The 72,089-nt window shown below is 40.6% G+C and overlaps 1 protein-coding gene across 1 annotated transcript; it reads right to left on the bottom strand.

Annotated features, from left to right (window-relative positions):
* Positions 1-35,930: 35,930 nt before the first annotated feature.
* Gabre (gamma-aminobutyric acid type A receptor subunit epsilon) lies at positions 35,931-54,533 on the bottom strand. Its single transcript, XM_021152860.2, has 9 exons — positions 54,406-54,533; positions 49,507-50,897; positions 49,051-49,118; positions 44,337-44,557; positions 43,573-43,655; positions 42,280-42,417; positions 38,246-38,398; positions 37,909-38,108; positions 35,931-37,656 (listed from the first exon to the last, which is right to left on the bottom strand). Exons 1-9 carry the CDS (start codon positions 54,459-54,461, stop codon positions 37,276-37,278), a joined length of 2,691 nt encoding a protein of 896 aa, XP_021008519.1. The 5' UTR covers positions 54,462-54,533; the 3' UTR covers positions 35,931-37,275.
* Positions 54,534-72,089: the final 17,556 nt, after the last annotated feature.

The following is a 72,089-nucleotide window of genomic DNA, read 5'->3' as shown; positions in this document are numbered from 1 at the left end:
CTGACTTTTTCACATTCTTTGGCTTATTCGGTCTCTACTGCAACTGTCTCTGTAAAAATTGCCTCTGCTATCCCCCTCTCTCTCCTGCTCTCTTAAGCAGCCTCTCCTTTCTGTCTGTTCTCCTGAGAGTTAGACATATCCTATCTCTGACTCCTTCTGTCAAATCTTTCTTTGATTTGTCACTTTGTCTGCCGCCCAATTAGACATCACTTTCAAACATGGCTAACTTTACCTTCATTGTTTGAGATTAAATGTGTGTACTAAGGGTGTGTCTATATTCTAGCTAGAGGGATTAAAAGCATGTCATTCCAGCCATACTATACAGACCTAGGTCTTTGGATGTGATCCCTTGGCAGAGCAGCCATGCTGCTGGATTAAAATTCTTCTACATGTTATAGCTTGGTCATTTGTGGGACTGCTAACAGTGGGAGAACATGTGCCTCTTACTTTTTCCTGCTCTTGGGACTTTTTTCCTCCTATTTCCTTGTCCTACCTTGATATGTAAGCCTTTGCCTTGTCTTATTGTGTCCTGTTTTGTCATGTTTGGTTGTTGTTGTCCCTTTGAGGCCTGCTCTTCGAAACAGTTGGGGGATGGATGTGGGAGCTGAGAGGTATGAGTAGAGCTGAGAGGAGTATAGGGGGTGGAAACTGTGGTTAGGATGTATTGTATAAGAGAAGAATCTATTTTTAATTAGAAATATTAGTCTATATAAATTGCAAATTTTGGTAAGCTATGATTTGCATACCAAGTAAGTGCACAGAAAACAATGTTGAACTTATAAAAACTCAACTTATTATGTATTTAACTTTTTTCTAAATATATTATTTACATATAAAAATAATTTTTAAAAAGGTTACTTCATGAGTCAAACATAATTTGGGGATTGTTTGTGGCTGGATCTTGGATAGGTGAGTACCCAGATGATTCTGGATATGTTTCTGTCCAAGTCTCATTACTTACTGTCATTACTGCCCCTTTCCCCGGGCGTGTCTTTTGTACCTACCCATCCATCATGGCTGCTTCCTTTTCCTGATCTTCTAGCCACCTCTGGAAACTAGAAAGGTTTGCCACCTGCCAGGGGTCAGCCCTAGTTGAGTCTCCTTTCTCATTGGTTCTCCTTGGGCTGGAGCACAAGACTTTTGTCTTAGGAGATATGGGGGTAAGAATTTGTTTTATGAAACATTTAGGGTTGCTGTATAATAATAAAAAGTTTATTTATCTAAAGCTAAGTTACTTTGCTGACCTGCCTTCTGTGTTCCTCTGAGGCCAGAAACTGCAGACTGTGGCACTTAGCACCTTATTCTAAAACAGCAGTAGATTAAGTAAAGGATTAATTGCTAGAGACTTTCCCCCTTTTGTCCAGATGCCTCTTTCTTGTCAGGCTAGGGGGAAGTTTGGAGCAATAATAAACTTCTATTGAACCAAGAGAAGAAAATAACATTCGCAGAAGGAAAAACTTTTACATAAGCAAATATGCATAAATTCATGTAAATTCATATACAGGTTCACGAATGTGCATTTATACATTTCCACTCAAACCAGTTGGATTCAGCTTGCATCCATTCTCACAATTACATACTTACACACACATCCACACTTACATATGCATTTGGAGCAAAAGACCAAGCCCCAGTGCAGAAAGAACTCACCCATTCTGGATGAAAACTGAGTTAAGAATTAAACTCAAGTTTGTAAGAAGAAAGCTTTGTTCCTTTAATAAGACTAAACTTGCCTTGTTATTAAGAAAAGACCTGTTCTGTCCCATGATAAGGAGAAGCCTGCCTGCTTCTTCTGCTCTCTCTGCAGGTTCTTCTTTTTTCCCTCTTTCCCTCTGCATTCTGCACATTACTTTCTTAGTTTTCTATATTACCTATAGTTTCTAAGTTATTCCACTCTGCATTCTCCTTTTAATTTTTCTCTCTCCTCCTGCTCTGATGTCACAATAATGCTCTTACTCTCGATGCCTTTTCTTCCAATATTATGCATATACATCTAAGTTCTTCTTGAGATCAGTATTGTCTAAAAAGTTCTCTTGTATCCTGACTAAGAAAGTTATCCTCCGTTCTGTTCTAAAAAGTTCTGTTCAGGTTTGTCTAGAAAGTATTCTGTCTAAAAAGTTCTCCTCGGCTCAGTTCTTCCTCTCTCTGTGTCCTCAGCACTTATACATCTTTCAGAATACATGATCACATGGTAAAAGTTCATCACAAGTTTGCATAAATTCAAATCATAAACTGAAATAGAAGCTTACAACAGAGAATGTTTACAGGCATATCCATTAGGAGTATTTATCTGGCTAAATATTCATCACCTGTCAAAGCTGCACAGGTTCATCGAGTGTTAAAAACCATAACTAAGTTATTAGTGACGTTTTGTATAGATAAACCCAGTCAATATTTTTCTTCTATCCTAGCACCTATAATAAATCATTAGTCTTTTTGTGATCTTTGGTTAATGGTTTTACAACTTCTTGGAATGTGCCCTGAGTAGTAGAATGTCTGGTTACTCTCTAGAAGCAATTAACTGGTGACATATGGGAGACTCACAGAGTTCTCATAACAGTTTTAGCCATCAGAAAAGGATATAATAACTGTCCCATTATAAAACAGTATAAATACTGATATATTTTTAGGAATTCTTCTAGGATCATCATTAAGAATTAAGAAGTGATCTATTTGTCTATGTAGCATCACTACAAGACAGTAAATCTTCGTAGATCTGCAGAGATATGCTCAGAAGGGGTGGGCTAATACATATTCATTGTTATATATGTTTAATAATAACAGGAACAGCATATTCATCACAGGAATCTTAATCTAAAATGATTTTCTCCTGGGGTTGCCTACCAGAGTTCCATCATAGATTTTAGTCTAAGGCAGTCATCTGAGGAAAATCACCTGCTAGTTATTAGCTTGTATTATGATAGCTGCAGACACCTGCCCTCCCTGCAACACTGGGCATTGCAGAAGGCTCCTGCCACTACTACAGCTCAGCCTTATCACCCAAGGGCATTGCACCATGGTCTGAGATGCTAACATTGGTCTGAGATATATATGCTTAGGAGCCTACGTATTCTATCTTCCCAGTGAACTAGAAATTCACTCTGACACGGTAGACAATTTGCTGTTCTGAGTCTATTACCCTGATAGTGGGAGACTGATTTTGTTAGCTAAAATAGGAGTTTGTCTCCCTGGACAGATTTATAACTTAGCAAAAGACTTTGAAAGATAGACTGGAACTGAGACAACAGTGGCTTGAGGGACTATACTGTGCTGGATAGTTTTCTGTCAACTTGACACAAGCTGAAATAATTTGAGAGGAGGAAATCTCAATTAATAAAATGCCTATATAACACTGGGCTATAAGCAAGTAGGGAGTTTTCTTAATTAATGATTGATAAGGGAGTGGTAGACTATCATGGGTGGTGCCAAACTGGGCTGGTGGACCTGGATTCTTTATGAAAGTATACTGAACAAGTCATGGGGAAGAAGCCAGTAAGTAGCACTCCTCCATAGCCTCTGGATCAGCTCCTGCCCCTAGGTTCCTGCTCTGTTTGAGTCCCTGTGCTGCCTTTCTTCGATGAAGAACAGCGATATGGAATTGTAAGTAAAATAAACCCTCTCTTCCCCAAGTTGCATTTTGGTCATGGTGTTTTATTGAAGCAATGAAAACCCTAATCATGGCACATAACTAGGCCCAACTGATTAGTTTTACAGAATTTTGTTTTCTATTAAAACTTTAACCTCATTTTAGGATTGTGATGACAAACTTGGAGACATAGCTATTGGATCTCTTTGTCTCTCTTCCCAGTGTCTACATTGAGTAATTAAGCTTTCTCATTGACTGACCTATTGAGAATAGATGTTCAAATCTATTTGATAAGGCATGCTAGAACACAGGCTCTGGTCCTAGTAATGCTGGTAACATTACTTCTGTGCCTTCTGGCCTCCACACCAGTTCCACTTGACTTGGCTGTTGAAAGTATCTTGGGCTCATCCAAGCTCCTGTTTCATCTAAACATACATGACTGCCTTTATTTGTTCCCTTAGGCAAAAACCCAACAACAGTTATAGGCAAAATGTGTTGAAGCAATATGTATGTCACAGTAGGTTTCCTTGCAGGGGAAAATATATAATCTCAGAGGGGATAATTACTGACCTCTAGGACTGGTTTAATCTTTCTCCCTACACATCAGTTGTTACCCATTGTTCCAGGAGTTTTCTGAGTTGAAGATTAATATAACTCCACAATTTATCAGTCAAATGTTCTCATATTAGCAAGCATCAATGAATCTACTCTGGTAGCCCTGTGTTATCTTCAACTGAATGCAACCTTGAGCATGCAGTTAGGGGAGGAGCTGGAGTGGGATGCATCTCATAAGAGCTCCTTCCTCCAAGACAAGGGTGTAATGGGAATCAGATTCTATTCAGTTTCATTTGTGCCTCTAGTGAACTATTGTTCTGGCTTCAAAGTCTTCCAGAGGTTTAGAAGAACACTAGACTTCTCTGTTAGTGTACCTTTAAACTGTGGTTTCATGTAGTTCTTGCCACATAATGCATTTGTTTGATCTGTTGTTTTGTTTGGTTTCGGTCTGTTTTCCCTTATGTTCCTCACCTTAAATGTCAGAAACAATGTTGTTAACTTCTGGATCATTCTCTTTCTTTATTCATTTTTTGATGCTGTATCAGATGTGAACAAGGATGACTCCTTCCTCATGTCTATTTCCTATTGAAATTCTGCCTTGGGTAAGTTCAAACTTAGGCAGATAGCTCAAAATCAATTGCATATCTCATAATCCATAGCAGAGACCACGCAACTATTACAATAACACGCCATTCCATACTACAGAAGAGAGACTGGTCATACCTTTAACTCATCTTTTATTTTGTTAGTCACTGATTGGTCCCTTGGGTCACAAGGTTTTTTTTTTTTTTTTTTTTTTTTCAAGAAGACGAGAAGAAAGGATTTCATCCCAGATATAGATAATACTGATAGACCAAAGGAATGGCTTCACCTCTCCAACTGTTTTAACTAATGAGTTTATTGAGGTCATTACAGAACCATAGATGACTCAAAGGCAGTTACACTCCTGGGCTTTATCCTGACTGGTGGGAACAGGCACATCCCTGAAAGCATGGATGAGCACCAGAATCTAAAATAAACAAGAGTGCCACTCAGGGCTTGGGACACACAAAAAGAGACACACCACTGAAGAGTCATATTTGGGCTATATACAGGGAGGTACTCAACCAAAGAGTCCTACTTTAGTCAATTATTTAAGCAGAGAAGAAAACGCCTCTTAACCATCCAATGAGACCCCCTGACTTCATGACTCATCTAATCAACTAAAACATAATCCCTTTCAGGTTTCAATTGCTTTAGTCACATCTAGCTAAACAAGTAGGAGCTTTGATTAAGAGCTTTCAAAAATCAGGCATCAAAAATGAACTTGTCCTGGGCCATAAAAATGAATTCTGTTGGGAAGAAAGGAAAACTACTGGCATTTCTCTTGACATCCACAAAAAAAATGACACTGAAAGGCAAGTGGAATTCCACATGTAAATTCAAATCACAGCTGAGGAGAGAGCAAATCAGTCACCTAACAGAGTTTGGGGTAAAATTACCACTGAGGATCCAGCAGAATCACTTATACATTACTACGCTTGTGAACAGGCATATGTTGGAAACAACATTCTTTGTTTGGGTCCATCTAAACACATCCAAGAAAGCAGAAGCAATTTGAAGATGTGTAGGAGCTAGTGGTGAGGTATCAGCCAAGGCTAGACTATGCTGTACTAGGGGCAGAGTCACCTAGGAGCCTATCTGTCATCATCAGACTTTAGGATACCCAAGCTTGAACTAAATGAACCACAAGAATAGGAGGTCCCTACCAAATTATATGTAAATTTATGTCTCTTAAGTGCCTCGGTAGTGTAGAAGAAAGCATTTCAGGCTCATAAATGTATGTGCTCAAAGAATATTTTCTTGTGTTGAGGCTTCAAATCTCAGTTTGTATTCGTCTATCAGCAGTTACTTCACCTAATATACAACTAATATTTTTTCCAGTTAGGCTAATTTGAACATTTTAGTTGCAAAAGGTATTGGTTTCATTCTAGTTGCAAATCAGCCTAATTTTATAAATATGTTATAATTGTCCCTTTCAAAGTTCAGTCCTTTCTTCTAAGATCACAATGGTTATCCTGATATTTATGAGTTTAGAGCTTATTTTTGTCATTTTCATACAAGTTTTACTTTTAAAATATGAGTTACTTTAACATAAATGCTTAATGATGTACTTATTGATCTTCAACTTGCCGCCAACACTTATTAAAACAGATACACTTCTTCCCATGATAGCATTTGTAGGTCTATCTCAACTTTGTCATCATGTTCTGGGATTTCTAAAGCATTTATAGGACACATTTTTTTGGTATTTATTTATTTATTTATTTATACATTCTGAGTACACTTTGCCCTCCCTCATTGCCTCCCATTCCTCCCCCCACTTATATTTCCTTCTCCCCATCCATTACTCCTCCATTTCTCTTCAGAAAAGGGCAGGACTCCCATGGATATCAACGAGCCATGGCATATCAAGTTGCAGTAAAACTATATATCTCCTCTCCTATTAGTGCTAGACAACGTAACACAGTAGGAGGAAGGGTCCATGTGCCATAACTAGTCAAATCATTTCATCCAAATGGACAGAGAGACTATTCTTCACTTTCGATTTGATTATTAGAGCTGATGTGCACACTATTAGCATGAATTATTTTGTAAATATACATCCTTTATACTAAGAAGATAGCATGGACATTGGGCTAAAATACAAGTTGTATGAGTATTTTAATTTTCATAAACATTGTCAAAATTATATTCAGAAATTACTAGTTACTTTACATTCTCATAAATTTACAGATGGTTTTCAATCTTCTTCCTTTGAAGAACATGGATTTTGTAGAAACAGTATCTAAGAGCCTGGGTGAGAGAACAGATAGGAAGAACTCAACAAGTGAAGAGCATTGCCTGGATCCAGATAGAAACCACTCAGCAAATCCAATCTAGGGAATCCCAAGGCTCCTTGCTACTCAGCAATGTGTCCAGAGTTCAGTACAATGGGAAAGAAATATAAAAAGAACTGAAACCAGCATAGGGTACAAGGATGGGACTAGGAATGCTAAGCACCATTGCTGTAATGAGGTCTCTGTGAGCAGGCCTGTTGGATGAATGTCTCAGAGGCATTCCAGACACTCAATCTCCTTCACGAATTTCTCCTACTTATATGATGGATATACTCATGTATAATCTTGGAGAAACAGCTTCTTTGGTCAACTCTAGTGATTCAGAATATTGTGTCTGGTGTGCAAAGTCCGTAAGACATTGTGATATTACAAGTAGTGTTCAGCTGCATGAGATTGGGTCACTGGATGTAGAATGCATGGGGCTAGTTATTTCAGTGCTTCAGAGAAGGGTTGGCTATGCACATCTTTGAAAAATTGCTCCAATGGTGTCTCTGCTTCATACTGTTTCCTGAGACTTCTGAGGTCTTGGCTGGAGACAGCCATCCTGTGGCTATGGCACCTGGCCTATATTGCTCACAGATACTTGTCTAAGATACAGAGTTGCCCCAAAGTACTGACATTTGCACAGTTGAAAGAAATTCCCTAGAAATGGTATGGATTTCCTTGTTATGCTAATGGGGTTAGCTGGGATAGAGTGTAGGAAGCACCCTGCACCATCATCTTAATAGCATCTAAGTCTCTAGAATAATGTTTGGCTTGAAGAAGAAACATCCTCAAAGATATGGTCAATGATAATTTCCTTGGAAATTGTGAAGGGGACAGAATAGTTAAGTGATCTTTAGGATTTCTTCATGAGGGCAGAAGTCCCAGATATTGTGAAAGCTACATATTTTGAGTTGGGGAATTGAACCCTTTGGTGACCTTCCAAACATGTCCTCATTTTAATCACTGGGGCATGTGATTATAACCTACATGACAAAGGGACTTTCTAAACAGCAACAGGACTAAATGTATATATTAAATTTATCGCTATGAGTACTAACAATAAAAAACCTACATAATTCAAATAATAATACATCTCAGTATCTTAGGAATATAAGAATAGATTAGGGCCTAAATTATTTGTCCTAGAGAAATAATAAAGTTAAGGGTATGAATTAGTTAAATGAACAGTGAAAGAATAATGCAGAAATCAATAAATGAAATAGTTGGGTATTTAAAAAAAAACAGAAAAGCAGGATTTGACAACTCTTAGTGAAACTAAAAAGAAAGTGATATATTAACAAAATTAGAGATTAAAGGGGAGTATTACAACAAATGAGGGTGAAATTCAGAGGATTATTGGTGAATACATTGCAATCTGTATTGCAAAACTCAGGAAATATCTAAAAAAAAATAGATACATTTACTGACACATGTGATTAATCAAAATTAAATCAAGAGGAAATAAAAATTTAATCAAATCTATTAGAGAGAATGTGGTTGAAAAAGCAATTAAGAGTCCCCTGGTGATTATATATATATATATATATATATATATATATATCAAGAAGATGGACTCCAGAAAATCAAATAACCCTATTAAAAATGGGGTACAGAGGTAAAGAAAGAATTCTCAACTGAGGAATACTGAAGGGCTGAGAAGCACCTGAAAAAATGTTCAACATCCTTAATCATCAGGGAAATGCAAATCAAAACAACCCTGAGATTCCACCTCACACCAGTCAGAATGGCTAAGATGAAAAATTCAGGTGACAGCAGATGCTGGTGAGGATGTGGGGAAAGAGGAACACTCTTCCATTGCTGGTGGGATTGCAAGCTGGTACAACTACTCTAAAAATCAGTCTGGCAGTTCCTCACAAAATTGGACATAGAACTACCGGAAAATCTAGTAATACCTCTCCTGGGCATATACCCAGAAGGTGTCCCAACTTGTAATAAGGACAGATACTCCACTATGTCCATAGCAGCCAGGAGCTGGAAAGAACCCAGATGCCCCTCAACAGAGGAATGGATACAGAAAATGTGGTACATATACACAATGGAGTACTACTCAGCTATTAAAAAGAATGAATTTATGAAATTCCTAGGCAAATAAATGGACCTGGAGGGCATCATCCTGAGTGAGGTAACCCAATCACAAAAGAACTCACATGATATGTACTCACTGATAAGTGGATATTAGCCCAGAAACTTAGAACACCCAAGATATAAGATTCAATTTGTGAAACACATGAAACTCAAGAAGAATGAAGACCAAAGTGTGGATAATTCCCCCCTTCTTAGAATTGGGAACAAAACACCCATGGAAGGAGATGCAGAGACAAAGTTTGGAGCTGAGACGAAAGGATGGACTAACTAGAGACTGCCATACCCGGGGATCCATCCCATAATCAGCCTCCAAACCCTGACACCATTGCATACACTAGCAAGATTTTGCTCAAAGGACCCTGATATAGCTATTTCTTGTGAGACTATGCAGGGGCCTAGCAAACACAGAAGTGGATGCTCACAGTCACCTAGTGGATGGATCACAGGGCCCCCAATGGAGGAGCTAGAGAAAGTACCTAAGGAGCTGGGGGGATCTGCAACCCTATAGGTGGAACAACAATATGAACTAACCAGTACCCCCCCCCCCTCTGGAGCTCATGTCTCTAGCTGCATATGTATTAGAAGATGGCCTAGTCGGCCATCAGTGGACAGAGAGGCCCATTGGTCTTGAAAACTTTATATGCCTCAGTACAGGGGAACGCCAGGGCTAAGAAGTGGGAGTGGGTGGGGGGGGAGGGGTGTGGGGGACTTTTGTGATAGCATTGGAAATGTAACTGAAATAAATACCCAATTTAAAAAAAAAAAAACAATGAATTCATGAAATCCTTAGTCAAATGGATGAATCTGGAGGATATCATCCTGAGTGAGGTAACCCAATCACAAAAGAACACACATGATATACACTCACTGATAAGCGGATATTAGCCCAGAAACTTAAACTACCCAAAGATACAATTTGCAAAACACATGAAACTCAAGAAGAAGGAAGACGAAAGTGTGGATACTTCATTTCTTCTTAGGATGGGGAACAAAATACCCATGGAAGGAGTTACAGAGACAAAGTTCAGAGCTGAGACAGAAGAAACGACCATCCAGAGACTGCCCCACCTGGGGATTCATCCCATATACAACCACCAAACTCAGGCACTATTGCATATGCCAGAAAGATTTTGCTAACAGGACCCTGATATAGCTCTCTCTTGTGTGGCTATGCTAGTGCCTGGCAAATACAGAAGTGGATGCTCACAGTCATCTATTGGATGGAACACAGGGCCCCCAATGGAGGAACTAGAGAAAGTACCCAAGAACTGAAGGGGTCTGCAACCCTATAGGTGGAACAACAATATGAACTAACCAGTACCCCCAGAGCTCATGTCTCTAGCTGCATATGTAGCAGAAGATGGCCTAGTCGGCCATCATTGGGAGGAGAACCCCCTTGGTCTTGCAAACTTTATATGCCCCAGTACAGGGGAACACCAGGGCCAAGAAGTGGGAGTGGGTGGGTTGGGGAGCATGGTGGGCGGGGAGGGTATAGTGGACTTTCGGGATAGCATTTGATATGTAAATGAAGAAAATTTCTAATAATAAAAAAAGAGTCCCCTGGCAATCAACTATACATAAATGGTTGAACTTACTACCAAAGTTTATCAGGCCTCTAAGGAGAATTTACATCAATCTTTTAACCTTATCCCACAAAACAGAAATGTAAGAATGCTACAAAATTCATTCTAAAAAAAAAAAAAAAGTATGACCCTGATACCAAAACCACATAAGGATACAACAACAAGCAAAACTAGAGGCCAATTTTCTGATGACCATAGAACAACATTTCTTCATAAAATGTATGAAAAGTAAATGCGGAGAATATAAACAAAGGTTATAAAATGTACGTGTGAACATGTCATAATAATACTCATCATTTTGCATAAAGCTTATATGGTATTTTGAAAAAGAGTACTTTGGAGTCTGAAGTTCATAAAATTTCCTCAAGTTATAATGTATTCATACATAAAATCATGAATGCCATTTCAATATATGTGGGTATCACTCGTCACTGCATTGGGCCCAGTTACAAAGAAGAAATGCATTGGGCCCAGCAACAAAGAGAAAATCAACTGACTATTCTCATTCGAATTTAGAAAACACAGGACAAGAAAATCAAGAGAACATATCTTCTGTTATTTTCTCTCTGCTATTAGAATAAGTTTTGCTTCCCAGTGCTATGTATTCCACTTACATCCTTACAACTTCTACAGCCATTTCCCTAGTGTGATGATTATTTTTATTGTTAACACAACCTAAAATCACTTAGGCAGGGGGAACCTTAATTAAAAATGACCTTGATTTACATTAGTATGTGGCCATGTCTGTGTGAAGTTTTCTTAATTGTGGACAATACAACACTTTGGGCAGTATCATCCCTAGGACTGTGTAAGAAAACTGAGCATGTACCAGTCAGTTAGCAAGCAACATTCCACCCCAATTTCTTTTTCAGTTCCTTTTTGAGTTGCTTCCTTGACTTCCCTCAAGGAAGGAGTAACCTGGAAGTGTAAGCTAAAGAAACCCTTTAGTTCCCAAGATACAAGCTAAAATATATCCTAAGGAAACAATCTCTGTAGAGTTGTCATTTCCAGGTCCTCCATAATGTTGTTTTGATGCAAATTTGTACATAATACCATCATCATTTGTGTTGGGAGTTATGGCAGTGCCTGTGAATCTGGCAAGGCATGCATGTGGAAGTAAGCGGTCAACTTTCAGAATGTGAGTCTCGCCTTGTTTTCCAGGCAGGGTCTTTTTGCTCTTTCTACTTGTATGTGTACTCCAGGCTACATTTACCATGAACTCCTGCATGATTCTTACCACCCATCTCTCTGTGGAATGCTGGGATTATAAATGTGTGCCACTTCATGTGTATGCATTCATCCAGGGATCAAACACTGGTTAAGCATGCTTGTATGGCAAGTACATTTATTTATTTGTTTTTTAAATTTACATCCCAAATGCTGCTTTCCAGGTCCCTCTCTCCCAAAGTTATTCCTCCTTTCCCCTCCTATCCTGGCACATCAAGTCTCTGCTAGATTAGGCACATTCTCTCCCACTAAAGCCAGATAAGGCAGCCATGGAGACTGAGTTGCATGTCTGTTGCATATGTACCTGGGGCCTCATTCCAGCCTGTGTATGTTCTTTGATTGGTGGATCCGTCTCTGAGAGCTCACAGGGGTCCAGGTTAGTTGACCCTGTTGTTATTCTTATGAGGTTCCTTTCCCCTTCAGGGCCTTCAATCCTCACCTGAACTCTTCCATAACAGTCCCCAAGGTTTGTTCAATGTTTTGTGTGGATATCTGCATCTATTTCACTCTGCTGCTGGGTAGAACTGAAAACATAAGAAATTAATCATCTCACAGCAAAGCCAAAAGAAGAAAATCACACGCACACAGTACAACCTCCAACAACAAAATAACAGAAACTAACAATTATTGGTCATTAGTATCTCCCAACATCAGTGGATCATATTCTCCAATTTCAACCCTCTGCTGCATACAAAAAACACATCCCAGCAACAAAGATAAACACTACCTCAGAGTAAAGGACTGGAAAAGGATTTTCCAAACAAACTGACCCAAGAAACAAGCTGGAGTAGCCATTCTAATATCTAATAAAATTGACTTTCAATCAAAAGTTTTCAAATGAGCTGGGGAAGGACACTTCATAATCAAAGGAAAAATCCACCAGGAGAAGTCTCAATTCTGAACATCTATGCCCCAAATACAAGGGCACCCACATTTGTAAAAGAAACTTCATGAAAGCTCAAATTAAACATTGAACACCACACAACAATAGGGGGGACTTCGATGCCCTACTCCCACCAATGGACAGGTCATTGAAACGGAGAATAAACAGACACAGTGAAACTGAAAGAGGTTATGAACCAAATGCATTTTACAGAAATCTACAGAACATTTCACCCCAAAACAAAAGAATATACTTTATTCTCAGTGCCTCATAGAACTTTCTCCAAAATTGATCACAAATCAAGCCTCAACAGATACAAGAATAATTGAGCCTTCCAGTCCACTCCAGCACAGGGGTGCCTTGCCAGCAGAGTCTCTGGACACCAGCAAGGACCCACACAGGATTCCCCACAGGATCCTAAGACCTCTGGTGAGTGGAACACAGCATCTGCTCCAATCCAATCATGCGGGACCTGAGACTGCATTAACTAGGGAAGCAGATAACCCGGCCTGAGCTGGGGCACAAGTCCCTTCCAATCCACTCCAGCACCAGTTTGCCTTACTGCGGAGTCTTCAGACACCTGCAAGGACCCACACAGGATTCCCCACTGGATCCTAAGACTTCTGGTGAGTAGAACACAACTTCTGCCAGGAGGCAGGTTCGAACACCAGATATCTGGGCACCTTCCCTGCAAGAAGAGAGCTTGGCTGCAGAGAATACTCTGACCACTGAAACTAAGGAGAGAGCTAGCCTCCCATGTCTGCTGATAGAGGCTAACAGAGTCACCTGAGGAACAAGCTCTAACCAGAGACAACTATAACAGCTAGCTTCAGAGATTACCAGATGGCGAAAGGCAAACATAAGAATCCCACTAACAGAAATCAAGACCACTCACCATCATCAGAACACAGCACTCCCACCCCACCTAGTCCTGGGCACCCCAACACAACCAAAAATCTAGACCCAGATTTAAAAGCATATATCATGATGATGGTAGAGGACATCAAGAAGGACTTTAATAACTCAGTTAAAGAAATACAGGAGAACATTGCTAAAGAGTTACAAGTCCTTAAAGAAAAAAAGGAAAACACAACCAAACAGGTAGAAGTCCTTAAAGAAAAACAGGAAAACACATCCAAATAGGTGATGGAAATGAACAAAACCAAACTAGACCTAAAAAAGGAAGTAGACACAATAAAGAAAACCCAAAGTGAGACAACGCTGGAGATAGAAACCCTAGGAAGAAAATCTGGAACCATAGATGCCAGCATCAGCAACAGAATACAAGAGATGGAAGAGAGAATCTCAGGTGCAGAAGATTCCATAGAGAACATCGGCACAACAATCAAAGAAAATACAAAACGCAAAAGAATCCTAACTCAAAACATCCAAGAAATACAGGACACAATGAGAAGACCAAACCTACGGATAATAGGAGTTGATGAGAATGAAGATTTTCAACTTAAAGGGCCAGCAAATATCTTCAACAATATAATAGAAGAAAACTTCCCAAACCTAAAGAAAGACATGCCCATGATCATATAAGAAGCCTACAGAACTCCAAATAGACTGGACCAGAAAAGAAATTCCTCCTGACACATAATAATCAGAACAATAAATGCACTAAATAAAGATAGAATATTAAAAGCAGTAAGGGAGAAAGGTCAAGTAACATATAAAGGCAAGCCTATCAGAATTACACCAGATTTTTCACCAGAGACTATGAAAGCCAGAAGATCCTGGACGGATGTTATACAGACACTAAAAGAACACAAATTCCAGCCCAGGCTACTATGCCCGGCCAAACTCTCAATTACCATAGATGGAGAAACCAAAGTATTCCACGACAAAAACACATTCACACATTATCTTTCCACGAATCCAGCCCTTCAAAGGATAATAACAGAAATAAACCAATACAAGGATGGAAATCACGCCCTAGAAAAAGCAAGAAAGTAGTCCCTCAACAAAACAAAAAGAAGACTGCCACAAGAACAGAATGCCAACTCTAACAACAAAAATAAAAGGAAGCAACAATTACTTTTCCTTAATATCTCTTAATATCAATGGACTCAATTCCCCAATAAAAAGACATAGACTAATAGACTGGCTACACAAAAAGGACCCAACATTCTGCTGCTTACAGGAAACCCATCTCAGGGAAAAAGACAGACACTACGTCAGAGTGAAAGACTGGAAAACAATTTTTCAAGCAAATGGTCTGAAGAAACAAGCTAGAGTAGCCGTTCTAATATCGAATAAAATCGACTTCCAACCCAAAGTTATCAAAAAAGACAAGGAGGGACACTTCATACTCATCAAAGGTAAAATCCTCCAAGAGGAACTCTCAATTCTGAATATCTATGCTCCAAATGCAAGGGCAGCCACATTCATTAAAGACATTTTAGTAAAGCTCAAAGCACACATTGCACCTCACACAATAATAGTGGGAGACTTCAACACACCACTTTCATCAATGGACAGATCTTGGAAACAGAAACTAAACAGGGACACAGTGAAACTAACAGAAGTTATGAAACAAATGGACTTAACAGATATCTACAGAACATTTTATCCTAAAAGAAAAGGATATACCTTCTTCTCAGCACCTCACGGGACCTTCTCCAAAAGTGACCATATAATTGGACACAAAACAGGCCTCAAGAGATACAAAAATATTGAAATTGTCCCATGCATCCTATCAGACCACCATGGACTAAGGCTGATCTTCAATAACAACATAAATAATGGAAAGCCAACATTCACGTGGAAACTGAATAACACTCTTCTCAATGATACCTTGGTCAAGTAAGGAATAAAGAAAGAAATTAAAGACTTTTTAGTGTTTAATGAAAATGAAGCCCCAACATACTCAAACGTATGGGACACAATGAAAGCATTTCTAAGAGGGAAACTCATAGCTCTGAGTGCCTCCAAAAAAGAAACTGGAGAGAGCACAAACTAGCAGCTTGACAACAAATCTAAAAGCTCTAGAACAAAAGGAAGAAAATTCACCCAAGAGGAGTAGACGGCAGGAAATAATCAAACTCAGGGGTGAAATCAACCAAGTGGAAACAAGAAGAACTATTCAAAGAATTAACCAAACGAGGAGTTGGTTCTTTGAGAAAATCAACAAGATAGATAAACCCTTAGCTAGACTCACTAGAGGGCACAGGGACAACATCCTAATTAAAAAAAAAAATCAGAAATGAAAAGGGAGACATAACAACAGATCCTGAAGAATTCCAAAAGACCATCAGATCCTTCTACAAAAGGCTATAATCAACAAAACTGGAAAACCTGGACGAAATGAACAAATTTCTAGACAGATACCAGGTTCCAAAGTCAAATCAGGATCAAGTTAATGATCTAAACAGTCCCATATCCCCTAAAGAAATAAAAGCAGTCATTAATAGTCTCCCAGCCAAAAAAAAGCCCAGGACCAGATGGGTTTAGTGCAGAGTTCTACCAGACCTTCAAAGAAGATCTAATTCCAGTTCTGCACAAACTATTCCACAAAATCGGAAGGAACTCTACCCAACTCATTCTATGAAGCCACAATTACTCTGATACCTAAACCACAGAAAGATCCAACAAAGATAGAGAACTTTTTGCAGATGATATGATAGTATACATAAGTGACCCTAAAAATTCCACCAGAGAACTCCTAAACCTGATAAACAGCTTCAGTGAAGTAGCTGGATATAAAATTAACTCAAACAAGTCAATGGTCTTTCTCAACACAAAGAATAAACAGGCTGAGAAAGAAATTAGGGAAACACCCTTCTCAATAGTCACAAATAATATAAAATATCTTGGCATGACTTTAACTAAGGAAGTGAAAGATCTGTATGATAAAGACTTCAAGTCTCTGAAGAAAGAAATTAAAGAAGATCTCAGAAGATGGAAAGATCTCCCATGCTCATGGATTGGCAGGATCAATATATTAAAAATGTCTATCTTGCCAAAAGCAATCTACAGATTCAATGCAATCCCTATTAAAATTCCAACTCAATTCTTCAATGAATTAGAAAGAGCAATCTGCAAATTCATCTGGAATAACAAAAAACCTAGGATAGCAAAAACTCTTCTCAAGGATAAAAGAACCTCTGGTGGAATCACCATGCCTGACCTAAAGCTGTACTACAGAGCAATTGTGATAAAAGCTGCATGGTACTGGTATAGTGACAGACAAGTAGACAAGTGGAATAGAATTGAAGACCCAGAAATGAACCCACACAACTATGATCACTAGATCTTCGACAAGGGAGCTAAAAACATCCAGTGGAAGAAAGACAGCATTTTCAGCAAATGGTGCTGGCACAACTGGTTGTTATCATGTAGAAGAATGCGAATCGATCCATTCCTATCTCCTTGTAATAAGGTCAAATCGAAGTGGATCAAGGAACTTCACATAAAACCAGAGACTCTGAAACTTATAGAGGAGAAAGTGGGGAAAAGCCTTGAAGATATGGGCACAGGGGGAAAATTCCTGAATAGAACAGCAATGGCTTGCGCTATAATATTGAGAATTAACAAATGGGACCTCATGAAACTGCAAAGCTTCTGAAAGGCAAAAGACACCATCAATAAGACAAAAAGACCACCAACAGATTGGGAAAGGATATTTACCTATCCTAAATCAGATAGGGGACTAATATCCAATATATATAAAGAACTCAAGAAGATGGACTCCAGAAAATCAAATAACCCCATTAAAAAATGGGGCTCAGAACTGAACAAAGAAATCTCACCTGAGGAATACCCAAATGGCAGAGAAGCACCTGAAAAAATGTTCAACATCCTTAATCATCAGGGAAATGCAAATCAAAACAACGCTGAGATTCCACCTCACACCAGTCAGAATGGCTAAGATCAAAAATTCAGGTGACAGCAGATGCTGGCAAGGATGTGGAGAAAGAGGAACACTCCTCCATTGTTGGTGGGATTGCAAGCTTGTACAACCACTCTGGAAATCAGTCTGGCGGTTCCTTACAAAATTGGACATAGTACTACCAGAGGATCCAGCAATACCTCTCCTGGGCATATATCCAGAAAATGTCCCAACTGGTAAGAAGGACACATGCTCTACTATGTTCATAGCAGCCTTATTTATAATAGCCAGAACCTGGAAAGAACCCAGATCCCCCTCAACAGAAGAATGGATATAGAAAATGTGGTACATTTACACAATGGAGTACTACTCAGTTATGAAAAAGAATGAATTTATGAAATTCCTAGGAAAATAAATGGACGTGGAGGGCATCATCCTGAGTGAGGTAACACAATCACAAAGGAACTCACACAATATGTACTCACTGATAAGTGGATATTAGCCCAAAACTTAGGTTACCCAAGATATAAGATAAAATTTGCTAAACGCATGAAACTCAAGAAGAATGAAGACCAAAGTGTGGACACTGTGCCTCTCCTTAGAATTGGGAACAAAACACCCATGGAAGGAGTTACAGAGACAAAGTTTGGAGCTGTGATGAAAGGATGGACCATCTAGAGACTGCCCTATCCAGGGATCCATCCCATAATCAGCTTCCAAACGCTGACACCATTGCATACACTAGCAAGATTTTGCTGAAAGTACCCAGATATAGCTGTCTCTTGTGAGACTATGCCAGGGCCTAGCAAACACAGAAGTGGATGCTCACAGTCACCTAGTGGATGGATCACAGGGCTCCCAATGGAGGAGCTAGAGAAAGTACCCAAGAAGCTAAAGGGATCTGCAACCCTATAGGTGGAACAACATTATGAAGTAACCAGTACCCCGGAGCTCTTGACTCTAGCTGCATATGTATCAAAAGATGGCCTAGTCGGCCATCACTGGAAAGAGAGGCCCATTGGACACACAAACTTTATATGCCCCAGTACAGGGGAACGCCAGGGCCAAAAAAATGTGAATGGGTGGGTAGGGAAGTGGGGGGGAGTGTATGGGGGACTTTTGGGATAGCATTGGAAATGTAATTGAGGAAAATACATAATAAAAAATATTAAAAATTAATAAAAGAAAGAATAATTGAAAAACTCGTTGCATTCTATCAGATCACCACGGATTATGCTGGAATTCAACAACAGAAACAATAGAAAGCCCACATTCTTATGGAACTTATGGAAGCTGAATAACTCTCTATTCTATGATCATTTAGTCAGGGTAAAAAAAAAAGAAATTAAAGACTTTCTAGAATTCAATGAAAATGAGGGCACAACATACTCAAACTTATGGGACACAATGAAAGCTGTGCTAAGAGGAAAATTCAATTCATAATGCCACGTGCCTCCATAAAGAAATTAGAAAGTTCTCATACCAGCCACCTAACAGCACATCTGAAAGTTCTAGAACAAAAAGACGCAAACAGACCCACAAGGAATAGATGGCAATAAATAGTCAAACTCAGAGTTGAAATCAATTAATTAGAAACGAAGAGAAAAATTCAAGGACTCAATAAAACCAAGAGCTAGTTCTCTGAGAAAATCATCAAGATAAACAAAGTTTTAGCTAAACTAACTAAAAGGCACAGAAACAGGATCCAAATTAACAAAATCAGAAATGGAAAGGGAGACCTAACTATTGAAACTTAGAAACTGAGGAAATTAAAAGGATCGTTAGGTCTTATTTCAAAAGCCTGTTCTTCACAAAACTGGAAAATGTAGATAAAATGGATGAATTTTTTGACAGATACCATATATTAAAGCTAAGTCAAGATCAGTTGAACTATCTATATAGTCATATACCCTGTAAGGAAACAGATTTCTTTTCATCTTCCTGGAGGACTTTCTTTAACATTTGTTGTAATACATATCTGACTGGTTCATGTAGGCTTAGTTTTTTCAAAACCGACTTTAATTAGGGTTTGTTTTTTTTTTACTTTTTTAAAATATTTTTTTATTATGTATTTTCCTCAATTACATTTCCAATGCTATCCCAAAAGTCCCCCACCCCACCCCCATTTCCCTACCCACCCATTCCCATTCTTTTGGTCCTGGCATTCCCCTGTACTGAGGCATATAAACTTTACAAGTCCAATGGGCCTCTCTTTCCAGTGATGGCCGACTAGGCCATCTTTTGATACATATGCAGCTAGAGTCAAGAGCTCCGGGGTACTGGTTAGTTCATAATGTTGTTGCACCTACAGGGTTGCAGATCCCTTTAGCTCCTTGGATACTTTCTCTAGCTCCTCCTTTGGGGGCCCTAAATGCTTCAATCTCCCTTCTAGCCCTCTGACCTGAGACAGCAAAAGTTTGTGAATAGGACAAAGAGGATGTCAACCTATTTAGGAATAGCTCTCTTGGGCCATTCCAATCTTTGTTGTTAAGATTCCAACAGACCAATCCAACATTTCAAAAATGAACCAGTAATGGCAGTCCAGTCCAGTTAACAAACACTAAACATTAATCAGTAGCAGCAGTTCAATCCAGATCTTCAAATTAATTAACTCTTTCTCTCTGATATGTAATTTGTCATTAATATGTGTTTTATATTTTTATCTTAGAAGTTTTATTTTTATAATTCAAAAATTCTCTGGGTTTTTCCTGTCATTATTTTACACATTTAATTTTTTTGGTTATATTTAAACATATAGATTGCACCTTTAATAGTTGTTTGATTATCCTTATCTATAATCTAATTGCTGTCTCTTTGTATGCCAGTGATAGTAACTCATTGTCCCACTTCTTTGAAGACTGGTATCTTTAATTAAATGTCCAGTGATGGAAATTTTACTTTTATCTGAGTGCTATATTCTTTTAATCTCTACAAATAACTATGTATATGCATTGTTTTAGGATACAGCTAAGTAACTTGGAAATAGTATGACCCTATTGAATCTTGCTTCCACTTTTATTGCATGAGATCAGAGCAGTGTTTGATATGTGGCCAATATTTCTTCACCAGTATGACAAAAGCCTTCTGTATACTCTGATCTATCAATTATGAGGTTTTGCATTTTACCAGATGGGAACTCTCTCTAGCATTCCATGAGTTGAAGTTTTGGTGTAGTTTCTAATATGTTAGACTATAAGTTACATCAGCTTTAAGTTTATAAGACTCCACACTCCGTGGTTTCAACTCAAGGATAAATCCTGCTCTATACAATGTGAGCTCCTTTCAGATAACAATCTGGAGGCAATTGTAGGACTTCTCTTTATTGCTTTCTGTCAGTCAGAAATCACCACTTCTTGACTGCTGAATGTTTAATTCATTGAACAATTTTTTGGTATGTTGTATAGTTTCTTTAGTTGCATAAGGTGAGTTCAGTTCTCAATACTTTGTATTAGTGAAAGCACAAGTTTTATAGTTTAAAATTTAATATTTATTTATATGATCCACAAATAATCCAGCATTTAAAAACTACTTAAATTAAAACCATGAGTAAAAGACCAGAGAGGAGGGAGTTAAGAGTGCACACTGCTCTTGCAGTGGACCTGAGTTTAGTTCCCAGGGTTCTGATATCCTGTTTTGGACATGCGTGCATGATATACATACCCACCCCACATATAAACACAATTAACAATAATAATAATAAAATCTATCTTTAAAATGTCTGTTACACTCGCGCACGTACACATTCATGTGCACACGCTCATATGGCCACACTTAGAACTCAGATGGTACACATCAAAATAACAACAACAAAGGTTGTTCTCTTGCCTGTAGAAAGAATTTATTTCTTAATTTTCTTACTTATTTGTCTCAAATATTCTAAAACCCATGAGAGTTGTATTTATAAAATATACATTTTAAATGTGATTTACCTTAACAGAAACAAACACCTTTGGTTTAAATGGTTTATTTCTTCTCTGGCTCAATCTCTTACTTTGTTGTATATCACCTCTGGTGTTTATCATTAAAATACAGCACTAGGACTGTAAATAAAAAAACTAGGACAGTATGTATAATCACCCAGATAAATATATATCTTGGATTTAAAACCTTTCCTGCTGAACAATAGTGACTTACACAATTATATTGCATTTTAACTATATTCTATAGGACATGATTCAATCTAATATTTATATAAAAGTCTACATATAAGCAATCCCAGTAGAAGAAATTCTTATGATAATAAATCCCCACTGCTTATGATACTTATGGCTCTTTTCTAAGCTCATAGAAAGAAAATATTTTAAACAAGTGTCAGTCATCATTGCCATTAATTACAAGTAATCCCTAAAATGTGCTTTTAAACTTCCGTTGATTTCCTAATTGCATATTTTTTTAATTTTTAATTTAATTTTATTAGACATTTTCTTTATTTACATTTCAAATGCTATCCCTGAAAGTTTCCTATACCCTCCCCCTGCCCTGTTCCCCTACCCACTCACTCCCACTTCTTGGCCCTGATGTTCCCCTGTACTGAGGCATATAAAGTTTGCAAGACCAAGGGGCCTCTCTTCCCAGTGATGGCCAACTAGGCCATCTTCTGCTACATATGCAGCTAGAGACAGGAGCTCTGGGGGTACTGGTTAGTTCACAGTCATCTATAGGATGGAACACAGGGCCCCCAGTGGAGGAGCTAGAGAAAGCACCCAAGGAGCTGAAGGGCATATTTTCATTAGAACAGTCAGCAGTCTACTTCATAATAATACTATACAATGTGATCTATTGATGCATGGTTCTCTTTCAACACCAATATAAAAGACCTGTACTTCTTGATTCTGCTGATGATTCTTTTGTGCCATTAATGAATGTTCTGTGTTTATCTCACACTCACTTTCTGAAATCAAAATTTGTCTCTTAAACATTTTTATTCCACATTATCCTAGAATATATATGTACGTATGTATATATATTAATATATATATATATATATATATATATATACTTAATTTTACACATAGGTTTTTCTCTCAAACTCATCAATCCCTGGATTTCACCAAACTATTTAATCCAGAAAATGTTTCTATGAATTTTCTGGTATCAATTGCATTCCCAAACTTATTTCTTTAAAATGCAATAATCAACTATTATTTTTATTGTTCTATTAAAATATGGATTTAAACATCATTTTATACTCCCTTAAAATTTTCTCCCTGTGAAATAACTCATTTCTAATTATTTCATGTTCTTGCTATTTTGATGTGCATTTTCTGTACATATAGACATTACATACTTTTAAATACTAAACACTACTAGTAGATAATATTTATTGACTATATGATTAAACATTATGTGCTTAACCCTTTAATAACACTTTTGTGCCATGTATACTTGTCTCTGTGTATAGAGATGCCCTGCAGCTTTCCCTGGACGTGTAAGTACCTATCTGGGTGTTAGGAGCTGATATTTATGTCCTAATTGCTATAACTGATTTCAATATATGTTCATAATTTCCACTACTTTCACTGGGGAGAACAGGTCATTAGAGCTCTTCCTACTGTCACATGGGAAGATGACCTCTGTTCTTTATCTTGCATTTTGTAGATTATTGCACCCTTGAGTTTACTAAAAATTTCCCAGTCTCCTCCAAAACTTATGTTCATGAAGTTAGCATGTCATGTGTTTATTAGGTGAGCAAGTCAAACTCAGCTTATTGCGCCTTGCAGGATGAGGGATTCATTTAATATTCAGCATTGAAACCCAGACTTTCAAAGACATAAATCAAGAATATATAACGCTATTTTTTCTCTTTTCAACTATGTATTTTTTTTCTAGTGGATAATTGAATAACAATGTGGTTGATAGTGAAAGTGTGAAACCATAAGCAAAGCTCAGTGACTTCAGAGTAGATGCTCTAGTCGCAGAACTTCATTGAGGTGTATAGAGTATGTGACTAGACAAGTGTTTGCATGGCTTCCTTAAATGATGTGTGTGATTTTTTTGTGTGTGAATTAACTAGAATAAAGTGACACTACTTTTTAAAATGTTAAAGACGTGTGTGTGTGTGTGTGTGTGTGTGTGTGTTGGACTATTTGGGTTTTCTTCGGATTTACAACATCTTCATGCAAAGAGAGAAAAATATCACTCACAGAAGCTTATTGAATTTATTCACAATTGTTACTGGATCAAAAGTTAACAAGAGTCCCCTTATTGGTCTATTTAATATTCCGTCCAGTCACGATGAACTCTTATCTGAATGACTGCAATGGTCGCATAAATGACCCTTAGAAGAGTACTCAGCCAAATTTCTTACAAATTGATAGTAGACTATGCTGGCTAGTTGTTTTTTCTTGATTGGGCAAGGCATATGTAGACAGCGGATAAATCATTATTTCTGGGTATAGTATTTTAAACGGGAAATATCCCTTGTTGATTCATGTACTAAAGATGAGCATTTAGAATCTATAGCTTCATCCTACTTCCTTTTCTGTCTCTCGGTCTCCTTATTTCTCTCCCTCTCCCTCTCTTCCTTTTCCTCTCTCCTTGTACTGGCTAGTTGTGTATCAACTTGACACAGGCTGGAGTTATCACAGAGAAAGGAGCTTCAGTTGAGGAAATGCCTCCATGAGATCCAACTGTAAGGCATTTTCTCAATTAGTGATCAAGGGGGAAAGGCCCCTTGTGGGTGGGACCATCTCTGGGCTGGTAGTCTTGGGTTCTATAAGAGAGCAGGCTGAGCAAGCCAGGGAAAGCAAGCCCAGTAAGGAACATCCCTCCATGTCCTCTGCATCATCTCCTGCTTCCTGACCTGCTTGAGTTCCAGTCCTGACTTCCTTTGGTGATGAACAGCAGTATGGAAGTGTAAACTGAATAAACCCTTTCCTCCCCAACTGCTTCTTGGTCCTGATGTTTGTGCAGGAATAGACAGTCTGACTAAGACACTGCTCTATCTTCTTCTTATGTAAATGAAACATGACTAGTCATTGTCATTCTCCTCACTCTTTTATGCCTTTGCCATTATAATGCATGATTCCTTTGAAACCATAATATACAATAAGTTCTTTTTCTATTAATTTTTGCTATGGTATTTTATCACAGCAACAGAAAAGTAACTAATGTCCTAGGTATATGTGAAGGTGTTTCTTGGAAAAAGTAGTAGTTATACTTATAAACTTAATAAAATAAAAAAAATAGGATAAGCTGTGTCCAATCCATGGAGGTCCCAAACTGAGCAAAAAGTTAGAAAACTACTGAATTCTATTTCTTCTTGAGCAAATTCATTTACATTTGGGCATCACAAATTAGTTTCTTTAGGTTTCAGACTTCAGATTTAGATCAAGATTTATACCATTAGCTCCACTGCTTTTGAAGTCTTCACTTTAGATTAAAATTGCAGCACTGGTTTTCTAAGCCCTCAGTCTGCTGAAGGAAGATTGACAGATTTTAACATCTACGCAATAACTTTAATAAATCACCCCGCCTCTGTCTCTCTCTGTCTCTGTGTCTGTCTGTCTGTCTCTTTTTCTCTCTCTCTGATCCTTCAATATTTTTAATTTATTTGTTGTAAACCACCATTAAGTTAGCCATCATGCTCCCCATTCTATGCTTCTTTGTCAGGAGCCATGACTTTGCCTCAGGTTACTTGGACTTCTAGTTTCCCATACTAGGGATGCTTTCTCTGGAATTCATGTAATGCACTTACACTCAATGATATCTACCTGTAGGAACCATCAGTCTAGCCTTAGATTCACTCTTTCTCTCCAGATGATCAACCCCACAGAAAGATGGATCATGAAATCACAAGGAAGATCAATTTCTTTGAAACACAACACATTGTTACAGAGGTTTATTATCCAAATACAATTAGAAATTTAGTCAGGCTTAAAAATTCTAAATATGCCACCTTGCCTCTAAACATTTCAAGGTGAGATAGACAAAAATGAGCAGGCATCTCCATTTGGACTCTTTTTAGATAGCTGATGCAGTATGCTGTGGTAATTACAAATATCCTCAGATCTTCAGCCCATTAATTTTTTCCCTCCCTCACAAACCTTATAATTCACACAGGGAGTCAGCTACTCTCCTGTTATGGAATTTGATTGTGAATTACTATTACTCTTAGAGGGTATAAACATCTGTGAAAGCATAGAAAATAATGTTGGTTATGAAACTTCTAAAATTCATTTCAAATCTTTCTCTGAGAATCAGCCCAGGAAAGGCTTTGACAGAACCTATCTTGTGATGATGCACTTCAATAACTTCACTGATATCTTTGTCCTTCAAGTTGTTTCATTCTTCAATTGCATTATTCTTTGAGACTCAGTTTAAGGAGCAGGATAGGCCTAGATGTAATTGCATTTTACTTGTTCAGGTGACCTGAACATGGTTTTCTGTTCTTCTACCTCTTCTGGGGCTTTTCTGTGTCTTGGAAACCTATAGGACAATGAACAACTTGAGAACTGTTGTATTGTCATATACACCATTGAATGTTCTCCACAATACTGTGGAATTATTAGACACATGTAGCTGGCTTATTTTAAGGCTCTGCATGAATAGCTGGGGCATAGTTCAAATGCACACTCAGAAAAAGAATGACAGATCTGAATGGAGAGAAAAGTAAATGTTTTTCTGCATGTCTTTGTTGTTGTACACATCTTAGACCTGGAGTCCGCAGGAAAGTGCTCTTTATACATTGGTTCAAACAAATGCTAAGAAGTTCACACATAGACCCTATTATGAGATGAATCTATTGCAGAATTCAAATGCTGAAATTGTAGTCACAAGAATCACAGAATACAACTATCCTTGAAGAGAGGTTATCAAGTTTCAGAAGGGATGTAACTCTGTGACAGAACACTCACCAAAAATATACAGAGCTCTGAGTTCTATCTTCAGTACTGAGGAATGGAAGGAAGGAAGGAAGGAAGGAAGGAAGGAAGGAAGGAAGGAAGGAAGGAAGGAAGGAAGGAAAAGAAATGCCCAAGCTAAAATGAGTCTTTAGGGTGGCTCTCTGATCCAACTGACTATCCTTTATAAGACATTAGGACACAAATATATGTGAAGACAGAAGAAGGGAACACCCATCTACAAATCAAATAGAAACTTCAGAAGTAACGGCTTTGCTGATAATGTGGTCCTGGACTTCTAGTATCTGGAACTGTAGGCTGTGTATTTTTGTCATTCCCAGGACATGGTATTTGTAGTGGAATCCACTAATGAGTTTTCAATTGTCATTTTTTGTAAAAACAAAAGCAGGTCTCAACTGATTTTATGAAATGTAAAGGCCACTCTGTCACACAGATTCATGATGCTAATGAATTTTTCAAAACATTCCTCTACATATTTTTCTACTAAACTAGAAATTTTAAAGTAGTTTTCACTGTTTATATCCATTACATCTTTTGTAGTTAATGATTTCAGAAGCGATATGGCAGTGGCATGAATCTACAGTAATACCATTGTTACCTACCTAGATGTACAAAAGAAGTTCTGAGTTCCTTGGGTCAGACCCATGTAACATTTTCCATTCCCAGCTAGCTTTTGAAGGCCCAATTTTTCTAGTATTTAAGGGGGGATCGAAGAGATTAGACCATCAAACCACAAATCAGAGAGAATGCCTGAGAAATAATCAATGATGAGAACACTGATTCAGAGACATAAATCCTGCTCCTCTTTGGACCTCTGTGCTTTGAGATATATGAAAAGAGTAGGCTGACTCTTCCTGTAGATCCTACTCTCTTAGTGCAGATGTTACACACTTAGCTATAAAGTAACCTCCTATTTTTCAGAGAGGGATACATTTGTTTGTGGATTTGAATGTTCCTTGTTCCCATAAACATGAGAACTCAAGAGTCAATGTTACATTCAATATTTGATTAATCACTGGTATTTATAGAGTTCTTAGTATATACAAAAGGGTATTAGGAAGAAAAGCAGACAATATTATGTGCATCCTGCTGAAAACAAAACAATATGCATGATTGCAAATAATAAAATATACAAAGGCTAAAGAGATGGCCGCACCGATAAAATACTTGTCTTGTGTGAATATGAAGGCTAGTGTTCCAATTCCCCAAAACCACACCAAAGAAAGAAGTCAGGCAGCCAGTCTGTAACCCAGCACTTGGAACAAGCTTACTAGTTAGATGAGTAGGGATAAATGAGCTCTGGATTCAGCAAGATATCTTGACTCAATAAATACAGTGGAGAACAATTAAGGACACCCAACATCAACTTGAGGCATCCACAAGCATGGGCATTTACATGCACATTCATCTCTACATACCTATGTATCTATACATGCATGAATATTTATATATCTACATGCAGCACATACATGTACATGCAAAATTAACCAAACAAAGTCCCAAATAGTACATATACATGTATACCAATAGCTTATCTCAATAATAAAATACTAAACAGGGTACATTACAACCTGATTTATTTTTTTACTTAGTAATCATGCCTTCATGTATAAATGTATTTGAGGCTTTAAATAACAACAATGGAGAATTCTTTTGATGGATGTTTCATAAATGAATTCAAACTTCTAATTGCTTAATGAGAAACTTAGTCATTTTAATTGTACCCTCTTAAACTTAAGACTGTAATATATATATATATATATATAGTATATATATATAGTTTATATATGTATGTCTATATTCATGTGCCTTTGTAATCTCTATGAGACTAATTTTCATGACTCCAACAAACTAGTTAGAAAGAGATTTGCTATTCATATCTTAAAATGTATTCCCAGACATTCATCGAACATGGTTGTACCCGTTTACACAACCATGCAGAAAAGTCCCATTTCCTGACATGTATTAATCAGTACATTAATCTTTTTCTCCCATGCCCAATACATACCTGTGTTTGCATATCTTAGATTACTGGCAAATTTGAGCATATTTTTACATATATTTGCATTTATGTTATTTTTTTCTTCATAGCATTTGCTCAGTTCTCTATTGTGGCTTTTGACCTTTATTTTGTTTTTAAGTTGACTGAAAATATTTGCATTTTTAGAGTCATTATGTTTTGTGCAAAAGACTTATAATTTCATCTTTATATGTCTAATATCCTAGCTGTGCACCAAGCAGAAGGTGCTGTGATTATCTTCACCCCCTTTCCACTGAAATAGAATAAGGCCTTTGTGATGAATGTGCCACAGATTAACTTCTTCCATATGACCCTTGATCGGGAGGATGCTTTTCAATAGACTTCTTACATGCAGTACTTTGCCTCAGAGCACTTCCCAATAAGTAACAATTCCTGCCAGAAATAGGTTGAGAAATCTAACTCCAAAAGAGGATATTGAGTTGGATCACCCACACAGGAGCTGACAATGGAAACCCTATTAATTTTGGAAGGCCAAGTACATGAACTTCTGGTCCTTGATTGGGAGCCTGAGTCAAAAAGGAGGAACATCCCACTTGATATTCTCAGTTGTCTTGATACTTAAATTTCTGAACCTCATAGGCTTTCAGAATTGGTCATTTCTCCCTATTAAACAGTGTTCTATACTTGCTTGAAGTCCATACAACTTTGTAAAAAAATGTGTATCTCTTTCAGTATTTGTCTTTACCCATTCTCCCACATATCCTCCATAATGACTGTTCTTAAGATATAGTATACCTTAGTCAAGTAAGTTGTGATATGATAATAGGTAAGATAAACCATATTCTAGAAAGGCTACATGCTTTTGCAAGCATGTACTATCAAGAGAGAATGTCTAGGGCTATTGTGATATGGATGTCCTTTTGACTGCCCTAGAATTTACACTTTCTCTTTAGTGATGCTCATGCTTAGTTTAGGGAGTCTGTCTTTAATATAGTGTGTGTGTGTGTGTGTGTGTGTGTGTGTGTGTGTGTGTTGACAACCAGTCTCCAGAAGCTGCCTGTAGAAAGACATATAATTGCCTAATAGAGATGACATGGCTCATCCCCCAAAGCCCAGAATGCTGCATGACAATCCTCCCATGAGGGCTATCCTTGTTATATACAAAGACAACTCTGATATTACGGAGTCTGTAAGGCCAGATGATCCAAAAACTGTTTGTACTACCATGTGACATTGCTCAAGTCTCTTCTACTCATGGCCTCTCTCTCTTTTTTTTTTTTTTTAATTTTACATGGAACATGAGCTAGAGATTTGGTCTTAAAGTGACTATCTGCTCCTAAGATCCCAAAGAGACCTCCCAGGCCTCCAATTCTTTTTTATGCTGGGGACCTCAAGATGCAACCAGGTCTTATATCAGGTCCATCTTGGTATGTCTCTGACAAGTAAGTAAAAACCTTACTGAGAAAGACCATATGTCCCCAGGGCACCTAAGATTTCTCCTAGTTTGAATTAGATTGAGATTGAATAACATACCCATGATCTGGGTCCTATATCAAATAAAAAGGAGAAAAGGGAGCTGAGCAACTACATCTTGCTCTCTTCCTTGTTACTGGGGTCACAATATCATCACCTGCTACATTCTGTTGTCATGACTGTATCTCAACCTGCAAAACAAAATACTGCCAGGTATTTTATCATAGCAACAAGAAAAAAGAACTTGATGATATACTGTTCAGTGTCAATTCAGATTTTTGTGTTCAATAAATTTTGACATGTCTGAGTATCCTCTCTTTAAGTTATACTGTCATTTGAGTAAATATCTGGAAAACCCTTTTGCTAAGGAGTTGGGACATAAATCATAATATGGACTTACCATTGTATGGCATGATACTTCTGCTTGAGACCTGACCATGTACTTTGCACATAGCTTACAGTTTTAAAGCATGGCTTAGATATAAGAACTAAGCAAAGCATTATGACTTACTTAGAATAGTCACACTCAACTTTCTGTTCATGAACTGTACATGATTATGTATTTTAAGCAGATGGCTGGTCATCATTTTCACCTGTTCTTTTAACAACCACCACTATCACTACAATTTTCTATGTGTTGATCAAGCTCCCCCATCTACTCCTCCAACTTAATGACTTAAAATAATTTTAGACCTTAATTTCCCGCAATTAAACAATGGGGCCTGATTTTTATTGCTCCAAGGCACCATTATCTCACCTGTTGCTAGCTATATGCCATAGAATGAAAGTTTGTTTCCAGAACTCTGGCTTTAAATCTTAACTCACAGTTGGTGCCTTTGAGAGATGATCATGATGGTAACAGCCTCATAAATTGCATTAGTACCATCAGAAGATACTCAAGAGAGACCTTTCTATCTCTGTAGCCACAGTGAGAAGACTGCCGTCTATGAACCAAGAAGCAGGCCCTCACCAGCCATAATATCTGCCAGTGTCTTTACTTTTAGCTTTTAAATCTTCAGAATTTCAAGAAACAAATAAGTTTTCACTCAGTTTCCCCAAGCATCTCAGTGCCACTCTACCAAAGATTTTGCCCTATCTTTTGGTTTTCTTACTGGGGTCAAGTAACATGTCTTCAAAAAACATCCTCATGTGAATGGATTTCTGGTTATTTACTTTTGCATTCTAGCCCTCTTGGTAAAGCATTCTCAAATTTCTGTCACTGACTTCTTCCCTACAGTAACTAAGCTTTATAACTTACCTAGATGATTGTCTCTTTCCTCCTTTATCATTTCTAGAACCTCCTTTTTATTTTACTTGGATTTAAGTCCACTTATTGGCTTAGCAGGGTAAAGGTCTCTAAAGTATCTGCTAGTCATATCTAAGTACTAGCACTTAAAAGAGAAAAGTAGAGTATTGCTTAAAGCTTTGAGTTTCCAGTGAAGTATACAAAGCTTATGACCCCACTCTGTTTCAGAGTATGGCGTTTTCCCAAATAGGTCCTTCACTTTAGTCTAATTAACATGATTTGGCTGAACTTTAAGTTCATCTTTGGAGATTTTCAATCTAACACTTAGGTTATGGTTTATGGCTCTTCTGCAGCTGTAGAAGTAGATAAACTTCCCTTTGTATATTTCCAAAGAGGCCCTCTGACTGATACTTACCTGTTGACCCTTGTTAATAACTTTGGGTTTCTTTGGATCCTTTTGTGGGATAACAATACCAACTAATAAGAATTGGCCAACCTCACTTTCTGTTATACAGCCTTTACTGTTGCAGCCTTCAAATATGTGGTCCAGAAAATAGACTTTCCTCATTGGACTGTTTTCAGATGGGTAACCACCATGAAATCTTCAGGATTTGGACTTAGTCATAGTGTACATGGTACTATCTGTGACCCATGCACCATTCAAGGAAGGTTTGTATTTTTACCATAGTATGTCTAAAGTAGCCCTAGAATCTCTCCTTCCAGTATGCTTTCTGGAATCTCTCCTGGTATCAACCTTCTCAGTTTAGGTCATCTAGGAAACACATGTCAAGATGGGATGAGAACAGTAAAGGATGTACTGGGTGGGATATCTTTTAACAATAAAGGAGGGGGAACTAGGAGAGAACTTTTACACAAAATGAAATCTGACATCTAACAGGAATGCAGTTGATTTGAGAGTATGGGGACTGTAGTGCAAATATTCCTCACTGAAGGACATTCTCACACTCTAAAAGTGCTGATGTGCTCAGCCTTGAATTAGGAGCATCCCCTTAAAGGACAGTATGGTTCCCAATGAAGCATATTAATGCCAAAATATATCTGTTATTCATTTGCAATTCAAATGTAACTGGACAGTGATTTGATTTGCAGGACTGGATGTTTTATGTGAGTATCACAGCATGGCTACCCATTCATGCAGATCTGTTTATCTGTTACCCTTATCAGCAAAAGAGACCACTAGTAGTGGGTTGTCATAAGTCTTGAAGGAATTCAGTCAGCCACTTAGAAGTACTCTGGCTACATCAAACTTCTTCATAACTATCTAGAATTCATTTTGACTTCATACATGGATTTGCTTTCCTTTACTTGAGTGTCTCTGATTCAGTGGGTAAAGATGTTTTCTACCAAAACCTGATGACCTGAGCATTTTCCAGAACTCATATGGTAAAACGAGAGGGCTGACTGACTCTGCAGGTTGTTCTCTGACTTACATTTGTACAACCTGACAACTGCACACCTGAGAGGGAGAGAGGGAGGGAGGGAGGGAGGGAGAGAGAGAGAGAGAGAGAGAGAGAGAGAGAGAGAGAGAGAGAGAGAGAGAGAGAGAGAGAGAGAGAGAGAGAGAGATTGAGAACAAATGCCATAAAATGTAGCATGCAAAGTAATGATTTTCATATATACAGATGCATACTTTCACAAACTGTCAGAATTCATACTTTTGCCCACTGCTCTCCCACTTTCTGGCCAGTTCACTCTTTTCTTTCATATCATACACATTCATTTGCCCTGCGTTTTAGATCATGTCCTTCCTTTTCATGATTCCCTTTCTCATTTAATGGCCTACATCCCCACCCCCACCCCCACATACACAGACACACATAAAATTTTAAATTTGAGTTGAGAACTGTTTCCCATGAAGACTGACCTATGACTGTATATTTGTTTTATGCTATACTTTTGGCTGCATCACATGAGTTTTACTAATGTAATATTTTCCTCATTAATTTTCAGGTGTATGCCCAATTACTATTTTAATTTCTTTATTGTTAAATATCTGATTACATGATTTGAAGATCTACAAACGGTAGGGATCTTAGGTATCATAAATTGCATTGTTGAACAATTATGAAATCTGATTTGTACTATTTCTATGCTTCAAAGCACATGTAAATGTGTGTGCTGACAATATACACACCTATTTTGCTTAGAAGCCAGACAACCATTTTCCCCTGTATCTCTTAATTAAAAAGCAAAAGGGAGGAAACATCTTCCTTGTTCCACACGTTACTTGTCATTTGCAGTGGGTTAGGACATCAGAAAATATATCCTAACCATTTAGGTAGGGATATAGGCACGTTTCCATTTTGTAGCACTGGTAATTAAACCTGGGGCTTTGTGCATGCTAGGTATACACTCTACAATGAGCCATGTTCCCAACCCAAGGAGATAGGTTTATTATATAGAAAAGTGTTTGAACATCACAGTAAGGATGTTATGACAAAATGCCAACTATTAACAGGCACTTTAATCTCTTCTGGGTTGCTGTTATTGCTTGATGTAGAAGTGTCATCGGACCTAACACTCAATACACCTTCAGGAACTTCTTTTGAGAGGTAAACAACTTAGATCTCCAGCTTGACAAATGATTTCTACTTGGGGCAAGGGTATTAAAATTTCTAGAATACGACTCCATGCTACTCCTAGAAGATTATATCACAGGCTCCACTACTGGTGGACTGCATGACCAGAAGAAAATGTCTTCTTTCTTTTTTCTAAATTTTTTTCCAATTTTTATTAGGTATTTTCTTCATTTACATTTCAAATGCTATCCTGAATGTCCCCCATAGCCCCCACCCACTCCCCTACCCACTCACTCCCACTTCTTGGCCCTGGCGTTCCCCTGTACTGGGACATATAAAGTTTGCAAGACCAAGGGGTCTCTCTTCCCAATGATGGCCGACTAGGCCATCTTCTGCTACATATGCAGCTAGAGACATGAGCTCTGGGGGTACTGGTTAGTTCATATTGTTGTTCCACCTATAGGGTTGCAGATCCCTTTAGCTCTTTGGCTACTTTCTCTAGTTCCTCCATTGGGAGCCCTGTGATCCATCCAATAGATGACTGTGAGCATCCACTTCTGTGTTTGCTAGGCCCAAGAATAGCCTCACAAGAGACAGCTATATCAGGGTCCTTTCAGCAAAATCTTGCTGGCATATGCAATGGTGTCTGCGTTTGGTGGCTGATTGTGGGATGGATCCCTGGATATGGCAGTCTCTGCATGGTCCATCCTTTCATCTCAGCTCCAAACTTTGTCTCTGTAACTCTTTCCCTGGGTGTTTTGTTTCCAATTCTAAGAAGGGGCAAACTTTGGTCTTTGTTCTTCTTGAGTTTCATGTGCTTTGCAAATTGTATCTTGGGTATTCTAAGTTTCTGGGCTAATATCCACTTATCAGTGAGTGCATATCATGTGAGTTCTTTTATGATCGGGTTACCTCACTCAGGATGATAGCCTCCATATCCATCCACTTGCCTACGAATTTCATAAATTCATTGTTTTTAATAGCTGAGTAGTACTCCATTGTGTAAAAGTACCACATTTTCTGTATCCATTCCTCTGTTGAGGGGCATCTGGGTTCTTTACAGATTCTGGCTATTATAAATAAAGCTGCTATGAATATAGTGGAGCATGTGTCCTTCTTATCAGTTGGAACATCTTCTGGGTATATGCCCAGGAGAGGTATTGCAGGATCCTCCTATGTCTAATTTTCTGAGGAACCACCAGACTGATTTCCAGAGTGGTTGTACAAGCTTGCAATCCCACCAACAATGGAGGAGTGTTCCTCTTTCTCCACATCTTTGCCAGCATCTGCTGTCACCTAACTTTTTGATCTCACACCAGTCAGAATGGCAAAGATCAAAAAGTCTTTTTACTTTGTGCCAAAGAATGTCCATCTTCCTGGGATTCTACATTGGGGTATATGTGGAATCAATTGGCTCTAGCGGCATCTGGGTAGGATCTAGAATGAAAAGCTCTATGAAAGGAACATGGAGGGGTTGGAGGCAGGTCAAATAATGTTTGAAGGCAGCCACATATTCTGGTGCTTTTGTGCCTTTCATCTCTAGTAAGAGAGAAGGGTACTTGGTACATGTCTGGTAGGTGGAGAGCCAAATGATGGGTGAGTGCTGTGAAATACTGGCTTCTGCCTATGACAAGAACTCACAACAGCTGAGGACACCTATATTCGAATTGGCACAAGACTGGACCTGTAAATATTCTTCCTGGGTGAAGGAAGAGCTCTGGGATTCTGCCCCTCCCCAGGGAACTATTGAGTGTTGAATACTGCTGCTGAGGGCATTAGGGATTCATGCTTTGCAGCTATGTAGTGACTGTGGAATTCTCCACACTCCAGAGGACATGTTCATGCCAGGCAACCCTTGTTATTTAAAGAGTCACAGAACAAACCAACCAGAAAATACCACACATACACATAAAATTGTGGGGAAGAGTAGGCTTAGCACGGATAGAAGGAAGATAGAGGCTATAGGTAGTGACCATGCTCTGATTATACTGTATGGTATATGAGATTGTCAAAGAATATATTTAATTTTAAACAAGATGCATAGGGAGTGGAGGGGAAACAGCCACACCTTGAATGCTTGCTGATACCTTTATTCACATATTTACCCTTTACAGATGATGGTGACTATAAGCAAATGGATTTCCCAATCCCACCCACCCCCATAATATACAGACACTGATTCTGTTCAGCATATACAAGCATTGGGGCATATACAAATTCATTTCACTGGGTTACTAGAGGCAGGAGTTCAGCCTGTAGATCAGTCTGAGCACCCCAGACCTAGTTATGGAGCAATCCCATGATAAGGTGGGGGCCTGTCACTCTAGTCCTTACCACTGGGGTGCCAGCAAGAGAAAGAAAATTGAGTCATGCTGACCAGAGCTGCCTAGCTCTGCCATGCACTTTAACAGGTGACAGGGGGCTCCAGATTGGCTTCCAGAAAGATCCACAATCCTATAGAAATTTATGTCTCAAGGTTGCCATCTACATTATGACAACCTGTGCCCAAGGATGTCACAGAGCTATAACAAGTTTCCAAATAGAAATGTTTTGTCAAAAGTACTTTGCCAAAGGGAAAGTGTTATACAAATTTAAGGGAGTTCAATTGATTGCAATTGTGTGAGTGCCCCAGGGATGGCAGTGAACTGGCTTATGGGTCCAGGGGCCAAGGAAGCAATCATACTCTTAGACTGTGCCTGAGGTGAGCACCAATCAGTGGTAGGCAATGACTGCTGCTCAACAGAGTGTTCTTGGTTTCTTGGCCCCTGGGAGACACAAAGCCTAGCACCTGGATCAGGGCTGGGAAAGTCACTGGGGAAGTTACAGAAAGAATCACAGGGATCAAAGAAGAGGAAGGAGGGGGCATACAAAGCAGGGGAAATTACAAACACTGCACACAAGAAGAGATACCCATTAGATGAAGGGAACTGAATTGGTAGTGCAGATGGAGGCAGGGATTGGGGGGAGGAGATGGCACAGCAGCAGAGACAGGTTATTTTCTCAAATAGGCCCACTTGCTGGCTCCTCTCCTCCTACAGATAGTGGTGTGTGTGTGTGTGTGTGTGTGTGTGTGTGTATGAGTGTGTGTGTGTGTATGTGTGTGTGTATAGGAAGAGAGTGCAGGGAGAAAAATATCAAAGAGTCTGACTTAAAGACTTAAGGATGAGGACCCTCCTTCTGCTATACTGTTGCTCTGTGCATTCTGGGGCTGAGCCTGAGCTGGGCCCCTTAGCACTTCAAGTGGAACTATAACCTCCTGGGGAAAACAGCTGTAAACACAAATGAGAGATAGCTTATCTGCTCAAATGTGGGCACACTGAACATCATGGATACTGTTTGAAGAATAGAGAGGTGAGCTGTTACTTGAGAAGTGGTGTTGAGAAGATTGAGTGAAGGGGCCAACAGAAGGAGGAACAGCAGAGGCATACTCTCCTCAGGCTTGCTGCTGTTGCTATTGTCTCTCAACTCCCTTGGCAAAGGGGCTTAGGACCACATGGGGAACTGAGGTGGTTGCTCCATGAGCTAGTGGCTGGAGCCTACAGGTTAAGGCAAATCAGCCAGTAGAGCACATTAAAGAAGAAGAATGTAATGGGGAAAAGCACCCGCGAATAGTTATCCAGCCGATAAACATGGATGCAGATGCGGCCCCGCTGCCAGCTGCCTCCCTCACAACCAGGAGCCATGCAGAAATACTTCCTGAGAACCCTGAAGCACACATAACTTCTGCCACACCGCCTCCAGGGACACTGAGGTCTTCTTGATCTTGGAGACCACTGATACCCCTCTTCAGCATTTTCCTCATGGGTGACAATCTCACACACAAACACTTCCTGCTGCTGCCGTGCACGGGCACGAGCACGAGCGCGGGTGCGTGCACGGGCACGAGTACGTGCATTAGCACGGCTATTGGTTGGAAGCTGAAATAGAGAACAAGAAAGAGAAATGGGAAAGGGAATATGAGTCAAGGGGAAATCTGGCCCAGAATTTCCTAGAAACTACACTTTCCACACCAGTTCTAGGTCCTCTGGGATTCCCACCATCACACCAGGTTTATTTCCTCTATAACCCCAGGGAACCTCTTATCACTTGGAAAGTTAGCCACCCACATGCCATAACCCTCTTATCTTCAGTCTACAGTTTTGCTTCCCATACCAACACCTGGTACTTACTTGGTAGAACTTTAGAGAAGCCTGTCGTTTAATATTATTGTAGGTCAGGAAGTTGAGCACAGCAAACTCTAGCAGAGTGCAGAAGCACAAGACGAAACAAATTGCAATATAGAAGTCCAAAGCTGTGAGATAGGAGACACGAGGGAAATTCTTACAGGATAAGGTACCCAGCGTGGCCATGGTGAGCACAGAACTGACCCCTATAAGAACAAAGAGTGAAGATGGGCTAAGCTCATGACAGTGCTGTAGGACAACAGGAGAAGGCAAATACTTCCCTTGGTCAACGTTAATTTATGACATATGCCCATGTTTAATTAAGATCGCCATACTTTCTTACCTACAGAGGCCCTGGCAGCAGCAGCTTCTATCTTGATCCAGAAGGAGACCCAGGAGAGCATTGTGGTGACAGAAGAAGGAACATAATTTTGAAAGACAACGAAGCCAAACCGCCTGCTTACATTGAAGAAGAATGTCATGACCATGAAGTCACCTGAAAGACATCAAATATACCTCTGCATTGCAGTACTGGCCTGATGTCCAGCATGGCACACTGGACATGGATCCCACTGTCCAGCTCATGGGAAACCCTTCCAGAGTTCTAGAAAAAAGGCACACTATTTCAGTGTAGCTCAGTAGAAGCTCAGAGAGGAGATTTACTGTAAGACCCATGGCCAGTTGAGAGATAAGCCAGCACAAGAGTATTAATAAACCCACTTTCAGTTAACTGATTCACTTTCCCAAAATCTGTTTACCCCAGAGTAGTAGTAGTGAGAGGAAAGTTAAAAACAAAAACAAACCAATAAAAACCAACCCCATAACCTTTGCTTTCATAGTATCCTGACTTAATAGCTGATGGCTAGCTGAGACCTTCCAACCCATAGAAATGCAATGTATAGTTTGTGATATTACAGTATTATCTGCACTGCTAGCCCTCACAGCATGCCTACTTGGTTTAGCCAAATATGACATATCCTGCTATATATGAGCTACACAATAAAGTCTATGCTATGTATTCTGATTCTAAGACCTAACTAGATTTGACTCATATATATGCATACACACAACATGAATGCCTTACCCAAAACTAACTGAACTGCTTCCCAGCTTAGATAGCACATATACTTATCCTGGGAAGTAAATCCTCGACTGTTCTTAATCTATTACTCCTTAACATAAATTCAGTGTTGAAGGAAAATAGAAGAATTAGATGACTATGAACTTTTCAGTAAAGCTTTAGATGTTACGTCTGCAGAATATACAGTCAGAAGGCAGTGTAGGCCTTCACATTCACTTGGGCATAATGATCTTTCTTGAACTTTCTCTAGATAGGAATGGATCTTTCAGAAGTTGGTCAAACTTGTATTTCCAGTTGCATATTCTGTTCCTAGTGCTGCTCCTAATGCTCTTCATAATATTATGACTCCATGCTTAGTTTGCCCAGAGGAACACTTTTTCTCTCCATGTCATTAAATATTAAATTGTCTTAACTATGGATTTTTCTGTGAAGCTAAGCCCACAATTTCCAGTTCTATGACACAACAGCCACCTGTGACTTTGAATTAGGTGGACCTTCAAGCCCCTTTCAGGAAGGGCTCATATAAGGCCTTCAGCTTAGCTCCTAACCAACCAAGCAATGGTGCTCAGTGACTTTTGAAACCCATGGTTAAAATAACCTTGGAAATCAGGCACAAACCCTGTGTACACTGTAGACTGTACAAAAAAAACAGCCCACCTGCCTGACCAGTCTGAGTGGGCAAGTACAGACCGAGAGCAACCCTTTCTCCTAGTGTTGGAAGAACAAAGCTTCTTGGGTTCTTCAGAGAAAGGCAAGTAAATGGCTATGGTCAGTGGGAAAGTTCCTGCCTGAATAGTAGGATCTTTAACACTAGGATTCCTCTAGCACTGAACCAGGGACCATTTTATACTACTAGCCAGAATGACCAAATTATTAGTCCATCTGTCCTGGAGTCTTGACTGCGATTAAAAATTTTCTTAATATGTTTGCCACAAGTTGTGTAGTGCTGTTTTGTTCCTCATCCTTTAAATTTATTCATTCTGATTAAAGAAGAAACTTTCTTATTTATTAAAAGCTAGAAATTTGACAAGAAAAGGATACTAACATATATTTCCTTCATTCTGATGAGTGAAGAAGCAATACCAATGGAAGAGATGTATCTAGGACTGAAAGCCAAACCAAAACAAAATTGATTAAAGATGACTTTAGCTCTTACCTCTTTTTCCAGATCATAGTTGGGGGCTGCACTGCTAAAGACACAATTAAAAGACTGTCCGGAGGACTAGTAAACTGAAGGCAGTGAAGAGCAAGAGAAGAAAAGGAAGTGGGGAGAAGAGTCCCAATAGAATACAAGTGTGTGCTCTAACCCTAGATCTTTACATTTGACTTTTGGAAGAGTACCTTCAGTTAATGTAAGCCAGGTAGTTATAAGAGAAAAGAACTAGATCTGATGGGCAAATATTCCAGAAATTCCCATTTTAGATGAGAAAGAAGAATTTCCTAATGGGGAGAACTCTCTAGGGAAGGAAATAATCTTACAAGAAGACACTGACCTCTTGATCGTGGCAAGATTTCCTTAGAGGCTCAACAGCTATCAGTGAAGGATGGTTCATTTACTACAGACAAGGCTGCACTTTCCGAAAAGCTCCTGAAGCAAAAACTCTGCTCTAAGGTCCAAGGTGGGCCAAGTTTCAGGGCACCACTGCATTCAAAACCCTGAAAATTGAGTACATGTATGTTCCAGCTAGGAAGAACTGCCCTGGTGTCAAACTGGGAGAGTTGGGACCTGACTCAAAAATAACTGACAGTGGAGACACTATGAATTCAGAATAAGTAGTTTCTAGTCAAAGGAAAAGACCTACTTCTTTCTCCACAGGAAGAGATGTTGCTTACCTACTGCCACTGCTTCACCGATGATGCTGGCTCTGGGGCTTTGTAGTCACTAGGGTACCATTTTGAAACAATGCACAAACCATCTACTAAACGGAACCACTAGTGACTTGAAAGCCCCTGGGCCTTGTCTCTCCTGCCAGTTCTGATGATGGGGCTCCACCTATCTGGACAAACTGAAGTACTAAGGGGCAGGCCCATAGTTGTCTAGTAGAAGAGCAAGAATTCCAAGCCAAAGCAAGCAAAGTGGCTTTCTCAGAGCCCCAGGAAAGGAAAAGCAGCACCCATTCCCTGCCTAGTACTGTGTAAGCAAAGCTTTAGTCAGATGAGCATAAGCTGTCCCTCACCCAGTGACCATCAGTAGCAATAGCAGATTTTTTTTTTATGTCATCATCACACAGACACAAAGCAAAATAAATGACAAAAGGCTGGCTGGGTGACCTGCTCCATCCACATTCTTGTCAGTACATGTGAAGAAGGTCCAGGGTTGCTCTCAGAGCTACCCTGGGAAGACTCCTTGGCTCCTCATTCAGATCACCTAGGAATATAAGCAAAGATGCTCACATCTGTTCAGGACTTACAAGTTAAGAGACCCAGAATCTGCCCCTATTGTTCTTATCAGGAACAAGATCCGAAAATTTTCAAAAATTATGTTGATTCCACTAGGAAGCCTTTGGTGAAAATATTTGATTTTCAGAGTTGCTCCTTTAAGATAATGTTACTGTCCCAGCCACTGCAGCTGAGTAATTACCTGCAGACTCTCCAACCCCCCACTAGTTACCATTATGACTCCAGCTTCTCGTGTAAGAATCCAGTAACCTCTTTGTACCTTGACAGTGTGTCACCCAACTTCCCTATTTTCTTCTGTATAAAAAGTTTGATGCTTGATTTGACAAATACATTCAGATCCAGCACACTCTTTTGTGTCTGTGTCTGTCTGTCAATTCCCGCTGACTCTATGCCCATCTGTCCGAACCCGTGATTCCCATGGGTTGAGGGGGGCTGATTAGGCTCAGACCATGGCACACTTCTACCTCTTGCTAGGGTAGATCTTCCTTCTCACTCAACCAGCTTGACTTGATTCAGGGTTTGGAGAAATTACACGAGTACCCGTCTCCAATGTTGTCTAAGTAAGTTAGTGATATAACAAAGACACTGAATACAAAGGATCTAAAACCCAGAGGTAGATGAACATTCTGAAGGTTACAAAAATATATATACTCACCCCATTCTTCAAGGGGCTTGGCAAAGCACTTACTTCTTTGCAGATGAGACTGAGACATAGTTATAAAGTCTCAGTTTCCTCTGCAAACAGTTGTAAGTGCTTAGCATATATAAGAGAGGAGTGATGCCCTCAAGAGTGTTTCCATGCACTCTTTACACAGCATTTGAACAAATAGCCAATTCCAGTTACTGGTACTCCTCCCTCAGACTCTGCCCAGCACTAGCTCCCACTGACCACCTACCAAATGGGGTAGAGATGATTTCAGTTTTGTTGTTCACTCCTGTAAAATCAAATTCCAATAGCTTCCAAGTGTTCTTCGCATTGATTTCGACCTTGAAATTCTCCCACTTGTAGATCATTTCACTGTCATCATAGGAAACTGGAAATCAATGTGGGAAAGAGTGAATAAGACTGGGAAGCCCAGTTGAGGGCCCCACAAGCATGGTGTTAGCCTGAGCCATGTTTTGGACTTCTGACTTTGGCTTCACCAGCTTTGAGACCCTGCCTCTGACCTAGTTGCCGAAATGCATTCAATAAGTACATTTGCCCTGGGCATCGAATGCAAAGTTGAGTAAGGTGTGAACCAGCATTCACATTTCACTGAGCAAGGCCATATAGAACTCTAAATTTTGGGGTTGCTCTGAATATTTCTACCCATGGAACAACTGGTGAAGTAGGGAAAGATCACTTGTGAACACAATCAGAAAAGACTTCCTAGAGCATGGGGCATTCACTTTAAGTTTTGAAAATAAACATTCTCAATACAGATGAGGTTGAAGAAGGTGAAAGGAAAGCACAGAAAGGTGAATGTAGAAACAGCAAAACTTTAGGGAGACTATCTCACAGATGGGTTATATAGCAGGAAGCAGCAGGGGTCAGGTCATGAAGGGCTTTGAGGTTCATTTTAAGGAATTTAGAATTGATCCATGCCAGCTAAGCGCAGATTTGAAATGAGAAATGAAAGCTAACAGTCAGAATGCAGAGAGGGAGGTGAGATCAATAGTGTTTTGGAGGGAACACCAACAGGATGTGTGGACTGAGTAGATGTAGGAGGTCAATGAGGGGGTGTCAGAGTTCTTGGCTTGGGCAACTGGGTGAATGATGGCACCCTTAAATGAGGCAACACAGAAGCGACACATTTACTTTGGAGGCAGGAGTTGGAAAGAGACAATGAATTTAGCTTAGCATATATTCTGTTTCAAAGTGAAGATGTTGCAGAAGTTCAAGCAGAAGATGATTAAAACCCTGCATCAAGGCAGAGATGGAGAGGAGCAAGCATACTTCAGATACACTTCAGAAGCAGGTGACTAGCTTAAGGTAAAGCAAGGGTGAGGGAAGAATTCAACATAAAGCTAAAGTAATGCACACACAGCATTGCTGGCAGGAAACGGGGTGAGGATAGAAAATGGAGGCTTATAACAACCTTGGCACCATCACAGGAAAAAAGCAGAAGCAGAAAAATTAAAAGGGAAAGATGAGCAAAAGAGGGGCCCAGCGTATCTCTGGATCCCCAGAAACCTAAGAAGGTACTCACAGCTAGAGAAAGACAGAGGGCAAGAGTGAGAATCCATTGGAAAACTGAGCATGTGGAGTGAGCATCTTGCATCAATGGTCATCCTGGAAGGGAGAAAGGAGCCTCATTAGGCTGTCTCTGTGTACTTAGGTATTTACTCAACATTGACCAAGGTATCACCTCTAATGAGTGGCATCAGTAGAATTTAAGACAAAAAGCCCAAAGGAGTGAAACAAAGAGAGGAAGAAGAACTTCTAAAATCTTACTAGGCTATATCATCAAAGAAGTACATTGGCCACCATACATTGATTTTTCTGTCTTGTTCAATCCAGTGCTCCAGTCCTGTGCTACTTTCTACCATCTCCATAGCCAATATTGCTGACACAAGTATCTCCTTCCAGGTATTCAAGTTATGTAGCCTAGTCCTGAATATTTTTCCAACTGATGTATTTCCATGGTGTCTGGACAATTCTGTGCCTTTATATACTGTGCCCACATGGAATTAAATTGTCCAGCTAATGCAGTCATGCCAGCACCTACCTTCTACCAAATAACAGCTTCCATGATTACCAAATCACTTGGCACGTGCCTTTAAGCAGTATAATTTATTTAAGATCTCAATGTCTATATCTGAAAAGGAAGAGGTTGAATTCCTGGTCTAGAAAAGCTATACAGGGTTTTAGGAATATTATTCAAAATGATATATCTACTTTGTAGTCCCTAGCTCAAATTTTCTGAAAGAGTGAGAGAGTCCTAGAAGGTGAGACACTAAAGGCTTGACATACCTAACTGAGTACAACACCTTTCCATCCTTGTGGATGAGAGCCATCTGGTTAGGTATGGTGATATCATACTCTTGGGTCCTCTTAGAATTCCTAAAAAAGGTATCCGGGATCCACAACTGGCTCACCACGTTGCCATGCAGAATAAGGGTTTCAAATGTGTCATTGTAACGAAGACGCTCATCATACCAGGTCTGGTGGAAGATGATGTCAATGGAATATTCCTGGTGGGAAGGGACAGAAAACCATATACTTGGGACTAAGTAGACAAGAGACAGTTACATGCAAATGTGGTGTTTGTCACTACTTAAAATGGAACTCTGAAGACAGCCTGGTAGAATTAATGGGACACTGGCCCAAGAAGCTGAAGAGGGATGAAGCACCTTCTTTTCAATCCAATTCTTTTAGTTTCAGCACTGAAGGAGACTCAGATTTTACCACAGATAAGAAATCAATCACATCCGGCTTGATTGGCACAACTAAGGGTGCCAAATGCCAAGGTATGTAGTGGGCAATACCATTCTTCCACAGCTCAGAGCTATAGAAAGGGTTATTGTAAATGAGTTCCCTTCTTTCTCACAGAAAACTCCTTTCTGCCTTGCAGAAGAATTCAAAGCAAGTCTAAATCCTGTTCTGGAGAATCAATCATAAAAGGGACATTTCACCATTTTTGTTTTCTTTTTGTTGTCGTTGTTGTTGTTTGGTATGGGATCTTATTACAAAGTCTGGGATAGATCATCTCAAACTTGTAAGTATTCTGCCTTGTTTTCCTGGGAAGTTCCCTCAAGCAGCTCTACTGGCTTCCATAGCTGACACTGTCCCCTCTCCTCTCTAGCAATATGCAAAGACCTCATACCATTGATATATCCTTAGGCTTGCATCCATCTAGGATTACAAAGAGGAAAGCAACATATGTTTGGGTACAGGAATTTTCCACTGCCCTGTTCTGAAAAGAAAGTTATATTCTCAAATAGGTAGCACATTGCATTCCTCAATAAACCCCTGGGCTGTAGTGGATCATCAGTACTTCATTGTAATTACATAGGACAGTGGAGCTACTCTTACTAGGTCAACACACTTTCAGCCCCTACACTGCAAATCAAAAATCCCAGCTCAAAAGTCCTCAGAACTGTAGAAGCACACACAACTCATTGTACAAAGGAAAGGTTCCCTTTCAGCTTTTATTCATGGAGCACAGCTATTAATTAACCCCAACCATTCATTCCCCAGAATTAGATTTTAAAATGAAATGATTTGATTCACATGAGAAATGTCTATCTATTGTCATGGTTTTTTTTTTAACAAGAAGAATTATGTTTGTGTTTTGTTTTATATTTCCTTTCAAATAAGTGCCTATAACCTCTGAAGAGTGTGTGCACATGAATAGATAGTTCCATGATTATGTGGTCTCTATATATTATGGATCCCATAAACTGTCTGTTAAACATCAAGAAGAACGTTTAATAGGAAGCACAAGAAGCAGCTGCATGTGGCTGCCGCTTGTAGAGCAATACACAGTACAATTGTAATCAGTTTGAAGTAAGCACCAGAGCTATGCACAATTAAAGGCTGGTTGTCGAATTTATTTTTAGAAGTAGGTAAACTGAGGCTTGGAGAGAGACGATGTCCAAAATCACACAGCCAGTGGTGCCACACTAGTGCTGCCACTCAGAACACCTTTACTATGACCTTACCCTAGCTTTGCCTTCACTTGCACCAAAAATAAGTATCAGATGGTCCTCATGACACAGGCCTGTAATTTTAGATACTTGGGAAGCTGAGGCAGGAGAATGAAAAGTTCAAGTTATGCCTGGGCTAGACTGAACCAGGCTATACTGAACCAAAGCCAGCCTGGGCAACAGAGCGAGGCCCCTACCTAAATTTTTTTTTTAAAAAAAATTATAAAAAGAGGACAATGACATACTTCAGTGATAGAATATTTGTCCATCATGAATGAGACACAAATCACAGAAACCCAGACCCTAAAGGGCATTATCACCCTCTGAGAAGAAGGAACAAAAATCCCAGCTGCCCTTTACTGCACTGAGGCAATAGGTGCCAGAAGCAGCCATCAAACTGCTGGTAACCAGAAAAGAAAGGGCAAAGTGTTTACCACTTTGTATAAAACCAGTATAAAAACCAGCCGTTAATGGCATTGCTCCTGATCCTGTCTAGCCCTGTCCTGTCATGTTTTGTCATGTCCTACCTCATGTACCCTCACAAAGAGCCTTCAAAGAATTTGCACCTTCCCAGTAGCTGGCAAAGTCTCATTCATATCTCAGCACATGAACTGTATGGTGGTTGATGAGAAATCTTCCCCTCCTCCAGCCATGCTGTAGGTCTGCTATACAATGTTCAAAACAAGCATTTCATTGCTGTTTAAGAAGATACCAATTAGAAATTCTTCATACATCAACGTATAACTAATGCTTTGCGATTAAGTTTGACAGGTAACTAAAGATGGATCTCTTTTAGTCTAGCTGAAATAGTAATGTGGCATTTCAGAACTGGCTTCATTAGAACCACCTTCAATAATTACCATAGTAAGAGCCAGCATTAGCAACTGGGAATGCTATGACCAGGAAGTTTTATCTAGATTGGTCACTCCTTTTAAGGCCAAACTGGGTATTTTCAGAGTTAAGCAAGGGAATGAATAGAAACATTTGAATACAATGTACAGGAAATGGTTTTAGGTTTCTCTCTACTATTCTATCTGCCCAAGTGACTGGCACCAAATACCCAGTTAACCAACTCCACTGACTAGGTTTACCAAGAAACCTTGCTGAGACCATCAATTGCTTCAAATGTTGATGTCAAAAAGGAGACTTGGCTGCCACAAAGAACAACAGAGATAATCCATGCCATGACATTGTCATGATCTGTGGCTATGTGGTAGACATATATGTTCTCCTCAGCAAATGAATTAGAGGAAAGCAGGCTAAACAAGAACAGGGGCTCACCCTTTCTTTTATTAAATGATATGGAATTGTGTAGAAGGTGAAACTCCTTGAGGGAGATTACATATACTATAAGGCTTTGCAAGGTTAAAAAATACCAACTTATTGGCTAAATAAGTCACTCTCTTGTTCCCATAATGAACTAGCTGTTTCTGATTTCAAATTGAGTGACTTTTGGAAGATTAGATTGAACACTTAGGGCTTGTTGGGTCTAAGTACTCCTAGAAGCTCAGGTGAGACTGGTGCTAGCAAGATTAATAGGTGTTGAACAAGGAGAGATGGTGCATTTATGTATTATAAGTGGGGTTAATGGTCTGCTGACACAAGGATTCTTGCAGAGGATTAAAAGTAGTTCCCCCAAATTATGACCTATACAAATTGCCTGAGAAAATTTGCACTGCCTTTTTATTTTATAGAACACTTATCCAAAATACAGAGTCAAGTAACTTAGGATCATTTGCTGTATTTATCAATGTGTGTGATCTCTCCTACTTATTAGCCTATGAAATTTAGCCAAGACTAAGTAGGTGAAAGTGGGCATCTTATTAATGAAGGAACCAGTCAGTTTACTAGAATTTAGAATGGCATAATAAAGAGAAAGAGCAGGGAGTACACCTGCAAAAACATTGTGAGCTAGGCTTTTACCCAGTTTATGTACACAGCTTGGTTCCCATCACTGTTACTTACCTCTGAGCCCATCAGGACCACCCATCTCAACATCAGTTGCTGAGCTCTGGATCACATGGTACTTATTAGGTGTCATTAAGGATGTTAAACCAAGCCCAGTACTATCACGGAACTGGTTACCACAACCTTCCTTTGTCAAATACTGCACATCTGAATTTTGCAGAGCATCGTTTGTAATTCACTTTTAGCTACCATATACTATGCTCTTAGCATTAAGGATTCAATAGCAGAGAGAGCAAGACTAACATAAAAACAATTAATTACCATGAAATACACTAGGGAATATAAACTACATGTAATCCAGAAAAAATTGAGTGCCCAGAGAGGGGCGTGGTGTATGACAGGAGCAATTAGTTACTACGTGAGGCAGAGAAGTTGCCTTGAACAGATGCTATGTGAGCTGGACCCTGAATGAGTGAAAAAGGACATCAATGGCATCTTGAACTTGCACAAAGGTCCAGCTCTGAGGTACAATGTTGTCTTAGAATGTGCATATTATAGTGTGATTATAGTCTGTGGACTTTAATGGGATGAAAAAGAACAGAGTCATAACTTGCTAGATCGTGGGTTAGAACTATAAATACAAGAGGCACATTACCGAGGAAGCTTGCTCAGTAGGACTGGACAGGAAAACATTTGCATATTTCAGGTGAAAGATGATGGAAGTTAACTGGAGATCATATTGATAACAGGAAAGGAAAGGAGACAAAGGACTAAGATAAAATTATAGGGATAGGTGTACAGCAAGAAATATCAGTTATAGATTTAACTTCATCCAATAATCAGACAAAAGACAGACATTCAATTGTGATATTTACAGTTGTTTTATTGTTTTTATTTTGAATGAAAAACTGAAGATTAGAGTCAAAATCCCAAAGGTCCTCTTCAGGCAGCAAAAGACTTACCTTTTCCATTCATGTTCTCAAGTCAATTGTGATTAAAAAACCCCACCTGAACTCCCAAACAACAAAACCCTACCTGCTGTATTAGTAACACAAACAGCAGAAAGCAAGAGTAAGTGGCACCCTTGGTGTCCAATCTAGAAAAAACTGTCATCAAAATTCTGTACTCACCATGTCTGGGGTGGAAATAGGCCCGAGGCTGTTGACAAAGAATTCAACAGTGACCACAGTAGGCTTCTCTGTAAGACATAGACATAGTACAGGGTAAATGTCACATAAAGGCATGACATCAAACAGGGAGTCATGGAAGGAGGGAAGAGGGCCAACCCGATTTCCTTTGTTCTTCTATAGAAAGTCCCAGCTCATGGACTACAAAGGCTAGGTATATATCTTCAAATCATTCATCTTATTTTAGAATTGGAAAAACTGAAGGCAAAAGAATAGAAAAGTGTTGACCAAGGTCCATGGCATTCTTAACCTAGAGGTGCCATTGTGTCTTACCTGGTGAATCCACAGCAGTTCCTATCTGTATGTGGTACCTTCATCTATAACCCATACTCATTGCCTACAACTACATAGAAAACTCGCTTTTCCTTTATCAGAGGAGGCCTTCTTCCATTAACTCACCTCCAATGCCAGGGCGCAGTTTATGGTCATAGTTGCTCAAGATGGTGTTAAGGATTCGAGAAGCTCTTGTCAGTTTCCCACCTGGGCGTTCAGTCATGCAATCAGCAGTGAGTTCTGGTTCTTTTGCTGGAAGCTTCTTGCCACTAGGTTGAGGCTCCAGCTGGGACTGGGGCTCTGATTTCAGCTCTGGCTCGGGCTCCGGCTCGGGCTCGGGCTCGGGCTCGGGCTCCGGCTCTGGCTGGGGCTGGGGCTCGGGCTCGGGCTCAGGATGAGGATGGGGATGGGGATGGGGCTCCGGTTCCGGCTCCAGGTCCAGCTTCGACTCTGACTCAGGCTCCAGCTCCTGCTCCGGTTCCGGCTCTGGCTGGGGCTCCGGTTGGGGCTCTGGCTGAGGCTCCGGTTGGGGCTCCGGCTCGGGTTCCGGCTGGGGCTCTGGCTGGGGCTCCGGCTCGGGTTCTGGCTGGGGCTCCGGCTCGGGTTCTGGCTGGGGCTCCGGCTCGGGTTCTGGCTGGGGCTCCGGCTCGGGTTCTGGCTGGGGCTCCGGCTCAGGCTCTGGCTGGGGCTCTGGCTTGGGTTCTGGCTGGGGCTCAGGCTGGGGCTCAGGCTGAGGCTCAGGCTCAGGCTGAGGCTCAGGCTGGGGCTGGGGCTCAGGCTGGGGCTGGGGCTCAGGCTGGGGCTCAGGCTGAGGCTCAGGCTGAGGCTCAGGCTGGGGCTCAGGCTGAGGTCTGGGTCGGGGTTGGCGCCCAGCCTGGACCTGGCCTGGGGTCTGGGGCTCAGGTTGGGGCTCGGGTTGGGGCTCAGGTTGGGGTTCTGGCTGAGGTTCGGGTTGGGGATCAGGCTGAGGCTCAGGTTGGGGCTCGGGCAGGGGCAGTGGCAGGGGCCAAGGCAGAGGTTGGGGCAGAGGCTGACGGCCAGCCAGAGGCTGAGGCTGAGGTTCTGGCTGGGGCTCAGGCTCAGGCTCAGGCTCAGGCTCAGGCTCAGGCTCAGGCTCAGGCTCAGGCTCAGGCTCAGGCTCAGGCTCAGGTTCAGGCTCAGGTTCAGGCTCTGGCTCCGGCTGGGGCTGAGGCATGGGCCAAGGCAGCGGCTGGGGCAGAGGCTGGCGCCCAGCCAACGGCTGTGGTTGTGGCTGCGGCTGTGGCTCAGGCTCAGGCTGAGGCTGGGGCTCAGGCATCGGCTGAGGCTGAGGCATCGGCTGGGGCTGGGAACTAAAGACTACATCATCATGGCCAGGGGATTCAGCCTGGGGCTGGGGCTGAGGGCCGAAGACTACAGCACCTCCAGCAGGAGATTCAGGCGGAGTCAGAGGCTGTGGCACAGGCTGGGGCTGAGGGCCGAAGACTACCTTATCTTGGGCAGGGGGTTTATTCTCCAGATTAACATGAGGTCCAACCCTAGAATATAAAAGCAAAAAATTAAGCTCTAACCTTCAATCATTAAGGGTTAGGGTTGATGCCTTTTGGGGCAGAAGAAAAACAAAATATTTACACCACAAGCCTTAATTAGTGAGGGGGGTCATAGTAAATGAGGAGGCACTAACTGATAAAATTCGATAATTCCTTTTAAATTTTATTGCTCTTTGGAGACTTTATATGCAATTCTTTCATAATTCTTTATTTTAAGATGGTCAACAACAAATGACTAAATTTTCAAAGGCTGGTTCATATGAAAGCAAGTAGGTGGGCATGGTTTCGTGAATTCTGGCCAATCAGCTGCTGTTACTAACCTTAGCCTCACATCTGTCTGAGCCACAGCACCTGAGAGGAAGGGTCAGGCCAAAGCCCAGGACTGCTGAGGAATGCTTGGAAGCATATAGGACTGAAAAATTCTGGGATGGTTTTATAATGTAATCAAGGTTATGACATAGAGGAAGACAGACTACAGAGCAGCACTTTGTGGCTTCCTTCAACAAGGAAATGACTAGCCAATGGGAGACCATCTTGGGTACCAGGACCAATAATGACAACAGCAATACTACTACTACTACTACTAATAATAATAACAATAACAATAATTGATACACACTTTAGAAATCCATCTGCTAATATATGGAATTCCTTGACAGCCCTAGGGTATGAGCAGCGGTGATGAAAGGTATCACTGTGGTCATTTTCTGACATATCAGTTGTATGCTTATTATTTGAGCACTTTTCTGCATATGGGTTCTAATTCAGCAAAAAGGCATTATAACATCATCATACCCATAATATATGAATCACAGTCAGGTTCTGATTTTTACAATAAAATTAGAAAACCATATCCTAGAGATACTGTGGAACTAGAGCATAAACAAATAATTCTTAACTATTTTTACTGGTGAAGCCCTTAATGACTACAATATTTACATACAAAATAATATGATGTCTGACATTCGTTTTTTTAAAAAAACTAAGTTGAAAGAATGGTATGTAGGGAGCAGAGAAAACAAGTCACTCTTTCTTAATATTCAGGCTGATGGTGGCTATATGGATATTCAGTTTGCTACATATACTTGAAAAAATACAATTAAAAGCTTTTGAAAAAAACTTTCAGCACTAATTAACATTTGATGTTGAAAGGCAAGAGAGTGGTTTCCTCTAGGAGGATTTTAAGTTTGCTGACACTTGGGGGTGGGGCAATTATTTCCTTATCATCTCGGTCCTGGTTACCTGATCATGTTTACTTTATGAAAATTCACTGAGCTGTGTTCATTTATGATTGCTATACTTTCATATTTGTGTATTACACTTTTAAAATGGTATTTTAAAGCCACCAGGCAACTTAATCCCTAAAATAAGAGCAGCAGCCTAAGGTGAGCAGGTTCCTGTAGTGCAGACCAGGGGACTGGCAATTGGGCATCAAATTGTTGGGGTTTTTTCTTGTTGTTTTGTTTTTTTCTGCAGTGTTCTGAGCTTTTAGAATAGTATAATTGGCATATAGATAGGCTAAGCTGTTGCCATTTCTCATTTCTGAAATGGCTAATTCCCATACTGGGCTAAGCAAAGACTAGGATTGGGAAAAGCATTTCTATTTTCAAATGTCATATCTAGATGATGTGTTCTTTCCTAAGGTTTTTCAAGTCTCCTAGGCATCTAGAGGCTAATCCCCTAGGCCAACACCCCAAGGGACCAGAGATCCTCTACTAGGCCTACAAGGAAAAGGATGTGGGGGGAGTGGAGGTTGCTTTGATCCTTAGATTTGATTTTGCTAGTGTAAACAAACAAATAGCCACACCCTGAGACCTTTGGGGTTAAGAAGCTCCTGGATATGCATACACATCTCCAAAAAGCCACCAAGCTCTTTTTCAAGGCTAGAAAGAATAAACCCTAGAAAACCACAATGGACTAGTGGGATTTTCCAGGGAAGCTTTTCAGACATCCACAGTCTTCCAGATGTGATAATTCTGGATGAGACTGAAGCTCTGCACTACCACCTTCCAAATCTAGCTAAAGAGGGAAGCAAAAGAACTTGAGGAAGACCCTGGCTTTCTTTCTCAATATGCTGGCCTTTAAATTTTATTGTTGGACAAACAATATGAGCCCATATGAGGAAAGGGCTATGCTCAAAACCATACACCTGATTTGAAGCTGAGCATGAACCAAATTGAAGTTTGGCCCAACACACTCCACTGCCACCTCCCCTTTCCTGACATCACAGGTTGCCATGCTGACAGTGTGAGCACGTCAGTTTCATGCCCCCCCTCCCCACTCCGGCCGGATGGGCTGTTTTTCCCTCTTATAGCCCTCCCTTCTTCTTCACGCCCCCTCCTTTATCCTCGGCCATCTTTTGTCCCAGAAAAAATACCATCCAAATGGACATGAATCGCAAGAAATTATTAGTACACATTTAGAAACATTTACCAAGACCCTTCTGAGGCCAGCCTCACCTTAGGGTACCAGAAAACCACCAGGGATCCACATATACCTCACATTGCCCCTTCTCAAAACAAACAAACGAAAAGACACAAGCCCAATGCCATGGAGACTTCTAGAAACCTCGACAGATCAGGAAGCTTAAAAACTTGTGACAGCTCACACCTCACAAGAAACAGTTTCCAATTAAAACACAGGCACAAAACAACCATCTTCCACCCTAAATGCCAAGAAGTCCTAGGGACACCCTTTATACAAAGGCCCGGGGTCAGGGGTTTTAGGGAGGGAGGCTGGCTACTCAAGAGAAATCAGAAAAAAAGGGAGGGGGCTAGAAATCCAGGCCACAATCCACAGACCTCAGAAAAGAAAAACATTCCTGGCCTCTGATTCAGGTCTGTCCCTAAGACCAAGCAGGGTGCTTTGGGGTGAGAAGGGGAAGGGGAGGTAGGTGGGGTGGGAGCCCTTAGATAACCAAGGCTCAGGTTCCTGACTGAGACTGGAAGGAAAACGAGCAACGGGATGGGAAGCAAGTAAAGTCAGAGTTGCCTGGCATCGTGCCTGGTACTAGCAGGCGCTCCGAATAAGAGAAAAAAAAAAATGTGAGCAAGAGTGAATCGATTAGAAACACTAAAACATTTCGAGGCACTTCAGCTCCCCTCACCCCCAGCCCAGAAGCCACCTTCCCAAAGTCCCCAGCACAGCCCCCTGAGTTGTAAGCGCCTAGCTCCAGCGGTTTCTGCGCGCCCTTTCCCCTCTTCCTGCGTCAGTCTACTATAGGGAACCAGGTGCTCTTGCTTCCTGGCCGACCGCTCCAGGGCTTTGAGGGCCAGCCGGAGTCCACGACGCCAATGGACCGAACATGGTCCCACCTGACTTCCCTGGGATCCCTGTCTTCAGCCCTGGACTCCCGTCCTACAGGGGGGCCCACAGGAGGGTAGCATGCGTCGAAAGGACAAGGGACCAGGCTGGCCTGGTTGGTCACAAGGGACCTTGGGGGTCCCGGAAGCCTGCTGGGCACAGAAGGCTCTCAGGTCCCGGGATGGAGACTCACCTCCACTGAAGGGCCAGGAACATGTTGAGAAGCATCAGGAGAACTTTAGGCAACATCTCGGCGGTGCCTGGCACGACCACCTGTGTGGAGGTCGCAGCGCAGGTCTGGCTGTTCTGAGCGAGGTGGAGGGTTTTGTTGGGCTCCAACTTTCACTCCTCCCACTCGCCCCGCCCCAGTCGCGCTCCGCACCTTGGCCCCGCCCCCCGAGCCCCGATGGAAATCTCCGACGACGTGATCGCTGCGGCAGCGAGGAGCGAGGCTAGGGAGGGCGGGCAGGGGGTGGAGATGAGGGAGCCCTGTCGCCAAGGCCCCCAGCCGCCAGCACTGCGGCGCTGCCAGACAGCCAGGGCGGGGGGGGGGGGGGGGAGGTGGGGGGGCGGGAGGAGTAAGGAGGAGGCGAGCCTGCAGCGTGAGGCCCAGGGCTTGGGGAAAAACCGCTCTAGCGGTTGTGGCCTGGGGAGCCTCCACAGGCAGGGAGAAGTCATGCGCGCGGGCGTTGCGGGTACTTTGCTGCGACCCCTTCCAGACCCCTTGATGAGCTCTGAGGTCCTTGCGTTCTTCCTTACAACCTGTTGAGCCCCATCAATCTCCACATCTTCCCTTAGCCTCACTGATTTTTCCTGGTCTCACTCCACACCCTCCAGCCCTTCAGAACACATCTAAGGAAGCTAGACAAACTCAGTACCACCCTTGGTGCAGGAAACAAGGGATCCTTACGGGTTTTCCCTAGTAACCTCTGGTCTGAACCATTGTACAGGCCAATTCCATGGGTACCTAGGGGACTAGTGAATAGTCACTAGCAGAGGATCAGATAAAGGCATTCACTGGAAGACAATCCCACAGGGACACTGACTCAACACTCTTTCCTGTTCAGCCTTGGGGCCTGGGTGTCAGAAGAGGCTTTCGAAAATGTCTCTCCACAATAGGCCAGGCATTTTTTTTCTTAGAGAATAGCAGAAGAAGAAATGAGAAAGCCTGTTAGGGGGAGGGTAGCATACCAAGAATCTCCAGCATCCTTGGAAATTTATTTATTTATTTATTTATTTATTTATTTATTTATTTTGCACAGAGCCTTCTAATTGACTTCAGATATTTGCATGACAAGCTCTCATTGAGCACTAGTATCAGCCTCCTTTACCTGTTGCTCTAGAAAGCACTGTGGGCCTGAAGGCTCTGTGGAGAGGTTTTGTTGGAGCTCACTAATCTAACAAGCTCTCTGCAGCACCCTCTATTGCATCCCTCTGATTTGTCATGGTCAGAGCACTGATCTCTGTGTACTTTCGCAGGCATTGCTTTTTGAGCTTGTTTATAGTGAGCAGGTCTTTATCAATGAAGTAAGCTTGGTTTTCTCTCTCTCTCTCTCTCTCTCTCTCTCTCTCACACACACACACACACACACACACACACACACACACATCTCTCAGCTTCTCAACTGCATGCCTGAAAGTTAGAAGGCAACAAGTATTTCTTACTGGCCTGCAAAAAGCTTTGTGTGGCTGAGTACCACTGAGCCAAGCAGCTATGGGTCAGAATCTCCTTCAGGGGTTAAGACCATCAGAAAACACAGAGATTTACATTATGATTCATAGCAGTAGTTCTGAATTAACAACCAAATAATGTTCTGTTTGGGGGTCACCACCACAAGAGGAATTTTATTAAAGGGTTGCAGCACTAGGAGGGTAGAGATCCACTGATTCAGACTCTGATGAGCAGAGGAGAAATGACTGCAGAGCATATTTTTAGGCCCCTCCTGATTCATAGATCCTTGGAAGAACCATGTTGGTCAGCATGTGGCCCATGTAATTTCACAGGGCTTCTTGCTAACCCAAACTATTCTACAGTACTTTGCTGTCACCATCTTCAATTTCCTAAGAATTTCTAAACATGCGGCTCTATATTTCATAGTCTTTGACCATTTGAAATGGTATATCTGGTTTTCCTTGACCTAGAATATGCTCTGGTAACCACTAGGCCCCATTCACCATAAGAATGACTGAATCCTGGGTAGTCAAAATAGACCGGTCTTTAGGTCCCCCAATCAGAGACTATTACAGGTTGAGTTTAGCCATTTTGCCAACTTTCTCACAATCACATCTACAGCATAGCTACAAGAACTTGTGCAAATTACTCAGTTATTATTGTTTCCTTGTCCTTCAAATGCTTGCTATGTAGTAATCTTTACCAGGTCCTATACTGAGTGATAGGAGAATATACAGAAAGAACTCATATACCATCTTGACCTTATTATAAAGCTTAGGCTAGGAGAAGGAACCTGGAGATTTGAAATATAAGACCAAGGTTCAGGAGAGCCACAGTAATCCCAGGAAGACTCTTTCTCATAGGCCTGTGCCCATCACAACAAGAAGAGGGGCTTCCAAACTGCCAAAGTGCAGAGATAGGCATCCCCAGGGGATTTGAGACAGAAATGTGCAGTAACTGACAAAGAAACAGGGAGAGTTTGCTGAAAAGTGTGCGAAGAGTAACTGTGGGAAAGTAAGGTGGATTGGGAGGCTGGCCAACCTATTGCTAATACTGAATCTTGCCAAGAGACTGCATGCTATCCTGTGGGCAACAAGGATGTTTCAGAAGGGTAGCCAGTGGAGACACTATATATCAGAACTGTCCTTCAAGAATTTCAAGAAAGAAAAAGCTGGAGGAATCACAAGAGAGAGCTATAGGGATCTCTAATAGATAGGACAAACAGTTCATTAAAATGTGTGTAGACAAATGGGAGAAGGCTCTTCCCAGGAGACCAGGGTTCTACCACAGAAATAGGGACATGAGAGATGAAAGAAGAGCTTTTAGTTACTGCTGTGAAAACAGTTCCCTAGATTGCATTGTACTTTCTAATGCTCCATTAGAAATAAAAAATTACATTTATTGCTTAGGTTGTAGTGTATATGTGTATGTGCGTGCACATGTGTAGAGACATATTTTTTTCTCTTGGTTATTTGTAATACAACTTATTATTCAAGCCACATCTAAACAAAATGTTCACATAGCAGCTGTGTTTTCATAACTAGATCAAACTAACCACTGATCAGAATAGCAGCAAGTACCCCCTTGTTAGTTGTGAATTATCAAAGTTAATGACAAACATCAAACTATTATGTGTCCTGCTTACTATGTGTATGGTTTAGGGATGAAATCAGAGCTGATAGTTTTAAAGCCTGTGTGTTTCTGCCTTAGCTTGGATCCAACTGTAGCATGCACAGCATGCTTTCCCTCTTATACTAAGGGGAAAATACCAATTGACACAAATCTTAAAAGACCCTTGGGTTGTTAATCACTTGGGATTTCATAAGACCAAGATGCTGGAGACAGTTGAGAGGATTGAGCTAGAGATAGTGTAATCTATATGATTGAGGCTAAGTAAAGGTCAAGCATAAGACATTTGGGCTTCAGAATATGTAACCTGACAGTGGAAATAGAGATGGTATCACATTGCTCAAGTATCTGCTGCAGATAGTGTGGACAGAGATTGAATTCTAGACCCCAAGTAGATGCTAACTAAATATTCACAAATAAATTAATTCAGCATTTCTGGGATCTACATGTGTATTAAGATTTAGAACACTTTCAACTTCTCATGGCCTCATGAAGCATCGAGTAGTGTGTCACATGTAGTCAGTATGCAACAAAACCTATCATTTGCCATTCTTATCATTGCCAATGTTAGGGAATAACTGGTAAGTAGCAAAGCAAGCATATTTGTTATCAGTATCCAGGAGATGTCTGGCCAAGAAATAAATCTCTAGATCCATATATATACTGCAAGCAAGGGCATGTCCCCAGAAAGTGGAAATGACATGTGTAAAACTTGATCGCATATTTTGGAGCATTTGAACCACTAAAATACTCCAGGATGTTGGGCCCAGCCTACATCAGAGAAGAAATATGTCTATGATGGAGATTAAGGTCACCAGAAAATGGCGGTAGAAAGTATTTTTAGTCTAGTAACAGCTTCATCCATGTATTAGCTAGACAAAGGGTAACAGTGACCATTGAGTTGATCAACAAGGAGAACACTATGGACGTTTGTATGAGCTATTGCAATGAAGCAGTAGGGCAGATGCTGGTTCAAATAGCTGATGAAAATACAAGATGGGTATCTAGTACTAAAACTTGACCACTGGAGCTAATGACATGCACATACTGTGTATGTCCATGCAAGGAAAACATTTAAAGATGCGCAGTCACTCTCTCTTTCCCCCTTTCTCTCTCTCTCTCTCTCTCTCTCTCTCTCTCTCTCTCTCTCTCTCTCTCTCTCTCTCTCTCTCTCTGTGTGTGTTTAGAAACATGGAAATAAACAAAACACTGATGGAAGTAAATTCAAGCTTAGAAGGACATGTAGAGGGGGAAGTGGAGAAATATGCCCATTCAAGTGGCACTAAGCATTGATGTACAGAGGAGCTAAAGCTACATTCTGACAAGGCGGCAGAGAAGCAGTATTCAGAGTTGAGGTGCGAGGGTGGAGACACTTGTTTCACACAGCAAAGTGCTGATAAGCTAGCTATTGGGAACTTGAGAAGTTATGATGGGGCTCAGGACCAATAGAAGTGCCAGAAAAGTTACTGAAGCAAGACCAATATGAGTGTGTGAGCTACAGAGACCAGTGGAAGGCAGGCCGCAGAGCTGCTGGATCTGCTGGTTTGAGGGACATGATCAACTGCACCCCTATCTTCTCTCCTCTTATTCAAAGTAATTTTAAAGAACATGTACAGTCTGTGGCAAACAGAATAGAAAATTTCAATGCATCCCTAATAAACACTATGGAGACTTAAAGCCACAGTCACATTGGGTTCCAGAAACACAGCCTCAACACTCACCCATGCCTCAGATTCAACGATGGACAGGTAAATATAAAGGCTAGGTTACCTTTCTCCATGACTCATAAGCCCCAGAAAGTGACCCATCTCATGAGCAAAGTAGACACACCACATCTAGAAAGGGCTTTTTTATATCAGACATCCAAGATTCTATTTCTCTTTTAAAGTATTCATTTAATTTTATGTGACTGAAGGGTTTTGACTGCATGTATAGCTAGCTATATACTACTTGCCTGCCTGGTGCCTGTGGAGGTCAGAAGTGCATAGTTGTGGATGCTTACAATCCAACCTGGATCTTTTATAAGAGCAGCTAGTGATATTGGATGCTGAGTCATCTCTCCAGCCCTTCTTTTTAACCCTTTAAACTTAATAATTAAGTCTAATGTGAACCAGAGATGGAACTGAGCCTCTACTCTTTGTCGCAGGGTTTGGATGGAAAGGGGTCTGTACATGCCAGAGCTCCTGTTCTTAAAGCACTTCCCCTGTTACAATACGTCTCCTCTTTTGTGTATCCCTCTGCTATATAATAGAGCCAGCGCTGCCTCACTTTCTCATAGGTGCTCTTTTGACATATAATAAAAGTTGGAGAAATATTTGTTGGTGGGAAGTTTACGGTTGTAAAACAGGAAACAGGCAATACACAGACAAGGAAAGAGTTCTGATTGTTTCCAGTACTAAATGCTACAGAGAAGTTGAAAATGGTAATTTAGCCAAGAACTATAGCAAGAGATAACTGGGGCAACTTGATCTGGCCAGGGTGCAGGAGGCATCTTGGACTCCTGTTGGGCTTTCTGGGTAGTTAAAAAAAAGGTAGGGCAATCAGTTCTGAAACCACTTTTGCCATCTATAATTCCAATGTGGAATAAAGAGAGCAGGAGAAAGGTAAAATGACAAGGCTATTAATATACAAGAGGCTGCCAAGCCATTATCGTTTATTTCAAGTGGTGGTAAAAGCAGATGACTCATCCTTCGGAGCTGCAGGACTTTGCACCAAATATTCTGTATGGTTTACTGGCTTGCCTATTTTCCAGAGCCTGAAGTTCAGGGGACATGACTTTTGATCTTGATTAACTCAGAGAAGCTGCCAGCCTTAAGAAAGGCATTTCCAAAATGTCTCATGGAAACAAAAAGATGTGTCAACTACATCTTAAGCAGAGAGGTTTCCAGGTAAAGGTAAAGCTAGGTGGTCACATTGAAGAGTCTATATTTTTCTTCCCTGCTCTCACAAGCCATGCTTCCTTACTGTGAATGTTAAGGACCATAGGTGGGAGTTTCTTGTCTACATTGCCAGAAGGATCACTTTTTTCCTGGTTCCCCGGTCAAATATACTTAATGAAAAATCCTTTTCCTCCCAGAGCTATGGAAACTCAGTTGCTGAGTTCATAATACCTGTGGGCCCAGCTGCTTATCAGTAGTAACAATTGAGAGGGTTGAGCCTGATCAAGTGCTCTGAGGTGCTGCAAGAGGCTGCTCAGATGGAAGCTTTGCTGTCAAATCAAACGATGTGAGTTTGTACTCAGCAGGCAAATGGGTACTTTTGGTGTAGCTATAGCTTTGTAATTAACAAGTGATTTAACTTTTCTGATACATCATGAATTCATATCAGTTGGAACTCAGTTCCTAATTAATAGGGCTAGTGCACTGTATGAAGTTGAAAGGACTCAGAGGAATAATGAAGATAGTTGAATATCTCCCCTAGCTGGACAACTGGGGCCACAATAGTGAAGATTTTCCTCTTGAAGAGCCTAGTATGATGGGCTGTAATGGAGCAGTAAAGATTTGGTGAAACCAGCTTGAACCTTCTCCTGACATAAAAGTTCTTTCCACAGTCTTTGTCACAAGTAGCCATTCAAACTGGCTGTAACCAAGAATTCAGAGCCCACTGTAAGTAATTCCTCACTCATGCCTATGTGCTGATCCCAAAAGTACTTAGTTTCACTGAGATAAACTTTGGTAAAATAATTTCTTTTGTATATCATCAATCAATGCCATGTCTGGGGTAAGTTGGTATTGGTTCACATGTCCTCAAAAATAGTCACAGAACAAATCTTCCCTGCCTTTCTAGTCTAAAGTTTCTAGGACAAGACATTTAAACTTGACATTAGAGACTCTGTTCCTGTCCTATTATCCTAGTACAGACAGGCATGGTCTCTCTCTCTCTCTCTCTCTCTCTCTCTCTCTCTCTCTCTCTCTCTCTCTCTCTCTCTCTCTCTCTCTCAAACATACATACACACACATTCACACACACTCACTCATGCACGTACACACATTTGCACACACACAGGCACACACACATTTATACAGTGAACCAGAACCAGTGATAGTTAATATGCATTTTCATAAGAAAAATAAGTGAGTGAAACATTCTAATCATCCTAACACCTCTTAAATATGAACCAAAGATTAGCTTCTCCCATTTATCAAAAGCAAGCTCTTGGAAAACCACAGTTGTAGCTATCCTGTGAAAAATTTGGATTCCCAACTCATATCAACAAAATAGCAAAATCACAAGGTAACAGGGCTTACTTTATACAATATTTTAAGTACACAAATTGCAAAGAGTGCAATGAGCCATAGGGTTTTCAGGATGTTCTTAAGGAAATTTACTCTCCTCTTCTGAGTGCCCATTTTTGTGCTTGTTTGTTTGATGGGAAAGATGCTAGTTCCTTTGGAAACTTGGGTTATGTCTCAGCTGATCAGAGCTATGATCAGCTATAGTGTCTGATGATTTTCAGTATTTTTATCTGCAAAGAATGAAAATCCTTACACAAACTATAAAACATTTATAATAGGAAGCAAAGACATATGTAGGCTGCTAGGTTACTACATATAGCAACTAAACAATATGACTGATAAAGATCCATTCCCAATCTGTTGGTGGCCTTTTTGTCTGATTGACAGTGTCTTTTGCCTTACAGAAGCTTTGCAATTTTATGAGGTCCAATTTGTTGATCTTATAGCACAAGTCATTGCTGTTCTGTTCAGGAATTTTTTCTCTGTGTCCATATCTTCGAGGCTTTTCCCCAATTTCTCCTCTATAAGTTTCAGTATCTCTGGTTTTATGTGGAGTTCTTAGATCCACTTAGACTTGAGCTTTGTACAAGGAGATAAGAATGGGCCAATTCGCATTCTTCTACATGATAACCACCAGTTGTGCCAGCACCATTTGTTAAAAATGCTGTCTTTTTTTTTCCCACTGGATGGTTTTAGCTCCCTTGTCAAAGATCAAGTGACCATAGGCATGTGGGTTCATTTCTGGGTCTTCAATTCTATTCCACTGATCTACCTGTCTGTTGCTGTACCCGTACCATTCAGTCTTTATTACAATGGCTCTGTAGTACAGCTTGAGGTCAGGCATGGTAAGATTTTGCTGACAGGACCCTGATATAGCTCTCTCTTGTGTGGCTATGCCAGTGCCTGGCAAATACAGAAGTGGATGCTCACCGTCATTTCTTGGATGGAACATGGGGCCCCCAATGAAGGAGCTAGAAAAAGTACCCAAGGAGCTGAAGGGGTCTGCAACCCTATAGGAGGAACAACCATATGAACTAACCAGTACACGCCCAGAGCTCGTGACTTAGTTACATATGTAGCAGAAGATGGCCTAGTTGGCCATCATTGGTAGGAGAGGCCCTTGGTCTTGTGAAGATTATATGCTCCAGTACAGGGGAATGCCAGGGCCAGGAAACAGGAGTGGGTGGGTTGGGGATCAGGGCAGGGGGAGGGTATAGGGGACTTTTGGGATAGCATTTGAAATGTAAATGAAGAAAAATCTAATAAAAAATACAATGTGACTGATTACCTTCTTACAGACAAATTACTGTAGATTGTTTCCTTTAATGGTAGAATTTGAAAAACAAAAAGTGAACCCAATACCATCAGATGTTTAACTTACACTCCAATACACTCCCAATACCATCAGATGTTTAACTTACACTCCAATACACTCCCAATACCATCAGATGTTTAACTTACACTCCAATACACTCCCAATACCATCAGATGTTTAACTTACACTCCAATACACTCCCAATACCATCAGATGTTTAACTTACACTCCAATACACTCCCAATACCATCAGATGTTTAACTTACACTCCAATACACTCCCAATACCATCAGATGTTTAACTTACACTCCAATACACTCCCAATACCATCAGATGTTTAACTTACACTCCAATACACTCCCAATACCATCAGATGTTTAACTTACACTCCAATACACTCCCAATACCATCAGATGTTTAACTTACACTCCAATACACTCCCAATACCATCAGATGTTTAACTTACACTCCAATACACTCCCAATACCATCAGATGTTTAACTTACACTCCAATACACTCCCAATACCATCAGATGTTTAACTTACACTCCAATACACTCCCAATACCATCAGATGTTTAACTTACACTCCAATACACTCCCAATACCATCAGATGTTTAACTTACACTCCAATACACTCCCAATACCATCAGATGTTTAACTTACACTCCAATACACTCCCAATACCATCAGATGTTTAACTTACACTCCAATACACTCCCAATACCATCAGATGTTTAACTTACACTCCAATACACTCCCAATACCATCAGATGTTTAACTTACACTCCAATACACTCCCAATACCATCAGATGTTTAACTTACACTCCAATACACTCCCAATACCATCAGATGTTTAACTTACACTCCAATACACTCCCAATACCATCAGATGTTTAACTTACACTCCAATACACTCCCAATACCATCAGATGTTTAACTTACACTCCAATACACTCCCAATACCATCAGATGTTTAACTTACACTCCAATCTGATAGCTGTGCTCCCTTAGGATTATGACTGTTCCAAAGTCAGCAAGTGAATTCTGTGAGAAATTGTGTTGAGAAAACATGGAAAGTGAAAGCAAGCTCTGTCAGGGAATTCTGGTGTCAAATACATTATGAAGTCCCACCACACCAACAAGAATGTAATTCAATTCTATGATTCATGGTATTGCAGAGGGGGAAGTGACAAAGATTTAAAGAGAAACATTTTACATGGTCAGATTTGTGGTTTTGAATGGTTAATCTGGCTCTGATAGCAAATATGGATTTGAAGAGATGAGAGTAAAGCCGGAGGTCGAGTTAGTTAACACAGATCTCTACTGCAATGTTTCAGGACAGGAACATTGAGAGTCTCACCTAGGTCATTGCAGGGGGGAAGGAAAGAAAAGCTTGAAAGTTCATTAGATATCTGGTAACTGATAATTGGATAGATGTGAGTGGTGAGGGAGGGTCCAGTGCCTGGGGACCTTTAGTTTTCTGCATTAGCCACCCAAATGTATGCTCTCCAGTGCTGATTGTCATACATCTCTCACTATCCTTCAGACAGCAAAGATGAACAGAGGTAATAGCTAGAAGTTCTTGCAATTGCCTTTGTCTCCATGGGGATCCAGGGGAAAGTTGGACAAACAGCGGTGCTCTAAGGCTTTCTGCAGAGTTAGGGTCCCTGCTTAGAACTGCATCCATTTGCCTTTGGACTTGCTCTAGATTGTGAGTCCTTGGGTGCTGCAACTGGACCTTTCCCAGTTTTCCCCACAGCTTCTTGTTCCTCCCTGGGCTTCCACTGAAGTTACTTGGTTCTGTCTGGCATTTGGGATCATGGGTCTTTCATGCTTCTGACCCCTTCTGAAGTGTTGACTTCCCTGCCTCATCCTGGGCCTCTCTATTGGAATTCTAGGGGCCAATGTCTGAAGAGTATAACATGATATCAATTCAGCTCCATTTCTTCATCTTCTTCAGGCCTGCTTTCTTGCCTAGTGGGTTGTAGGGGACTAAGTGTAGTTTGCCTCACTGGCAAACAAAACTCAGTCAAAGTTCGCAAGGCATGCTAGAGTGAAGAGAACTTTGCAGGCTGTACGACAGGTCTCCAGGTGGTTATAGACGTAATGAGGAGAATCTAAAAGGAGAGCACCAATTAATTGGAAGTAAGACTGAAGAGAAAAAAGTGGAGAAAGAGTTAAAACACTGGCTCCTGCTTTTAGAGAAGCAGGAAACCATGTCCATGGGCCTGGAACCTAAGGAAGTGAGCAGAATTTTGCACTGGGGACTGACTACAGAACATCATCCATCACATTTCTCAGTTAAGGGAGCAAAATCAAATCTGCATTGGACTATCTAAAAGAAAGAAACTACTTTAAGCACCAATGCTTTTGAAAGGCTATAATTAAACTATATTACAAGGAAAACATAATCTCCCAATTTTCTATCTTAGTCAGAACGAATGCACTGGCCAAGTACAAGTACTTCCTGATGACTTCTGGCTCTCAGGAAATTTGCATCTTGCCTTTTGCTTGGACAGGTTTCCCCCCCCCCCCGCCCCCCGTTACTACTTGGATGTACTAACTTTACTCCTACAGAGAATAAACCTAGATTGATATTCTTGTGAGTCTGTGTATCTGTCTTAACAGAGTTTCTTCCCCAGCTTTGCTGTTAGTTTGTCAACTGGTACTTCTCAGGATGGGCAGTAGGCCAGTTTCTGGCATGAGTCTATCCACTTAAAAGGGTTTTGTTTTTTGAAACAAGATTTCACACTGTAGCCCAGGTTGCTTACAACAAGTGATCTAGAGCAGGTTGGCCTCACATTCATATTCATGCCTAACTCCTACTTTTCATTGCTAGTTCTTTCTTTTTAAAATTCTTTGACAATTTTATTCATCCATTTACTGAGTTTTCACCTCATTAGCCTCTTTCTTGCAGAAAGTCATTTTGTCTTATTAAGTGTAATTTAAAAATCCATCCTTCTCTCTCTCTCTCTCTCTCTCTCTCTCTCTCTCTCTCTCTCTCTCTCTCTCTTCCTTTCATGTGTGTATGTGTATGTGAAAGAGAAGAGGAGAGGAGAGGAGAGGAGAGGAGAGGAGAGGAGAGGAGAGGAGAGGAGAGGAGAGGAGAGGAGAGGAGAGGAGAGGAGAGGAGAGGAGAGGAGAGGAGAGGAGAGGAGAGGAGAGGAGAGGAGAGGAGAAGAGAAGAGAAGAGAAGAGAAGAGAAGAGAAGAGAAGAGAAGAGAAGAGAAGAGAAGAGAAGAGAAGAGAAGAGAAGAGAAGAGAAGAGAAGAGAAGAGAAGAGAAGAGAGGTAAATGAGAGGACAACTTGCTAAAGTTAAGTGTCTTCTTCCCTCCTTCCACCATGTAGGCTCTGCGGATCAAGCTCAGGTCTTCAGGCTGGACAGATCTGAGCTATCTCACCAACCTTAAAGTCTTTTGTTGTTTTAGCCAACTGAGTTTAATTAAAGTTGTTTGTGTGAACCTCAGTAGAAGGTATTATTTACTGGAACATGAGGGATTTTTGAGTGACTACAACATTGAAATAAATTATATTCTATATCCCCAGCTGTCCATTGTTCCTTAGTGAAAGGTGAGTACACCAGAGCCCCTCCCTTAGGATTGATGAAATAGTCCAGTTTCCTTGGGTCTTATCTGGTAACCACAACAGCAGTGAGTTTATTAGAGCACACCCTCACAATCTCTGGTTCTTGTATTTTTTTCAACAATGATATATGTGCCTTGGGAAAGTGATATAGGTGTCCTATTTAAGACCAAAGACTCCACTAACTTTCTGCACTTAGTCTGTGTATTAACACCACCTATGGCAAGAAGAAGCTACTCTGATTAAGATGAACACTAATCTATTAGATGCAAATATTTAGAGAGTTTGACAACATATCTGGTGCCCCACCCCAGTCTATGTCATGTTTGTACCATAAGGTATAATATTATCACTTTGATCATTATTGCAGCTACTGGGCTCCACAGTTGGGTAGGATCATATTAAGATTAAACTTTAGATGCATATATTTTTCTTTTGTTTTACTGTCTTACTACAAATTGGACTTAAACTTGTAATCTTCCTGCCTCCATCCCACATGCACTGGGATTTACAAACTTAATGCCACCAAACCCAGCTTTATATATATATATATATATATATATATATATATATATATGCTAAAGCTGTTTGGTTGTGTGCAAAATCCCCAGTGGATTCCCTCTTCCCACCTAAAAAAAATCAGCATGTGATGGACAACTTGGAGTTTATGATCCCAATTTCTGTTATTCTGAGAACTTGTTTCTCTGCCTCCATTTCCTTCTGCAAATCTTTCCTGGGCACTTAACAAATACTGGGGGATTTTCTGAGGACATAGAAAGCTCCTTGGCCTCAACAAGCTTAGGTTCTGTTTAAGAGACATGAAGTATGAGACCATCAAATATGGTACAAACAAAAATGAAGCAGAGAAGAAATATGATAGAGTGTTTACAGTACAGGTCATTATTTTTAATAAGATGCTTTGATAGTATATATGTGTTTGTGCAGGGGCCTGTATGTGTGGAAGCCAGAGGCCAACCTCAAGGGACATTCCTCAGGTACAATCTAGTTTTATTTTATTTATTTATTTATTTTAATTTTTTGTTTTTTGTTTTGTTTTGTTTGTTTTGTTTTGTTTTTTCGAGACAGGGTTTCTCTGTGTAGCCCTGGCTGTCGTGGAACTCAGCCACCAGGTTTGTAGACCAGGTTGGCCTCGAACTCAGAAATCCACCTGCCTCTGCCTCCCAAGTGCTGGGATTAAAGGCGTGTGCCACCACGCCCGGCTTAGTTTTATTTTATTAATAATAATGTTTTATTTTTTGATAATTTCATACATGAGTACTATATATACATCATTTCCACTCAAACCCTCTCCTCCAACTCCTACTGTATCCCCTCTACTCCCCCACTCCCTTTCAATTTCCTGATCTCTTCTTTAACTATTATTGTTATACACACACACACACACAATCTTGAGTTCATTTAGAGTTTTTCTTTGAGTGAGAGAGAGCCTCTCATTTGATCTGTGGATCACCAAATGAAGTATTTTTGCTGACCAGTGAGCCACAGAGATAGACTTGTGTTCATCTTCATGGTGCTGGAATCACCCATGTGTACCACTACATACAGCTTTTTTCCCCTTTAAGCAGGGGTCTTGGGGATCTGAATAGCAATCACTTTACTGATTGAGATATCTCCCCAGTTCACTCAGGATGCTAACACTCCAGGAAGCATGGATGCCCTCAGGAGGGTGAGTGCTTGGTGCATTGGATATATGGCAATGATGTCACTGTGTCTAAGTAGAATGAGCAAAGAGGAGAGTAAAAGGGACCAACCCATGAATGTTTTCAGAACTAGTGGGAAGATATCAATTTATACTATGAATGCAATGGTGGAATCATTAAATAGATTTTGAGCACAACAGTATTATCATGGGCTGAAGTGTGTGTTCCCATTAGTATATCAGAGTCCTCACCCCAAAGACATAGAATGAGACTAATTTTAAAGATAAGTTCTTCAAAGAGATAATTGCAGTAATATATGGTCATTAGGATCCAATACTTAGACATATTTGATAAGTTATTTGTCCTCTTTGAAATCATGTAAACCAGTATGACTAGTGTCTTTCTGGAAAGAGGAGATTAGGACACAGATCAGCATAGAAGAAAATGGCCACATTAAGATTCAGGGAAAACAGCTATAACAGGGTCCTTTCAGCAAACTCTTGCTAGTGTATGCAATGGTGTCAGCGTTTGGAGACTGATTATGGGATGGTTCCCCAGGTATGGCAGTCTCTAGATGGTCCATCCTTTTGTCTCAGCTCCAAACTTTGTCTCTGTAACTCCTTCCATGGGTGTTTTGTTCCCAATTCTAAGAAGGGGCAAAGTGTCCACACTTTGGTCTTTGTTTTTCTTGAGTTTCATGTGTTTTGCAAATTGTATCTTGTATCTTCGGTATTCTAAATTTCTGGGCTAATATCCACTTATCAGTGAGTACATATCATGTAAGTTCTTTTGTGATTGGGTTACCTCACTCAGGATGATGCCCTCCAGGTCCATCCATTTGCCTAGGAATTTCATAAATTCATTCTTTTTAATAGCTGATATAGCTGTCTCTTGTGAGGCTATGCTGGGGCCTAGGAAACACAGAAGTGAATTCTCACAGTCAGCTATTGGATGGATCACAGGACCCCCAATGGAGAAGCTAGAGAAAGTACCCAAGGAGCTGAAGGGATCTGCTACCCTATAGGTGGAACAACAATATGAACTAACCAGTACCCCGGGAGCCCGTGTCTCTAGCTGCATATGTAGCAGAAGATGGCCTAGTCAGCCATCATTGGGAAGAGAGGCCCCTTGGTCTTGCGAACTTTATATGCCTCAGTATAGGGGAATGCCAGGGCCAAGAAGTGGGAGTGGGTGGGTAGGGGAGTGTGTGTGGGGGGGTATGGAGGACTTTTGGGATAGCTTTTGAAATGTAAATGTAGAAAATACCTAATTAAAAAAAGAAAAAGAAAGGATTCAGAGAAATCATGACATGTACTAGCCAAGGAGACATGTCTTAGAAGAAGCTAACCCTAAATACATCTTGATGGTGGACTGCCAGCCTTTAAGATGAGGAGAAAATAATTTTTATTGTTTTTCAAGCCTCATAGTTTATGGCATTTGATTAAGGCAACCCTAGCTAATATAAGTGGCATAATTAGGAAAAATCCAATTGATATGGGACTATGGCATATACTAGTAATCTTGTAGACAGTAGTAAACAGAATCAAGATGGTGGGAGCTAAGGAATACATAGCAGGTGAATTTTAAAAGAGAGAACTTAGGATGGTGAATGCAACAAGATGATTGGGATGTTAAACTCAAACCTACCACATACTAAGCAGGCAAGTTTAAGTTCTGCTTCACTTCTCTTTTCACTGAAGCTCCACAAATCTACACTGTACCTGCCTTCCTCACAGTGATGGTGCAGGGTTAAGTGTGATAAGGGCCAAGGATATGTCTACTAAGGTAAATTGTAGTTTATATTTAGCCATAAATGGAAGCAAAAGGTTCAGACTACCTTCATGTGTGTGGCAGAAGAAAGGGATAACTGATGTGGCTCAAACTTCTAACTGTGCACCTGAATCTTATTTCCTTTCCTTTAATGCTGATAAAATCATGGCTGAGCAAGTGACTGCCCACCTAACCAATGTGTTCAGTAATATTTTACACTTAGATAATGTCATATGAGTTCATCAATGCTAAGAGAATGTAAAGAAAAGATGTTTGTCATTGCAAGAACTGAATCCTAAGACCACAGTTTTTCTCCTTATACTCTTCTCCCTTCCTACCAGTTGGAATTCTTGATGGTGGACACTCACATTGAATTAGACAACAACAATGCCATAATGAATATTCAAGTAACAACTTGGAAAGAACTTGGATTCCTAAAGGACTACAATAAGTAAGAATCACTTTTCAAACATGCTTCTCATTTCAAATCTATTGGGTGTGAGAAAAATAAACTACTTGCTATTTCAGCAACAATACTAGTGGATCTATGGTATAACAGCTTAGTTTTACCCTAACTAAAACACAGACCTGGAAGTCCTCTACTGTATGTGTGTTGGGGGCCTCATATCAAAGAGTTCAGTGAAACTATTTTTGTACCATCACCTCTCTCAGGATGCAGATATGATCAGCTCTCTAAAGTAGCTCTTCTGGTTCATTTCAGTAACTGCATGGCCCAAGCAAATAATTATGCTATAGACGCTTCTTTTTTTTTTTTTTTTTTTGTTTGTTTTTTTTTTCACTGTTTTTTTTTATTACATATTTTCCTCAATTACATTTCCAATGCTATCCCAAAAGTCCCCCATACCGCCCCCCACTTCCCTACCCTCCCATTCCCATTCTTTTGGCCCTGGCATTCCCCTATATTGGGGCATATAAAGTTTGCAAGTCCAATGGGCCTCTCTTTCCAGTGATGGCCGACTAGGCCATCTTATGATACATATGCAGCTAGAGACAAGAGCTCCGGGGTACTGGTTAGTTCATCATGTTGTTCCAACTATGGGGTTGCAGATCCCTTTAGCTCCTTGGGTACTTTCTCTAGCTTCTCCATTGGGAGCCCTGTGATCCATCCAATAGCTGACTGTGAGCATCCACTCCTGTGTTTGCTAGGCCCCTGCATAGTCTCACAAGAGACAGCTATCTTTGGGTCCTTTCAGCAAAATCTTGCTAGTGTATGCAATGGTGTCAGAGTTTAGAAGCTGATTATTGGATGGATCCCTGGATACGGCAGTCTCTAGATGGTCCATCCTTTCATCACAGCTCTGAACTTTGTCTCTGTAACTCCTTCCCTGGGTGTTTTGTTCCCAATTCTAAGAAGGGGCACAGTGTCCACATTTTGGTCTTCATTCTTCTTGAGTTTCATGCGTTTAGCAAATTATATCTTATATCTTGGGTATCCTAAGTTTTGGGCTAATATCCACTTATCAGTGAATACATATTGTGTGAGTTCCTTTGTGATTGTGTTACCTCACTCAAGATGATGCCCTCCAGGTCCATCCATTTGGCTAGGAATTTCATAAATTCATTCTTTTTAATAGCTGAGTAGTACTCCATTGTGTAAATGTACCATAATTTCTGTATCCATTCCTCTGTTGAGGGACATCTGGGTTCTTTCCAGCTTCTGGCTATTATAAATAGGGCTGCTATGAACATAGTGGAGCATGTGTCCTTCTTACCGGTTGGGACATCTTCTGGATATATGCCCAGAAGAGGTATTGCTGGATCCTCCGGTAGTACTATGTCCAATTTTCTGAGGAACCACCAGACTGATTTCCAGAGTGGTTGTACAAGCTTGCAATCCCACCAACAATGGAGAAGTGTTCCTCTTTCTCCACATCCTCGCCAGCATCTGCTGTCACCTGAATTTTTGATCTTAGCCATTCTGACTGGTGTGAGGTGGAATCTCAGGGTTGTTTTGATTTGCATTTCCCTGATGATTAAGGATGTTGAA

This window comes from Mus caroli, unplaced genomic scaffold (assembly GCF_978045245.1).
Source record: "Mus caroli unplaced genomic scaffold, Mus_caroli_1 scaffold_5, whole genome shotgun sequence".
NCBI classification, from domain to species: Eukaryota; Metazoa; Chordata; class Mammalia; order Rodentia; family Muridae; genus Mus; species Mus caroli.
The sequence above is the reverse complement of the archived record's forward strand: the minus strand, read 5'-3'. Positions and strand labels throughout refer to the sequence as shown.

Excerpts from the sequence above, each read along its gene's own strand:
- Gabre (XM_021152860.2), bottom strand. The coding sequence starts at position 54,461 with ATGTTGCCTAAAGTTCTCCTGATGCTTCTCAACATGTTCCTGGCCCTT. Across the intron at positions 44,558-49,050 it reads CTATTTCCACCCCAGACATG|GAATATTCCATTGACATCAT; the intron begins GTGAGTACAGAA and ends CCTTCCCACCAG. Across the intron at positions 38,109-38,245 it reads TGCTGCCAGGGCCTCTGTAG|GGGTCAGTTCTGTGCTCACC; the intron begins GTAAGAAAGTAT and ends TTGTTCTTATAG.